This window comes from Populus trichocarpa, chromosome 11, assembly GCF_000002775.5.
Source record: "Populus trichocarpa isolate Nisqually-1 chromosome 11, P.trichocarpa_v4.1, whole genome shotgun sequence".
Lineage (NCBI taxonomy): Eukaryota > Viridiplantae > Streptophyta > Magnoliopsida > Malpighiales > Salicaceae > Populus > Populus trichocarpa.
In genome coordinates this window covers 16,269,307-16,341,395 of record NC_037295.2, presented here as the reverse complement: position 1 = coordinate 16,341,395, position 72,089 = coordinate 16,269,307, and the positions used below count along the sequence as shown (strand labels likewise).

Genomic DNA, 72,089 nt, shown 5'->3' with positions numbered 1-72,089 from the left:
AACATCTCGAGAAAAATGGCAAGAGTTAGAATAAAAGGTATATAGGGATTATTAAACTATGTTAAAATAATTTAAAGATGTGAATGCGAAAGAAAATATATACCCTAAATCCTTGCTCTTCTTCCCTGTCTCCCATTACCCCAGCTATCTACCGTTATTGGATTCATAACTGGGTGAGAGTAATATATGCAATAATTTATATTATTTTTGGGATAATTTAAGAAATAATTTGACCAAAGAATGTTGAGTTTTGTGCCACCAAATAAATTAAAAGATTGGTGGTCTACTAAGATCAAGGTACTTCTTCTGCATTTGTAAATCTCTCAAGATGGATCTTGTTATTGCTGAGCTAGGTTTTTTTTATTATTTTTTATTATTTTAAATTTTGTTATATGTGAGGCATTATTTGAGATTTATGGAAGAATTAATTCGGGTCAGGAATGCCTGGACAGTACTTGAATTGAAGATCAATTCGCATTATTTTTATCATCATCTTTTTCTAGGAGGAAGATCAATTCGCATTATTTATTAATATAATAATACCTGGGATTAATGCAATGCTTGTGAAGGTTGATAGAAATATATATGGTATTGTGATTATTTAAAAAAAATAGATATTCTCAAAAAAAATAATTAGTTGTGTTTATTAAAAAATATATCTGGTTAAAATTATTATGAGATGGATTTCTATATGTAAAATAAATAAAAAGTAGGTTTCTATAAATAAAAAAACATATGATTTTAAATTTTATAGGATTTATCTCACAATAGTTTTAATCAAACATATATATTTTTAAAACAACAACTAAAATTACTTTTTTAAGCCTATATTTTTAAATCATAATCATAAAAAGTACAATATCAAACACTACTAAAATTACTATAAATTGAAAGAAGATTGAGAATGTCAACCCTTTTCTCATGCAAGTTCTTGCAAATATAATGTTAGGAATAATAATATCTTGTGTTTCATTATATGAGCAATTCTTTATTCCCAAATCATAATAATCTCTTGAATAGAGAATATTTGTATTCCCAAAATGTTTTTGGAAATAAAATATTAATATGCAATTATAAGGATGCACTTTCTATAATAATAGTAATAAAATTAAATATTTTTATTAACTAAAAGTTATGAAGGATTTTATGATGCCTTGAACAATTAAGAAATTATCATTACAAAGTTAAAAATGATAAATTACAAAATTATCATTATAAAGTAAAAAAATGATAAATTATATTAAAAAAAGAATTTTAATTTTATATGCCAATTTATGATCATTTTTCACCATTAAAAATATTAAATTTTTAATGTTAAAGGATGTCTAGAACTTGATGGCTTGCGTTAGAATCTTCTTGCATTTGTTTTTGAGTTTCATTATGTTTTTCAAAATGTTTTTACTTGAAAAACACTTTGAAAATTGATGTCTTTTGAAGTACTTTTTAAAGGTTTTTATGTACTGATATAAAAAATTAAAAACAAATCTAAAAAAAATATTTTTTTAATTAAAAAAATACATTGCATCACAATACCAAATATTCATAAAAATTCAAAGGTTAGCAAGCAAGTAAGAAATGGTTTTCGGTGATATGGTGATAAGAACTTGATTGATATACTCCACCTCCGAGTTGGCTTCTAGCAACACAAGGATGAGGCCAACTCAAGACCCAAAGTAATCTCTCCCAAATTATTACATTAATTTCTATAAATCAAACAAGCTAATGAAGTAACGATTATATATTTCATTATACTTCCTTTTTACTTTATGTATCCTAATTTAAATCACTTCTGGGTGGCCACAAAGTTTAGTCATATCCAAACAACACAATCCTATTATTAATTAACAATGAACTAAAACCGGTGATGCTTTTATTATACACCAATTTAGAAAATATTATTCATTTAAATAGTATTTTTTTTTGTCCCCCTCTAAATCTATACTTCTTAAATTTTATACCTTAATATTTAGTTTATTAAAAATTAGATTTCATAATTTATCATGATTTACTTTATATGTTGTTAGCTTAGTTTCATAACTCATGTCACGAGTTTGACAGGTTGACTTGAGTTTTTTTTTTTTGTCTTTCTTAATAGGCATTTTATTCAATTTCATCCTTCAACACTAAGTTGATTAGGAATTAAATTTCATGATTTATTTTGTTTTTTTTATGAGGTTATCTTGATCTCATGACTTGGGTCGCAGGTTTCACGGGTTAACCAAGTTGACTCGAGTTTTGTTTTGTTTTTTTTAATTGATATTTTTTTTTCAATTTCATCTTTCAGCATTGGTTTGATGAGGAATTAGGCTTTATAATTAGTTTGGTTTTCTTTTTATAAAGTTATCCTGGTCTTATGACTCGAGCCACATGTTTTGTGGATTAACTTGGGTAACCTTAGGTCATTTTAGGCACATGAAAATTTATATAATACATAATACAACCAATTTAAGGACACAACTAATATATATATATGCCCAACTAATACAATTTGCATAGTTTAAGGACATATAAATTTCCTCTCTAGCCCAAACCGAACATTCATTTTATTACTACATTAATTGATTTCTCCAATTACACATTAGCTAGGGAACTAGTCCCATCAACCTAGGAACTAGTTTCTTCAATTACCCATTTATCAAGACATTATCCTATTAATCAGGGTGCTAGTTCCATTAACTATGATAACTAGTTCATCTTATTGTCCATTAATCAATGCATTAGTTCCATTTACTAGGGTAACTCGTTTTCTAAATGCTCATTAACCTGGACACTAGTCTCATTCCCAGAGTAACTAGTTTCTTAAACAATTTAACATTTATCAAATAAGATTAAGATATATTTATGGAAAATTACATTCACAGTTAAATAATACTTTAGTTTTAAGATATCGAGAACCTACATGATGTCTGAGAGTGTAAAATAGTTCTCTGCTACTGAGTGGGTCCTGCGGTCTCTGTTGTGTCAACAAGAACAATATGATTTGCTATTCAATCCTTAACTTATTTTGAAATTTAACTTTATAGACAATTATTTTATTTTTTACTTAAAATGACTTGATACAATTCATATCACTTAAACTAATCATCATTAACCATTTAACCCATGTTAAAAATTTCATTATTATAATTTCCATAATTTAAATCTTTACATTAAGAGCAATCCTAAACAAAATTTAAAGTTAGCTACTTCTAGCCAACTTAACTTAAATTAATTGCTTACAAACGCTGGTCAATATTTTAACTATATTTGAAGTTATAGGATTCAGTTCCGTATATAGTTTGTTTCTTCTAAAAGCTAAAATATAGGGCTATAACTTTAATGAAAGGAGGACAACTTAGTTTTGTCATCAATACATCCAAAACTACTCGTTATTGCAACATCTAAAAACTGTATATCAAGATTTAATCCGATCATTTCTTAGTTTTTAACCCGAATTTGGAGTTTTGTAACTCCAATTTAAGTGAGATTAGTCTTGTTTGAAAGCTAACATCTCTAACTTCAACTTTTATGAAGAAATGTATTCCAATTTTCATCATTTTCAAGCCCTAAACCTAGCTGGAAGGTGAGTGATGAAGTTGTCCAGTTTTTTTAATTTTTGCTTTTGACATACAACAAAGTATTTTCATTCGTTTTCTCACCATTCAAAGTAACCAATTCTCCTCCACATATCTTATAACATCATTAATCTTATCACCTTTAAAATCAACTAATTTTTTTCTCACATCCTTCTTGAAATAACCAAACTTCCCTAACCGAAAGCGTATTCACTTTCTCTAACATTTCTTCATTAATAATACTTCAACATTACATGAAAATTCCATAATTCCCTACAAACTTGCAATGTTTATAATTCAAATCATAACCAATTTTTTCATTACAAATTAAACACAAGATTTATATTTCGTTTCGATTCATTCTTCATATTTCAATACATGCTATAATAATTACAACCAAACAACGTTCATGCATTCTTTAAATTTTTTTCCAATTTGTCCCCTTTATGGTCTGCACCACCACCCTTCATAACACTATGAGTTTTCCTCCAACTGTTCATTATTCTAAGCTGTTTTCATCCATTTCCATCATAATTACATTAAACAAGGTAAATTTATAATTTCCCCTAATTTTTATCATGAACCTTAACCTAGAATTTACAATTTATACATCAATTCTTAATCGTATTCACTTTAACTTATGTAATAGTCTAAAACCTCTTACATGGTGATAAAGTGAGCTTTGACCTCAACCAGTAAATTTTATTCGACACCCCATATTTCTCCCTCTTGGCCAGCTTCCTTCCCTCTCCAAATCTCCAATTTCTTTCAATTGTTTTCATGAGATTCATGCCTCGATGTTGTTTCTCTCACCACTTAGCCTAAATCTTATCCAAAACCCTTCAATTTGTAGAACTTCCTCTCAATCTTTGTAAATAAGCTTGAAAATATTCATCCATTTTCTTCTTTATTGTTGCTAGCTTTAGAGAGAGAAAAAAAGGCTACTCATAGTCCAATCTCTTAATATTTACATAGTGAACCTATTTTGCTTAGTTATTTCATTTTGTCCCTGTCTTTTCTCTTTTTCTAACAATTAGAGCTATATTCTTTTTTATTTATTTTAATTTCATCCCTTATCATTTAATTCTATATCATTAATTTAATTTAACCATTTTATCTCCAGGTTAAAATTAAAATAAAATAAAATAAACCAGGGTTTCACTATTGGATTGATTGAGAATTGAACTTCATAATTTATTTTGATTTCATTCATATAGGGTTATCATGTTCTCATGATTCGGGTTATGAATTTGGCAGGTTAATTTGAGTAGCCCGAATTGATCCAAAATGTTGTTGTTTTTTATATATATATATATATATTTTAAAAAATTTCTTGAATTTTGATGAGCCAAACAACTTTTTTACTGGTTATTGGGTTGTCTTTGGACCCAACAAATCAATTAGGTCATATTGGGTCGACCATCATATGGTTAAATTTTTTTACAAGAAAAACATTAACAATGCTTGGATGTTTCTTTTGTATGTTCCTAAAAACATTAATCTGACCTACAGTGTAGCGCAGGTTAATGATCTAATTAAGATGTATTAAAAGGCCGTAGCATTTCACTGTAGTAATGAATAGTAATTTTTTTTTTAATTTTTACAATTTGGTAACCAAGGTTTATTTTTCTTCAATTTCATCATCAAATGTTGGGTTTAATAGGTGTTTGTTTTTGTAATTTGTTTTGATTTACTTTCTATAGAGTTATTTCAGTTTTATAACCCGAGTTTGGTAGGTTAATTTGGGTTGACTTAGTTTATATTTTTTTGTTTTTTTAATTGGTTTTTTTTTTCAATTTCATCCTTCAACATTGAGTTGTTTAAGAATTTGGCTTCATATGTCTTTTTTTATTTGCTTTTTATGAGGTTATTACGGTCTCATGACCCGGATCATGAGTTTAAAGAGATAACTAGGTTGGCTCAGGTTTTTTCGGGTATTTTTTAATTGAATTTTTTTTTCAATTTCATCCTTCAACATTGGGTTGATTGAGAATTTGACTTTATATTTTTTTATTTATTCTTTTATAGAGTTATCATGATCTCATGATTTGGGTTTGACAAGTTAACCCAAGTTGACTCAAGATATTTTTTTAATTTAATTCTTGAATATTGGATTGATTAAGAATTGTGCTTCATAATATTTTTTTCATTTATTTTTGATGGGGATATCACAGTGTCATGACCGAGGCCATGGGTTAATTTGATTGCCTCATGTTTTTTTATCCTTTTCTTATTTTTTTTTTCATTTTCATCTTTCAATATTAGATTGATTGAGAATTAAACTTCATAATTTATTTCAGTTAGCTTTCTATGAGGTTATACTGTCTTAATGACTATGTTCATGAATTTGGTCGGTTAACTCGGGTTGACTCATATATATAAAGCGATCACGATAACATGGCAAAAAGACCTTTATCCAAAAGCAACAAACAGGTCATCTACATGATTGTATTTAATGAATTTATTTATTAAAATCAATTTGCAATAGAAATCGACACATAAATAAAATTTATTGAATAAAATAAAAGGAAAAAAAAAATACTATGCAAGACTAAACATATTCAAAATATAATAAAAAATAAATATTTAATCTATATAAAATATATAAAAAAATTACAGATGAATCATGCTAACTTCTTAAAAAATTAAACACACGCAATATAATTAAAAAATAATTGCTATTTATAAAAGGCTAAAAAAGCCAAAAACAAATAACAGAGAAGAGGGATTAATTAAAGCATAAATTTAAAAATTATTTTAAAAGACATATATAAAAATAGCATTAATAAAAAATGAAAATTTAAGGAAAAAAAGAAAGAAAAGAACCAAAATGAGAGAAAAAAAAACAATACTTTATCTTCTTGGATTGAAGGGTGAAATTAAAAATAAAAAATCACAAGAATAAAAATCAAATTAAAAACACTAATACATCATAAGAATAAGAACTTTTTTTCCTAAAAAATATATTATTACAATCTTCAATGACTTATGAGATGGTGAATAGTAAAAATTGCTATAATATTTTACCCCACGAGCTTTAGTTTTTGTAAATACTAGACTACCAACCTAATAAAGAGTGGCATTAGATAGGAGATATCATCAGAAGGTTCGAGTTTAATGTTAGGTTACAATGGAGTAGAAATGTTCTTACTATCCACGAGTCTTTCTTTGATAACATGTTAGAATATGGAAGCCAATGAAGAAACTCAATTTGAGTAACTTGATTTTTATATATATTCTTTTGTATGAATAAGTATAGTTGGATAAGTTTCAAACAAAAGTAGATTCGAGGAATTAGTTGTGGTACGTGTAAGCTAGTCCGGACACCTCAAGTTACCAAAAACAAAAAAACCTGAGCATTTCATAATTCTCTTTTCGAGCAACCAAAGTGGTACTTACTTTTTTTTGTTTTTTTGTGTTCTTTTTTTTTATATATATATAGAACAACCTTGGAGGCTGAAACTACTAGCTTATGGGGTAACGTAGAATATATTATTGGCACTGAGAATTAATATAGTATTGTAAAGACTCAAATATCCACCAAGTAACACAGATTGCACAAATGCAGGCACGTGAAATACAAGTTGAACAAAAGTAGAGTCTCCTTTTGTTCAAGATTTGATCAATCATAGCATCACAACGTGTAGGGTACTGAAATGTCTGGAGGAGATCTTGAGTCACGAGCTTGGAAAATATATATTTATAGTACCCAAATTCCAGCAAGCACACAGCACATAGAAAATTTCTCAAACTAACCCTTTTATTTGTTTTTGGCTGCTAAACGTAAATTAATTTTGACTTAATTAAGAGACCAATTATGTGGTCCCTAAAATCATGTTACCTTAGATAATGTCAGTCACAGTACCAACATGGAGACATTTTCATCAGATCCATAAAGGCATCATCACGGGATCGTTAAGGCAGGATCCTGCCCTTAATTGTGACATTTTATGTGTTAGTTACTATGATTAATTTAAGTATTGTACGTGGGCAGAGATTGGAATTAATTGGCTAGTAATGATTTGAATCAATGTGAATACGAAATTGATACATTAGCACATGCAACTTTATCAAGTATACGTAATATTGGGAGATTTGGTCGTGCCCACTGTTATACTATAAAAATATATAGAAATAAATAAATGTTATATGATATCTAGGATTAATTTAAAAAAATTTAGAAGATAAAAGTTACTGCTATATATAAAAATAGAAATATGCATACAAGATTAACTCTACAAGTAGGTGTAACAAGCCATGTAATTAAAAGACAACAATAACTTTTATGAACGTGAGATCATGGAAAGAGCCTTGAAAAATGAGAGGTTATTAGTAGTTGACATAAAGTTAATTTACAACTGACTATATAAGATGGATTGCAAGGAAGATTAACAACAACAATTAACAACAACCAAAACTCAAATCACTGCATTGCAATTTTATCAAGTTCTTAGAACCTTTCAAACCTGAAACCAATAAACAATAATTCGTAGGCAAGTTCTTTTGTAATTAGTAAACTTGCAATTTCAATTCCATAAAAAAAAATACCAAAAGGATGTTTCATTATCCAAGAATTCCAATTCGTAGATGTAATCAGAGTATGAATCACTCTATGAATGTACGCATTATTTTCCTAAGTTATTAAGTTTACTTTACATTCAAGTTGTTTTAATTATTTGGTTACTTCTTTGGTTAAATTACTGTTTCTATGAAGTACGTTTAATCATATTGATACTCGTGTAACTCTATGATATAAATTTGGAATTATTTGAGTAAATCTAAGACTAAATCCAAAGTTCAAACCAATTAACTCAGAACTTCAATCTTAAGTTGCAAAGTCCTCTTAATTGAGGTAGATACTAAAGAACCTACATCAAACAATTGACGACCATAGTAGGGGTGTCAAATTAATTCTTTAGAATTATGGCACCAAAGAAATCAAAATTACTAGGAAGTTTAGAAGAGAAAGATGAGTTAGTTGATGTTCCTATTGGAACAGAACATAAAGTACCAAATTTTTGAGGAAATAGAGTTATAAAAGGAAAAAGAGAGAGACATATATATGTCATCAGAAGAGAGATATGCACGTCTTGAACGAAAATTAGAAGAAACTAATAGAATCATTGATGAAAAATATTGACGCGTTGCTGAAGAAATGGAGGAAAAACATCAATCAAAAATAAACTTTTATGATAATTATTACAATGAGATTGCAGTGATGAATGATAAATTAACTCATGCTATGCTAGAGTCCAATGTTAAAGAAAGGCAAACTTATGAAAGGAATTTAACAAGAACTTTTGAAAGGGACTTAGTAGGAAGCTTTGAAAAACTAGATAACTTCAATAAAGTTTCTTACCAAGAAGTCGTTAAAACATCGGAAGATGTTAATCTTAAGATAGGCACCAAAATAAAAAGTGAAAATGATAAAATAATATCTGACTTTAACCATGTGATGATGTAAACAATTAATAAGATATATGAACATGTGGCAGTTGAAGTTAAAAACCACATAGATGAGAAGGAAGTTATGGAACCAAACTTTAATAAAACAGATCCTAAGCCAATTGGTAAGTAACCAATTTGGCCAAAACATTTTGATTCAAAAAGCTGCTTCTCACCAGAACCTAGAATAAATTTAGCAAAACTTATAGTTATAGAAGAAGCTGAAAGTAATTCAAAAGCAATGATTATAAATTATAAGGATATTTCGCTTAGAAACATCGGTGAAAAAACAATACCAGACAATCTAGAGTTTAATACCCAATTAGATAGGATTGATCTAGATTATATTTTAGGGGTAGTTGAACATGCTTATGGTTCAAGGGTTCAACAAATCCATAGACTAACCTATAAGAGATCCTATTTAAATTACATAGATAGAATGTACCCTTATTCTTTAAATTTTAAATTCCTAAACTTTATACTGTTCAATGGTCAAGGGATAATATTTGTTCTGGACTAATTCTAAATTTCTAAAGTCAAGGTTCTTTCCAAATTCATTAACGGGAAGTGCATTCACTTGGTATATAAGTTTACTGCCAAACTCTATCCAGAGTTGGAATGACATGTAAACTATATTTTAGGCACTCTTTTCTAGAACAAAACTAGAGTTTGTGTTTGCAAACTTAGTAAAATAGAAACCATATCCTGGAGAGACTGTGAAACAATATTTAGATAGATTTATGCAGCCTAGAGGAAAGCGTTGGTATAGAATTCCTAAAAAAATATCTGTAATAATTGCACAACAAGGTCTGAAATGGGATTCAGAAATAAATTATAAGGGATGGAGTATATATATGAGTTGGAGGTAAGAGCTTCTAGGTATGAGAACTTGTTAAAAGAAGGAGTAAGAAAACAAATGCCCCAATTTATAAAACATATCATCAAGAAACAGTAGATGTAGATGTTGTAGAGTTCAAAAATGGTGAGCCAATAGTTTGTGATGCATTAACAAATTTAAGATCAAATGAAGAAAGACATTATTCATTTGACATAAATCAAGTTAATCCTATTTTTTATTGATTGTTAACAAACAAACATATTAAAATTAAAGGGAAACATAAATAGATGACTGATAAAGATTTGAAAATGAAGAATTATTGTAAGTGGCATAAGGTGATTAGACATTCCATAAAGAATTCTGTAATTTTTAGAAATATAATTTAGGATTTGATAGAGTTAAAGCATGTTAAGTTCCCTGAAAAAAATAAAGCAATAAGAATTGATGAAAACCCTTTTCCATTAGTTAATATGCTTTCAATTAATATGACAACCATTGCTAATGATAATTTATTGTCATAAGGTGTCACCTTTGTGACAATTGCAACAAGTGAGTTGTTTGATGTCTTAGTAGCAAATCAAATGCGTAGATTCATGACAACGAACAAATCATAAGACATTGAAAGATTGTGCAGATGGCATATGATTACAAGCCATACTACTGACAAATGTGCAGACTTTAAGAGATTTGTTAGAGACAAAGTAGTGAAAGGAGTAATAAGCCTCAATGAGGAACAAATGCATATTCTAGAGTTGACAGACTTGAATAACCTTTTAAGATCTAGAATGATGCAAAGAAGGCGACCAATACTAATGCAAAGGTTAAATGTGGATGAGATGATTTATCTGGAAAGAACCCTAGCAAGGAATATGGTCACATAGTTACAAGAGGTAGAGGTGCTATTAAAAAATATGTAACTCATTATGAAAACCATGTGCAATGATTGTAGTTCAACCATGAAAAAACAATTGACGTCTTGAGGTATAGATACTAAAAGAGACTTGCAAAGAGGCATAGTTTCCTTTTCATGATTTACTTTGAAAGGACAATCCACACTAGTTCATTCTAAAATGGAAACCAATAAGAATCAATAGAGGTTGAAGGAGGAGTTGAGGCAAGAAGGAAATTATCCAAAACAGAAATCCTTAAAGACACCTACCATTGAGTTCAAAAGAATATTGGACTGAGGTCAAATCCAAAAGACAAAGACGGGTTGATAAAATTCAAGAGAAAAAACAGCTAAGAGATACAACAAGAACTATGCAAATAAGATCACAAAGAAAGAGAGCGAATGTACTTCGTAACGACATGAAGAAAAGAAAAGCATTGGATGGTAGAGAGAAAATTCCAGAGTTAGTCATTAATCATACCAATGATAACTTGATCATTAAAATAGATGATGATGACATAGATTCAGACAAAAACACAACAAAGCAACATAAGAAACTAAAGAGAACTAATGAAGGGTATCTAGATGATCATGAAAATAAGGAAGACAATATGTTTGATGCCTTGTTTTTTAACAATGAAGATATTTCTTCGTAGGTAACATGACAAAATACAACATGGTGACTCTTATCCCTATGCAGTTTATCAATCAAAACACTGAGGTTACATGATTGAAAGTAGATGTTGTTGACAACTCTGCAACACCCCATGAAGTGATAATAGAGAAAGCTAATCAAGAACTATACCTACATCATGAAATGATTGTTACATTGAAGAAGACAAAAGGTAAGAAAAGCTAAAGAAGGATAATAATAAAGATGAGCAAAAAGAGATGTAAATAATAGTATTTATAAAATAAAAAGTCAATTAAAATTAAAATTCATTTTAAAAATAGTGTTCATCATCACTCTGTCATTCACATATGTTTAACAGAGACTCTTGAGACAAATTTGATGTAAAATTTGATTCTCAACATACCCATTAATTAAGATTACCCAATAATTTGCATTCACTGAAGGGGAATTTTTTAGGATAAGTGTTATACTATAACTATGTAGGTGATAGTGAAGTTAATTTGTAATAAGTAAGCTTGCAGTTTCAATTTTATAAACCAAAAGTACCGTAAAGATATTTCATTATCGAAGAGTTTAAATTCCTGGATGTAATCAGAGTATAAATCACTCTATGAATATAAATATTTATTTTTTAAGTTATTGAGTTTATTTTATATTCAAGTTGTTTTAATTATTTGATTATTTTTTCAGTTGTAGATTTAATCATATTAATACTCATATAACTCTATAATATAAATTTATAATTACTCGAGCAAATTTAATATTAAATTCAAAGTTCAAACTATTTAATTGAAAACTTTAATTTTAAATTGTAAAATTCTTTTAATTAAAACAAACATAAAAATACCTACATTAAACACCGAGGTCTCCAGAATTTACCCCAATGCTTCGGGGTTTGCTGTTTTAGCGTGGAATTCATGATCATATCATATGGTATAACAGTCGAGGTAAAAAGCATAAAAAGGTGGCTTGCTTTGTGACGCTTCGAAACTCGAAAGGGCTTCGGAGATTGTGTTTGATTTTTTATTTTTATTTTTTATTTTTTGAAATCTCTTGATTCAAATGGTGCGATCAAATTATGGTCTGACACGGTAGCTTTGCTTTAATCACTGCCAGCAGGTAGCTGGCGAAAGAGCTCTGCTTCCAATTCATGTCATAATGGACTCAAGACCCTTTGAGACTTTTCTTTTGAGTTTAGCAAACCGTAACCTGCTTGCTTCATTGTTACTGGCGATGGAATCTTTTTCTTATCTTCCTCATGTGATAAAGTGTAATATTCATGCAACAAAATCATGAGATTTGAAGACTCACGAAACACCAAAGTTGTTGAAAGCATGAAAAATGTGGCATATTTCATAAATGGTAGAAAGTGACCCTTCTCATATATAGAATGTCCCCATATACAGTCCATGTATGCAGCGATGGATCATGATCCACTATATAAGATTTTGACCTTGAAGATTGATGGCCCTATAGGCGTGGGTCACAATTATTTCGCCTAGCTTCTCATGCAAAGCACTATAGTCTAGGACACCATGGATATCAGTTAGAATTGCAGTCCAGAGAGCAATGATTTACTGACTTGAAACTTGCACTTTTAACGAAAAAGAAAAAGCAACTAGGGAATGGCCCTTATTAATCTTAGAATCATGTGCTCTTATGAAAGAAAGTATTCTGGTTCTCTTTACATCTTTTGTGTGAATTGTCTTTTCAAGCTTTTCAAGCTCTTATGAAATATACAAGGGAGCCCATGACTGGTCTTTCAAATATATGTGTCACAACCATTGGCTATGATCTGGTCGGAAAGTGGTCTATCCAGGAACCATTGTTCGATTCTCACTAATGTCGGATTATGAGCCATTAAATCTCTTCTGATACTTGGTTTGGTTAAATTAGTGGAGTGTAAAAAATTGAATATCATTAAAGACATGATTAATCCAGGACTAATGCATTTTTTTTTCTTTTTTGATATTGCAAGTGGAGGAATAATTGTAGTGACAGTCCACAAATATCCCACACACACACTCTCTCTCTCTCAATAAAAAAAGAAAGAAAAAAGAGTATATTACTGTGTACAAATCGTAATTTTGAGGCAACAATTTGCACTGTAATTAAAAGCAAATGACTTGGATTCTACTCTTGTGTTGGGTTTTTCTTAGATAAAATTCTAGTTTATGTAAGAATTAAAAAGAATTATAACAAAAATTTTATTGAACTAGTTAATTAGAATATTTTTTAGATTATGATCGTTGGAGGTTTTAATCTATCTATAAATATAAAAGCCAATGTATTTAGAATTTTAAGAGTTCTGAATTAATCAATAAAATCTTTGGAGCTTCAAATACTTGTTTGTTTAGTTTCTAACCAGAGTCAGCCGGAAAACAAACATAGAAGGATGTGCCCCGGCGGGACAAAGGCAAGGAGAGAGCCCGGATGTAAGGCACGTAAAGAAGGGAGTTCTTTGCACCCCTTTGTTCAATTCCATTCTTCAATCATTCCGGTCGGTAAGACAGCCAGTCAGCAGTCATTAGTATCCAAGTTTAGATTGATTAAGAAAGCAAGATAAACTGTTGGCAGCAGCAGGAAAAGAGTTCTTTTGCAACAATAAAATCTCTGCAAACAAGGCAACAAGTTAGCTTCCAATAACAACAGAAAAGAACCTCAAATAGTTTTTTGGCAATAATTTCAAAATCATTAAAAATAAATAAATTAAATCATGGCTCCAATAACTTTGTTCAACTTGCCATTCCATATTTTGATGGATATTATGGTAATTAGAGCATGTTAGTGGATAATGTTTTAAGGTCTAAGGAGTATTGAAAAATTGTTTCTCAAAGAATATGATTTATATTATTCTCTAATACATCCTGTCGAGTGAAAACCTTTTGGGCTTGAAACTTGCATAGGTCCACATTACCTTGCTTGATTTTTATCAAATAAATGGTGATGGTGAGATTCGAACTCATGACCACTTGATCATCAAGACTCTAATATCATGTCAAAGAACCCTCTCAACCCAAAAGCTTAAGCTTTTAGGTGATGTTTCAAGATATGATTTATATTATTCTCTAACAAATACCTCCAAGGATATTTGGAATCAATGAAAAACAAGTACCAGGGAATAGCTAGAGCAAAAAAGCAGCAACTTCAAACACTTCGAACAAAATTTGAATTTCTTAGGATGAATATGGGAGAGTCGGTCACATCTATTCTTCACAAACAATGACAACCATTAACAAGATGCAAATCCATGGCTATAAAACAAGGATATCACCATAATTGAAATAACTCTTCGATTGTTGACACCAAAGTTCAATTTCATTGTATGTTCAATAGAGGAATCTAAGGATATTGATGAATTCTCTAATGATGAATTGCAAAGTTCCTTACTAACTCACGAGTAAAAGTTGAATTAACAAGAGAAGAAAGAGCAAGCTTTATGAGTTTCGTATTATAATTATTTTTCTACCTCACAAAGAGGTGGTCAAAGAAGAGGAGGGAGCATAGGAAATAATAATAATAATAGATTTTATAAAAAACTTATAGATAATGAGTCTTCTAATTCTCAAAGAAGAGGAAAATGATATGAAAACAATCATTTAACTTTTTACAAGTTAAAGTTAGTGGACAAATCAAAAGTTGAATGCTTTAGCTATCACATGTATGGACATTAGAAGTTTGATTATCAAACTAATTTGAATAAGAGTAGTGGTAGAAAATCTATTTTTATATAAAAGAGAGATGAAATGTCATTATTGATGGCTTGTCATATGAATGAGAGAAATCACCTAAATTTATAGTACTTAGACACTAGGAGTAACTATCATATAAGTTGAGATAAGTCAGTCTTCTTTGACTTAGATGAATCTTATCAAGATTTTATGAAGTTTGGTAATGAATCTAAAGTTTTTGTTGTGGAAAAAGGAATGGTAGCACTCAAAACCAAGAAGAATATTGTCCATACCATATTTGATGTTTTCTTTATTCTAGAATTAAAAACAAATTTACTTAGCATTGATCAACTTCAAGAAAAATGAAAAGGATTTATGTAATAAATGAAGTATGTAGAATTGAAGTTGACAATTTGAGCTGCTAAAGTTAACATGATGATGAATTAATTGTTTCCTTTGTGTCTTCAAAATATTACTCATTCATGCTTTTCTATCAGATTAAAGAAAGAAACATGATTATGGCTTTTTCATTATGAACATCTTAATTTTGGTGGATTAAAAATTCTACATCAAAAGAATATGGTGATGGGTCTTCCTCGAATTATAACTCGTCAAGTTTGTAAAGAATATGTTGTTAGCAAATAATACAGAAATCAATTTCCATGAGGAAAATCATGGAGAGCGAGAAGTCATTGGAGCTTATTTGTTCTGATATTTACAGGCTAATAATTCTATTTTTTAATGGAGGTAAAATATACATAATCACCTTCATTGATGATTATCGAAAAATCTGAGTTCATTTTTTGCAAGAAAATTCAAAGCTTTTAAAGCCTATAAAAGGTATAAAGCACTTATTGAGAATGAAGCTAACCAACCAATAAAAATTCTTTGAACGCATCGTGGTGGAGAGTATAACTTTTATGAATTTTTAGTCTTTATGACACCTATGTAACAAAAAGAAAACTCATTACAACTTATATGCCTAAACAAAATAGAGTTTACAAAAGAAAGAATTGTACTGTTAGGGATATGGTGAAAAATCTTTTGACAAGGAGTGACCTATTAAAGAATTTTTAGCTTGAAATAGTAAATTGGATAATTCATATTTTGAATAGAATCCCTACACTTTTTGTTCAAGATAAGACATCAGATGAAACTTAGAGTGGATAAAGATCGACAATTGATAATCTCATAATTTTTAGGTGCATTGTTTATGCCCACATTCTGAAGCAAAAGAGGAAAAAACTTGATCACATGAGAGAAAAATTCATTTCTATTGGTATTAATAATTATTCAAAAGCTTATAAACTATATAATTCTTATGCACCAAGAAATTTATTATCAGTCGTGATGTTATTTTTAATGAAGCTTAATTTTGGACATGGACCGATGATGGTGTTAGACAGAATATTCTTATAGATTTAAATGGTGAGAATAATGAAAGAATGGAAAATCCTATAAAGAAAGCTTCACAACTAGTAGATGATCATAGTACACCTAATTGTAACAGCCTGGCCTAACCTGCCATATATTATCCGTTTTGGGCCTTACCGCCCTCACGGTTTTGTTCCTGGTGACGCGAGCCGACTTCTAAGCCTGACGCTCCAAAACACATATGACAAGTTGGCAACCAGCACTCTTAATAAGGCCAGCTACCATTCCCTCACCCGCCGATGTGGGATATTACATAATAGTCAAAGATCACAATGTATTAGATAAGGCCTATATGGATGAGTGATTATGAGATAACTAAAATTGATCAATATGATGATCCTTTTACTTATTTTGCTATACTATTAGATTATGATCCTATGACTTTTAAAGATGTTTTTAAAGGAAAAATGGTAAAAATGCTATGGATGATGAAATTGATGCCATTGAGAAAAACAACATATAGGAGATAACAAAGCTTCTAGAAGGAAAAAGGACCATAGGTTTAAATGGGTGTATAAGTAAAAATTAAAGGATAATGGTGAAATTGATAAATATAAAGCTCGATCGGTAGCTAAAGATTACAAGTAAGATTATAATGTCAATTATAAAGAAATTTTTACTCTGGTTGCAAGGCATGATACAATAAGATTAATTATTGCTTTGACAACTCAAAATTCATGGTTTATCTTCTAGTTAGATGTAAAGTCAACTTTTCTACATGAAGACCTTCAACAACAGGTATTTGTTGATTAACCTCCTGGTTATGTAAAATTTGATAACGAGTATAAGGTATATAAGTTGAAAGACCTTTTATAGGCTAAAGCAAGCTTTAATAGCTTGGTATAGTCCTATAAATGCTTATTTTATAAGGATTTAAAAGATGTCTACATGAGCATATACTTTTTTTTTTTTATCAAAATTAAAGAAGAAGGAGAGATGCTTTTTGTATGCTTAGATGATTTGATCTATATTGGTAATGATAAGACCATGTTTGAGAAATTTAAAAGGTCCATAATGACTGAGTTTAATATGTATGATCTCGGAAAGTTACATTACTTTTTTGGCTTTGAAGTGATTCAATCAAATGTCCAAATACTTATTTCTCAAAAGAATTATGTTCAAGAAATTGTAGAGAAGTTTTGAATGAAGAATTGCAATTTAGTGAGTACACCAACTGAGTTTGATTTGGAACTAAATAAGGATCATAAAGGAAAGAAGGTTGATGACACACTTTACAAGCAAATTATAGGGAGTTTGATGTATTTGACATCAATAAGGCTAGATAAATGAAAAATCCAACAGAATTTCATCTTCTAACTGCTAAAAGGATACTTCGATACTTGAAAGATACTATAGAGAATGGATTGTTCTAAACAAAAAGAGAAAAAAATAGATTTGATTGACTTTACTAATAACAATTATGCAGGATATCAAGATAATAAAAAAACACTTTAGGGTATGCTTTTAAGCTTGGTTCAAGACCTATTTCATGGTCTTTAAATAAGCAATCAATTATCGTTTTATCAACCAAGACAGTTGAATTTGTGGCTACGACTTCATGTACATGTCAAGTGATATGGTTGAAGAAATTTCTTGAATAACTTAATTTCAAGAGACAAGGGTCCATTGTATTTTTTTGTGACAATAACTTAATAATTAAACTCTCTAAAAATCAAGTTCTATATAGTAAAACAAGCATATTGATGCGGAATTTTATTTTTTAAGAGTTCTCACAAAGGATGAGACCATTGAAATCATTAGTTGCAAAAATAAAGATTAAGTCGCTGATATATTTATCTAGTCTCTCAAATTGAAATTATTTGTCTCTCAATTTGAAATTATTTGTGAAACTCAGGAGATTACTTGGTGTTTATACTTAAAAAGATCTTATTTAGAATAGAGTTTTTTATTGTTAAATTAAGTGTTAAAAACATGAGTTTAAGAGAAGGATCATTAGATAAAGTTCTAAAGTATGTAGAAATCATTAATAAAAAAAGACTTGTGTTAGACTAGTTAATTAAAATTATTGTTTAACTAGTTAGTTAAAATCTTTATTAAATTATGGCGAGAGGTTTTAATCTTCCTATATATAAATAAATAAAAGCCAACGCATAATCTTAGAAAATCCAAATACTTAGCGTGTTTAATTTCCAACAAGTGCTAAGCATTTCCCTTCTAACACACAAATTTTAATGCGCTTTGCCAACATTGAGATCATCATAATATAATTGGCAGTGCAAAGCTAATCAAAGTGGCTAGTACTTGGTTTGTACTCACAATCACCAAAAAAGAGGAGTCCTTTGGATACGTAAGACGAAAACAAAAACTACACATGCCCACATATAGTACACACCATATATTGCTTTGAAAATAACGACAATCACTATCAATTTTTTCACCCTTCAACAAGAAACTATTGATTCAGCTATGTTTATTTATTACTTACTATAATGGGGTTTTGCTAGTTTCTTGTTGAAGGGTGAAAAAATTGATAGTGATTGTCGTTATTTTCAAAGTATATATATATATATATATATGTCATTGTCCATGAATTTATTTGTGCAACGATAAAAATGATGCCGTTAACTTTGGCCTTTTGAATGTACTTCTCATTGAACTTTATATGTTTTTTTTGCTTTTTTTATTTGGTGAATTTAGAAACTCTCCGATACTAAAGTAAATATCTTTTTGAGAGAAAAAATTATGATATTTTAGAGAGTCTCTGAAAATAAATTTGCAGTAGAGAATGAAGATTAAGAGCCTAGTGTTTAAAGAATTCATCGTTTATCTATAACTCATGAGTTTTGTCGCTTTAAGGAGAGAAAGGGCTAAAGTGTAATATCTCCCTCGTATTTTTAGTGAGGAAAAATATCTCTAACTTTATCAGAAGAAAAAACAATGTTTGGCGATAGATACCCAAGGATGCTGGGTCTGGTAACCTTTCTAGACCCATATATTATTGAGCTCACTGTTTGACCGAGCCCAAGGACACTGGGTTTGGTACCCTTGCTAGACTTATGTATGATTGGGCTCGACACTTCGTTGAGCCTAATGATGCCAGGTCTAATAGCCTTTCCAGACCCATGTATGATTAGGCTCAGCGTTTGGCCGAGCCTAGAACACTGGGTCTGGTAGCCTTTCCAGACCCTTGTATTTTTGGGCTCAATGCTTAGTTATGCCCAAGGTCTGTTTTGACCATCCATCCGGCCCTTGGTTCTTCTCAACGAGGATCCAGGTAAAAAATATATATGAAAAATATTAATCCATCAATTTACATACCACAATCATTTTTACATGTCACTTAATTATGTATTTACATTTGTAACTTACAACAATTATTGCTCCCCAAATTGATTGTTTCATAAACAAATTGATTGTTTCATCAATGGATTGAAATTAACAAAACACTTCAGGGTGTGATTAAATTACTGTAGTTACATCCATAAAATCCTATTTGTTTTTTGTGTTTTTTTCTTTTTTTGTTAAGTTTTTTTTGTTTTTTTTTTTATTTTCATCCTTCATTGTTAAATTGTTTTGGAATTATGCTTCATAATTATTTTCAATTTTCTTTCTATTGGGTTATATATTAGTCTTATATATTTAGTTTTTTTTCTCGATTTCAACCTTCAACAATAAATTGGTTAGAAGTGGGGTTTCATAATTTTTTTATTTGCTTTCTATGAATTTATCTCGATATCATTAACAAAACGCTAAAAGGTGTGGCTAAATTATTGTAGCCAGTATGGCTAAATCATTGTAATCACACGCATAAAACACTATTAATTAGAATTGTGTTTTTTTTTTTCAATCTCATTATTAAACAACTCAATCCTCTTCTTTTTTATTTAGTTTATCTTTCATTTCATCTTTCAATATTAAATTGTTTTGGAAATTGTGCTTCATATTTTTTTTTCTGTTGGGTTATATATTGGTCTAATGAATTTAATTTTTTTTTATTTTAACCTTTAACATTAAATCTGCTAGAAATAAGGCTTCAAAATTGTTTTTGATTTGCTTTATTGTGAATTTATTCTAATATCGCGACTTGGGTTGCGAGTTTAACTAGTTAACCCAGGTTGACTCGAGTCATTTTCTTAGGTCATTTTTTCTAATTGATTTTTTTTTAAATTCATCATTCAATATTGGGCTGGTTGGAATTTGAGCTTCGTAACTTTTTTTTATTTGTTTTCTATAGGGTTATCTCGATCTCATATCCTAGATCGCGGGTTTAAAAGGTTAACTCGAAGTCATTTTTTATTGGGCCGCTTTTTTCTAATTGATTTCTTTTTTTTTTCTTTTTTTTTTCTATAGTGTTATCTCAATCTCATGACCCAGATCGCGAGTTTGGTAAGTGCACCCGAGTTGACTTTCTTAAGTTTGTTTTCTTTGTTTAATTGAATATATTTTTTTAATTATAGAAAACATTAAAAGGTGCGGCAAAAACTCTGCAAACTTTTGCAGTGTAGACCAAGACACATTTTACTATGGATGCACTTTGCAAAATTTTCTCTTTTATTTCTTTTTTTTATTTTGGTCATCAAACTTTTTTTTAGGGCGATTTCATCATTTTACTGCCAAATTAAAGGTTAGTTGCTTCATATTTGATGAGGAAGGGTACGATTGAAAAAAAGAAGACCAAAGTGAAAAAAGCAGAGAAAATAGATGGTAGTTTTAAAATTGGGTCAAAAAGTTTAATTTGGTCATCCTACTTTTCAAATCATAAACTTTCAATCACTTGATATTTTTAAAATTCAATTTTAGTTAAAAACTTTATTTTCTTTATTTTTTAGTCCTTGGTTTGAGAGATGACAGATAAAGTAGCCAGATTCCAATGGTAGTGAGAAAAAGTCTTAGTTGAAATTGATTTCGACCACAAAAAAGGTTAATTTTGGTGTCAATTGGTTACATTTGACGGATAAAGTTTAGCATAGGTGTTCTTTGCCCCTAACCTTGCCTAAGATGGTACATATGAGCTCAATAATGTTTTTGGTTTTAGATTGATTTTGAGTTTTTAGATGGATTTTTGAGTTGTTTAAAGCCATAGGCGAGTTTATTAAGGTAAACAATGAGATGAAAAATGAATTTTTTAAAAATAAAACAACCTAAAGATCATTGAAAACTAGCCAACAGAGTTGTATGCATTATCATATTTTAAATTAAAGGCAAACGATATATCGTCCACCCTCTAATATTGTGAAAAAAAGGTTTGGTCACAGACAAGGCCTTTTTAATGGGCTTAGCGTGTCGATAGGCCCACATGCTTGACTTTTTTTTCCATTTTCATTTTATTTTTTCTTTAAACCCCTTAAACTTAAAAAAAATGCATTATTTTTTTTAATGTTTTTTTTTTTGTGTGACTTGAAAAAAATAACTCTTTTTTTAACCAATCTTTTAAAAAATTAGTGCTATTTTTTATTTCAATCCAACGCGCCACCCTTGTTTATTTTAAAAAAAAAATTTGTTGTATGATATAAAAACATTCATATACAACTGGTTGATGTATAATTAAATAAAAATAATTTCAGAAATAAATAGTTGTTTAATATAATGGGGAGCATCATCCGAATCGCAAGTTTAACAAATTAACCTAGGTTAACACAAGTTTTTTTTTTTTTTATCTTTTTCTAAATGGAATATTTTTATTTCTAATCTCGTCTTTCAATATTAAGTTGATTAAGAATTGGACATCATAATTTGTTTCGGTTTGGTCTTTATGAGGTTATGATGATCTGATAACCTAGATCACAGATTTAGCTGATTAACTTGTATTTACCCAAGTTGACATAATATGATTTCATCTCAATACTTTTATAAAAAACAAATCCTCTAGTACGTGTCAGATTATGAACTCATGACTTATTTTTTTGCTAAAAAAATAATTGACAATTACTTGACATTTTTTCTTGTGTTCAAAAAATGTTTCCCATCATGCTTTATTTTGTGTGTTTTTTTTTATGATTATCCGATTCAATAAGAAATTGATTTCAAGAAACATCATTATTCAACATAACCGGGTCCATTATCCTTGTTGCGAGATCATATATCTTGACATATATTTATCTCTTAATTTTTTAATTTAGTATTTAATTTTTTTTTCTACTAGAAAAATATTAGCAATGCCTAGATATTTTTTTTTTCATTAAAAATTTTTCTCCGACCCTCAAAACTCTATTTATTATAATAGTGTTTATGTTTTTTTCTTTTCTTTTTTAGTTTAGTTTTTTCTTTTCAATTTCACTCATCAACAACTAAATCTTATTTTTTATATATTTAGTTTTTTTTTTCATTCTTTAAATAGATTATTTTAAGAATCATCCTTCATATCTGTTTTTTGAATTTTCATTTTGTTGGATTATATATTGGTCTCACAGACTTAGATTTTTTTTCTTCTTGATTTCAACTTTCAACATTAAATCTATTGGAATTGGGTATTCATAATTATTTTTGATTTGTTTTTTATACATTTATCTCGATCTCATGAACCAAGTCGCTGATATAATAGATTAATTCAGGTTGACTTAAGTCATTTTTTTGGGTCATTTTTTCTAATTGATTTTTTTTATTTTATCCTTTAATATCTAGTTGGTTGGAAATTGAGTTTCATATTTTTTTTTTCTTTCTATGGGTTATTCTAATTTCATTGATCGAGTTTTGGTTTTGGGAGGTTGATTCAAGATGACCTTGTTCATTTTTGGGTCCTTTTTAATTTAATATGTTTAATTGGGATTTATAATTTTTTTTATTTGTTTTCTATGGTGTTGTTTCAATCTAATGACCTAGATCGTAGGTTTGACATGTTGACCCGGGTTGACTTGGTATAATTTTTGGGTCCATTTCTAAATTGAATATTGTTTTTTCAATTTCACCCTCCAACAGCTCAATCTTCTTCTTTTTTATCTAGTTTTTTTTCTTTTTATTTTCATCTTTCAATATTAAATTTGTTTAGGAATTGAACTTTGTAATTTTTTTTAATTTAATTTTTATGAAGTTATCTTGGTTTCATGAATTTAACTTGTTTTTCTTGAGTTCAAGCTTCGATATTGGATTTGTTGGAAATAGAGTTTCAATTTTTTTTTTATTATCTTTTTATAAAGATATCCTAGTCTCATGACCTAAGTAGCGAATTTAATAGGTTAGCCCATGTTGACTTGAGTTATTTTTTTTCTCTTTTTTAATTGATTTTCTTTTTTATTTCATCCTTTAACATTAAGTTGGTTGAGATTGGGCTTCATAATTTGTTTTCGATTTACTTTATATGGTTATCCCAAGCGGATTTGGTAGGTTAACCCGAATTTGTTTTGTGCTTTTTTAATTATTTTTTTCGATTAGTCCTTCAACATTGGGTTGATTAGAAATTGGCCTTAATAATTATTTTGATTTACCTTTTATAGTGTTATCATAGTCTCATGATCCAGGTAGCAGGTTTAACAGGTTAGCTCAAGTTGACTTGAGTTATTATTATTTTTTCTTTTTTTAATTGATTTTTCTTACTTCATCTTTCAACATTAAGTTGGTTGGAATTGGATTTCATAATTTTTTTCAATTCTTTTCTGTAGGGTTAACTTGAGCGGGTTTGATAGGTTAACCCAAATTTATTTGTGCTATTTTTAATTTAATATTTTTTTTTCAATTTCATCCTTTAACATTGAATTGATTATAAATTAGCATTCATAATTATTTTGACTTACTCTTTATACAATTATCATAGTCTAGATTTTATAGGTTAACATAGGGAGATTCAATATGTCATCGTTTTAATATTTTAAAAATATTATCTAATATGTTATCGTATTAATATTTTAAAAAATTATCATTTAATATGCATGATATTTTGATTTTATGATTAAAATGTTTTTAGATAATATTTAATTCGCATTGCAACACTAATCAATTTAATTTATTTGAACCAAAAATATTACTTGATGGTTCGCGTAGACAAATTAAACCAATGGCAATACACGATTGAGTACTTATAATATCTAGTAATTAGTATTAATACTGAGATTTAATTACTATACCAATTAATTAATTACACGGTTTGGTCTCTACACGAGCCCTATCGTATAATAATTTATCTCTGTTGGTTATGAGCTAATATGTAATTATTCACTGACTCGCTGGTGACTACGTGCTTACTTTACATGGGAAATATATATAATAAGATTGGTAATTTTTTAATGTTCTTTTCATCTATAAATATATTAAAATAATAATTTTTTATTTTTAATATTATTACATTAAAATCATTTGAAAAGACTAATAAAAATTTAATTTAAAATAAAAAATATTAAAAAAAAAACGTTTTTAAAATACAAAAATAAATAAACTGATAGTAACTGGGCTGAAACTTATTTGTCTAGATGTTAGGGTACTAAATCTAAAAAAACCTTTTGAAAAAGCTGAGTAGAAATCTTGCTTTATATAATACTTGAGAGACGTACAAGGCACATAGAATCTAAAGCAATATAGGTGGACTCAGTTTCTAGACCTTGGTGGCATGAACTGGTGATATATAGTACCTTCAAACATCTTTCACGTAGCTTTTTAAGATATGATTAGCATACGAAAATTCTTGTTAATTGAAGCTTTAGATCTTATAATCATGTTTTCTCTCTAGGTTTGTGCAGCTAGCTAGCTAGCATGCTACAACACGATAAAAAAAATAATATATAGATTAAAAACGAAAATAAAGTGTGCGAGCAACTTGTTGAATGGCTACAGTGGCCTACAAAGAAGGCCTTATAAAGGAATATTTCCAAAACGGGTAAATTAAAGAAGTTGAGAAAAATCATGAAAGATCGGTGCTTTGCCAAAGTTATTAAAATTTCATTGCCTTTGATGCCATAAAAGAAGAACCAACCAAATGGGAGTGACTTGGTAATGGCCACAAATCACATGGTGATGCCAATAGAATGAGTTTGTCGGCTCGCTTTTTAGGGCCTAGATTGGAAGGCTGGTGATGTGTTACGCTTTGTGTCGATACACAAACATTTTGATCATGGTCTATCATGTAGCTCGGAGAGGATATACATTAATCTATAGTTGAAAACAAGACAAGATGGATCAAAAAGTGTAGACAACTCAAGATTAACAAAAGATAAAAATCACTTTGCTTTTTAGGGTATTATGATTCCAAACAATTCTCCATCGTTAACCAGTCTCACATCCCTTTTCATTGTTGTTTCCTCTTGCCTAACTAATGAAGAAAAAAAAAGAAAAAGAAGAAAGAAAAACGTAATGCTGCTCACCATCATAGTTATTTAGACTATGTTGAGTTACTTGTCCAATCCTAGATGCATATCAGTTTTGCTTATGCTTAGGTTAAAACTTTCAGCCCATCGTTTCTTGTCGCCGGTTAGGCTAGCCGGTGGGTCCTGGCAAGGCGAACACTCGCTTGACAACAAGTACATGAAGAAAAAGATATCTCTCTTTTGGATTATGATTGCAGCCATATGGGAGGAGGGGGCCATATTTTTTTAGTTTACTTTTTTATTCTTTTTTTGAGCTTCATTGCCATCGATTGAACATCATCCCACATTGAGCCTCCCTTTCTTACCCCATTTGATTTGTCTTTGAAAAAACATGGTGTGACAAATTAATAAAGATATAGGAGATTAATTTTGAAGATAGAGAGGGAAGGCAGGGGGGATGCTTGAGACCAAGTAAGGTGGGGAACATATTCATATGGAAGTTGAAAAATTAATTATATATTTATATATGCATAGGCAAGTAGGTTCATAACTGTGTTCCTCACCTAAATAGGATTAGAGATTATCATATATTCCAATACAGTCTTGGGAGGCGCCGTGGACCATTCATGTTTAGAATTCAATGCCTGCTCTCTCTAGTTAGTGCAAGGAACGTGGAGATCGATACAAGCATTTTTTCTGCTATTTATTTGTATATTTTTCTTTTGGCTTATTCTGTGTTCATGAGGTGGTGTTGGTAGATAGGAGCTTGGGAGATCATTGGTCCCATGAGCAAATGCATCTAAAAAGGGAGGTGGTGTGTCTTGTCCCCCTGAAATTGCCCCCATGAAGAATGGAAAGGAGAGTGCATAATTATGTCTTGTTTTAGAAATTTTTGGCCCCCCCCCCCCCCCCCCCCCCCCTCCTCTTCTCTTTCTCGTGGAAGAGAGGTGGAAGAACATAAACACAGCTTTGAATATGCCCCCCCCACATCATATCACCTCCTCAACTGGTTTATGGAAGACGGGCAGGCTTGGGTAAGAGGTATCTGGACAAGACCAAGTGCAATATTGAAATACCAAGATGACATGACAAGTAACATCTTGCCTTCTTCAAAGATGCATTCAAAGTTCAATTTAAAACCCTGCACTGGATCGTCCTCAATCCATGCCGAGCAGTTTTGGCTCCGAACTCTGTTCAAATACAATTATAGGTTGGGGCTTGACTGGATAGTTATCATCTATATATTATTATAAACCAAATGAGTCTAGGGTTCAAGACAGGCCCAATGGGGGGGGTGTGTGTGTGGGCTGTAGAGATCCACTCTGGAAGGAAAACTGCATGAAGATGTTAAAAGAAAAATCATATCACACCTCTCCTTATCATATAAATAGACACGCTGATAATCCATATGGTGACAGAATTTTCCCCGATCATTCAATATGCAACCTGCAACTTTATGATGCCGACTTGAGTGTCATTGTCCTCACTAACAATCCTTTTTCGAAAGCAGCACTCAGATGAAACCGCACGAGCTTCTTCCTGGCTTTTTGAAAGCAAGTGTGGAAAGTGGCAAAACATTCAGATAACATTTTGTAGATGGCAACCATGGCTAACAGCGTGCTTTCTTGTAGCACAAATTCCAACAATAAGCACATCTATTGATCTCCAGACAGTAGAATTTGGCTTTAACTGGACAACTTCAATCACTTCAACTGCACTTGGAAAACATCGTGACAAGGAAGCTCCTTTTAACCCTATATTTTGAGGGTCAAAATAATCAATTCTCTAGAAGAGGGTTTATATATATATATATATATAGACACACACACACACATAAATCTAAAGCTCCGTAAATGCTAGAAACATAGAGCAATTCACATCCTACATGTCCATTTTTTAGGCTTAAACAAGACACTCGTAATAATGCTGCACGAACAAGACCAAAGCAAGGCCAGAATAGCAGCCACGGCTCGTTATAGCTTAATTCATTGCTCTTGCCTTTCTATTCATTCGTAAGGTACAAAATTGCCTACAAGATTTGCCTTTTTGTTTGTTTGCTCCAAATTCCCAGGGGAACTGTTGAACCAACCATCGTGAAAATGCTCACTCAAATATTGAAACATCCCCATTCCCACAGCATGAAGCATAAATGAAGTGTTTCTTTGGGAAACATGGTGCTTGGTTCCAAGCTTCCGAATTGTTTGAAGAGGTTTCTGATTCAGTGAAATGTGATATTGATTGATTATAACATGGTTCTGACAGCAACTTCTTAAGAAGCAGCTGCGACAAAATTACCAATTCCCTGCTTTATTTAGCAGAACTTAAAAAACAAAGCCTTGTGCCAGGAAAACTCACTCCCAGGCATTTCAGACAATAAATTAGTTATCCACATTTCAAGGTTCTTGCAGTTGGCCTTTCCTTGAATCTGCGTCACTGAAACTCTAAATGCCTTAACTATGCCATGTTAATTAAACTCCACTCCACTACATATCCTAAAACTACAAGCATTATCATGACAGACAAGACCCCTGGCAATGACTGAATTGTTATAGCTATTTCAGTACTCTGTATCAGGTCTGTTCACCTTGTCCGGATAATTTATTGTGAAATGGCATGGCACGAGGGGCTTCTCCCTGCAATTTTATCACACAAGCGTGATAAAACGGGCTGACGCACGATTAAACCTAAGAACATAAACCTCTGGAGTCCCCTAGACACAAGCAACCCTCAAAATCAAAACACCTACTAACATGGTAATAAAACTGAAAATACAGAAATCCAAAAAATAATTAAAATACATCGAGCAATAAGGGTTGATCATTGATTTTCACTCTGAGTTATTCAACAATCCCCCTCTCTTTCTCTGTTTTTGTTATAAAAAAACATAGCAAAGAAGTGACTATCTGAGCATCTCATGAGCACATGTCTACGCAAATCCACAGCCTGCCTTTCAGGTATTTGACTTCGCGATGCACGGCCGTTTGCTTGTCTCAATGACGATAAAACATCACTGGGTATCTCCAAATCACCAATACTTCCCAGAACTGATGATAACCAGAGTTCGGAAAAAAGAAAAGATAAGAAAGACTCAGCAGCCCTTTACTTAATTACAGTATCTACGTACAATAATCATAATCAAACTCTAATGTTGCACAAAACAATCATGTGATTATTTTTCAGTGGCTAAACAAGAAGCTAGTATTGGCCAATTACAGAATCACTAAACAAAATAAGAATCATATCCTTAAGCAACATGGTTGCTCATCTAGCAAAAAAAGCCAAGGGTGTTTTTTCAATTTTTTCGTTCGGAGCTCTGGTTTGATCTAGCGAGGCAAGGCTGCAAGGGGAATCTTCTAAGGGTTCAATGACCTCTTTCGTCCTTTAGATATTCTGACAGGTTAATCCAGTCCTTTATCGATTTAATTTCATAATGTGGCCCTTCCATTCAAATCAAACGTCAAGATTGACCAAAACTGTTCAAGGTCCATACGCTCTGTAAAATCAACAACTCATCAACCCTCGTAGTGCTATGATTGATGATTTCGGGCTCTGCTACATTTGGCCTCATATATTATATTGCGAGAGGGTCTGGAAGGAACTGGGTTTTACCTGGAATACAACATGCATCATTCATTATATTGTGATAGTTTTCGTTTGTTTTCAGCGAGAAAAAATCTTCATTTTAACAATTATATTTTAAACAATCATTTTGTAAAAATTAAAATAATTTTCTTTTATTCATGAAAAATTATATTTATACGTGTGTGTGTGTGTAGACACATATATGAACGAAAATAAATTGAGAGATGGAGTGAAATTTCTGAGACTCACAATTCATTATCCAAGTCATTTTCTTTTGGGCACCACATTGACATTCAGTAGGCAACTGCTGAAAAGGCCTCGAAATTGAGTGCTGCCTAATTAGGATTTTGACAGATGCAATGTAATTTAGAGTTGGATTTACAAATTGAGCTTCTAACATTTGAGTTTGATATAAGAAAGAGGGGCAAAAATTGTAGATTGATGGATGTATCTGTTTAAATGCTGGCCCATCAAAGGATCCACCAGCTCATTCAACCCGTCCTTGACCTATAGCCCAACAATAGGTCTCTCTCTCTCTTCTTCTTCTTTCTTTTTTTTTTTTTTATCAATGCACTATCCGAGATATTAAACTTGCCATTTGGCTTGGATTTCGATTAAGGTTGATCAATATTAATCCATTTATTTTTATAAAAAAAAATTTAAAATATTATTTTGATAAAAAGTTTTAAAAAAATTAATAAGTTTTGATCTTATTTGAACTAAATTGATTGAATTGTTAATTAAATCAATTTTTTTTATTTTTTTTAATCTAGACTGTAACGATATATCAAATCTAAATTGATTCTCAAATTGGTTTAGATTTTATAACTATCACGATATTTTTTTTATCTAAAAATCAAATATTTTAATTCATCAATGATATCTTAATTTTTTCTTTCTTATTTTTAACAATCCTCTAAAGTTTGAATCCTTCATAGATCACATTGGATAATAAAGATATGAAATTGAATCATATTATTCGCCCGTAAGTAGAAATGCATTTGACAAGACCACCAATGGGTGATATAAAACTTTCCATTATAGGGTATGCATGTTGAAGAGAGAACAAATAAGATGAGGTTCGTAACTTCTTCTTCTTCTTCTGTCGTTTCGTTTGTGGTATCGTAACTTTCTAGGCTTTTAAATGTTAAGCTTTTCTTTTCTTGAGATTCTTCTAAACTTTTCCTTATCTCTCTTGATATAGAAATACCCAAAAAGAGAAGCAAAGAAAATAAATAAAAAGAAGGAGAAAATGAAAGTCTAGCAATGTAAACGAGGAGGACAGCTTGTTCTAGTCAAGAAGCACCTTCAAAGTATTTAATTTTTGGTACTAGAAATGAATTTTAAAAAAATAAAAAATAAAAAAGGTCTTGTTCTACTCTGATGGAAGCCCATAAAATATAGGCTTGACCCTTAACAAGTTACAGAAAGTTAGGCGACTAAATCCCTTAAGCAATGTCTTACGCTTTGATTTCTTTCTGTCACCAAGAAATTGGTTTTTTCTTGAATCCACACCTCAAAAGTTTTAATTTCTCGATTTACAGGACCCATTAGTGAGACCATCTATTTAGTATATAAGATTTTTGAGAAGTGAATTCAAAACAATATTCGATAAGATTAACGTTATTCTACACACCTTCACTTCATAGTTTATATTTTTTTAATACAATCTTCTTAGATTTTATATGATCTATGTGGGGGTAAAAGAAATTTCTTGTCCGTTTTGTCTTTTTTAATTTCATTTTTCAGTTATTTGTATGAAATATTAAATAAATTCGTTATTGATAGCAAGAGTGCTTACCAAACATTTGTGCCGCCCGCTAAACAGTAATGGGGGCCAAAAACTTGATTTTTTTTATTAACGTGGGTGTCCGAGTCAGCTTGTATACACCTTAATTAATCCCACGAGTTTTAAAGTTAATGATCACGTAAGTCTCTAGTAGCCCTGAGATTTATGATATTCGAGTTAGTGATCTTTAGTAAGCAAACCTATAACCTAACCAGTTGAGGTATATCCCTCAGAATTCTAAAAACTCGTTATTGATAGCAAAGGTGTTTATCCCCTTAAAAGAAAAAAATTAAAGGTCGTACGATACAAGTTTTTTTTGTTTGGATTGAATTGTAACCTTCAAATGAAAAAAAACATAATCTGAGAAAATAAAGCCCATTGACTTCGAAAATTTAGTGAGACAGACAATGATATCAATACCGTGATTTCGAAAGAAAAAAGGAAAAGAAATGATCCTATGTGAGAATTTTTACATAATATTTTATGCACATAGTCGTATAGATGTATTAATTTATTGATTGACCTATATGCATGCCCTTGTATACAAACTTTTATGTATGTGCACTAGCTATTATTTTCTGTTTGCTTTGTTAAGCATTTGGAAAAAAAATTGCCTGAAATTCATTTACAGTTTCACATTTTAATTTAATTTGGTGGATGCACATTCCTTTCGGCTTCAATCTTGCAATATTATGGGGTTAAGACTTGATGTGGTCCATTGGACAAGGGACTAGAATCAGCCTCTCTAGGGCTTTCTTTGATGCAAGGTAATATGAACAGAAAGTCGAGGTTGGCCTTAAACAACAATCATGACTAGTGAAGAAAGGGAATGGAAGGACCCAGAATTGTAGAATTGTAGGTCCATCCAGTTTTCAAATCCTTTATGTTACCATCATTAAACTTTAAACATAGCCCCTCTCTCTCTCCTCTCTTCTCCGTACTAAATTCATGGCCTAATGCATAGTTATTTAAAGTTCAAAATAAAAGAAAACAACAAACTATATACATATATTTATGATGTATATATGAGATCATGCTGTGCACTTGGTGGCCTGGATCGAATCGTGGCCGCTCGGCCACATCTCATTGAAAGTTGGAAATAATGGTAATCTTCTCTTCCGGGTTTTTATCATGTTCTGATCATGATGGGGCATTGAGACTAAAAAATAAAAATTAGCCATTCAAGCTAGGCCCAAGCAATCTCATTCTTCCCTTTACCAAGCCCATTCATGTTGCCCATCACGCTTTCTTAGCCTCAACTTAGTATCTTTACTAGACGCGCATGTATTTTAATGTATTTTTTTGTTTTGAGATATCAGAATATTGTTTCGCACCAACCACTAGCGCATATTAAATTTTCTATGCAAAGAAAAGACACCTCATTTCTTGTCAATAATTATTTCTTATCAACATATCACCTCAAAAGACATTGTCAATCACTAAGACATTCACCAATAGCATAACAAGTCATAACAATCAATTAATATGATGCAAGCACGCTTTCTTAGCCTCGACTTAGTATCTTTACTAGACGCGCATGTATTTTAGTGTATTTTTTTGTTTTGAGATATCAGAATATTGTTTCGCACCCAACCACTAGCGCACATTAAATTTTCTATGCAAAGAAAAGACACCTCATTTCTTGTCAATAATTATTTCTTATCAACATATGACCTCAAAAGACATTGTCAATCACTAAGACATTCATCAATAGCATAACAAGTCATAACAATCAATTAATATGATGCAAGTTGACAGGTTCGATATCTATAAATATCTCGGACCATTATATAAATTAACATAAACAACAACACAACATAACTCAAAAACAAATCCTCACAACAGAACTTCAAACACAAAAAGCATATAATGCAAGGTCATAAAGTCACATTGCTACTCCTATCCTCCTCCTCATGCTTACCTACTATCCTACTTATCTCCTCCGTTGCTCACTTTTAAATTCTATATGTTTTTTTAGTCTTTAATTTATTAACTTTAACATTAAATTAATGATTTTTTATCCTTAGAGGGACTTATTTTATAAGAAAACTCGTGAAATTCATTTCGCCAACTCACTAGAATAATAGTTAAACTTTGTCACTTCACATGTCCAAGATCATAAACATGAAATTAATTCAGTCTAAAGTTTGTTTTTACAACTTCATTGCATCACACTAAAAAAATACCATAATATAACTTTAGCCACGTTGAATTTATTAAGCTTGAAACTCAAACATAATTCTTAATTTTCTAATAGACCAAAGTAACATGAAAATTGATTATTAGAAAACAGAAATACAAGGTATTTTCTCCCTTGTTAATTATTTTCACCGGGCTAAATTAATATACAATGAGCTACAATGAAGATCGGGAGAGCATTCCTATCATCATCAATCCAGCCTAGAGTCTGATTAGATGATGGCCATACAATTAGAGTAGCCTTAATTTTGTTTTTCCTAATTCTATAGCTAGTAGTATAGATGAATTTTAATTTGAAACAGCTTAAAAATTAACATAAAACGTGTTTATTATAATGAATTTAGCTAGCAATCATTGTGAAATGATAATATTAATATAGTACAATCCTCCATGAAAAGGAGAGAAAAACTGATGCTTGCAAAGGCCAAAGTCTTATCTCCCTTTATATCTCCCATGTCCCTACAATATATTAAGTAAATTACAGTACTTGTTGAAAACACAACCAGTGGACAAAAGAAATAATAGAATTGTTTTCCAATTAGAAAAGCATAACAGGACAACCATTGAAGCAGCTACATTCAATTCCAAACCCTTGTCTTCAAATATTGTAGGATTATAAACAAGTCTGAAATAGGTGGGGACTGAAATGATGACCAGAAAGAATGTTTCAACAGGAAGGGTCAAGATCCATGTCAACCCCCACCAGGGGGGGGGGGGGGGGGGATAGAATAAATTAGTGGAAAAGACATAGCCCACTAACTAGTCAATTTTTATTTATTTACACAGAGTATTATCATATCTTGTTGAAAGATGAATTAGAGGTCTTTTTTTTATATGGTGTAAATTGCACAACAATTTTCAAAGGGCTGAAATTCAAACAAGTCAATGAAAAGAGAGGTCACTACGCATGAACCTACAATCTTTCACATCTTTTACACGAGCTCTTGCTAACGTTGTCTTACCCTTTATAAATTATGAGGAAAAAATATTTTAAAATCCATAGAAATTGGTTTGGAGATGGTTGGTGACGAGTATGTATAACATGAATTTATACGAGTAAACTAAATATAATATATTTACAAGAAATTGGCTTAATTAGAACTTAGGTGGGAGGGAAAGATTTATCTAACTTTCGATTTAAACTTTTTAAGAAGGTGAAATATATACGTTTGATTAACCTCATCCATGGAGTTATTTTAAATTTTGATTTTTATGTAAATATGGTAGAAATCTCTCTGACTATATGCATGAATATAAAATATAATATTCCAGTAAGCTTAATTATAAATCTATTCTCAACAACAACAACTAAGAGATTTTTTTAGCATGCTCAATTAATACAGTTTGATTGTTAATTAATTAATATACAATTAAAATACATGAGAATATAATAACTAAGAGCTTCTATAATTAAGGACATAACTTGTCGAATCCTGGGTGAAATTATAATTAATTACTACATATTATCAATGTTCTCACTAAAATCACTTTCTAAAACCGCTAGTGGATCTTATTAGAACAAGAAACCATGGATCAAAACCTCTTTTTTTTTTTAAATGAACTTGATTGAATTGTTTTTGGTTCTCAAATAAATATTTATATCCATTCCCCACTTGCCTTTTTTGGGTAGCCTGCTTTTAAAAGGTTGGCAAATTGTCTTTTGTCTACTGCACGGGTTTTAGGCAAGCAGTCTGAGATCACAAAGTGGAAATCTTAGTTGGTTTTTGTAGGATTAGAACTGCAATAATTAATTAATTGCAAAAATTTGGTAAGTAAAACATACTTTATTTTTATTTAATAGAAAGAAAGAGAGAACCAGAACGTTCATAGATCTAGAAGCATAAGTTTCATCATCTATATCCCCTACTTAGCTCCCACAGCAAAGTGCCAGGTTCTATGGTTATGTATCTTGCTCTTTATTTTCCTTTTCTTTTTTTTGTTCTTGAAATGATCTACCTCTTTAATTAATTTAGTTATTTGTCAAGCTTTTTAATATCTTTTCTTCTATTGATTGCATTTTCATTATCTTCTTGTAAATATAATCGTTTAATGCACTGGTCTGTTTCGTGCATTAACCTCCTGATCCTCTAAGCAACAAATGCTTCTTATGTTCTGTGTTTTAATTGAAGGCCAAAGCATTGAACGTGTTAATCTAGTTGCATCATCATTTCAAAGGATTAAAGTGAAAAGAATTTGAGAGATTGATGACCAAATTGTATAAAGACAAAATATTGAAAATGTATCTTGAATTTCAAAGCTTAACTCCAACATCCGGTTGATCTACAACCGATTATATATATATATATATATATTTCAACTTAATTTCTTCCTCGGCATGACATCAGGTTAATCTCTTAAGATTCCTCAGCGATATATATATGTTAGGAGATTGCTACTCCACGAATTCCTTAGCAATATATTTGACATAATACGTCAGTAGATTATATTGTAATTCAAGAGTCTCTCCATGAATATATGAACTCAAATGCCAAATTAAATAGATGAAAATAAATTTAAACCACTCAACTTGCTCCCTCAGTTTCACCCCTTCCCTTAGTCAATTTCCGAAATTATATCAATTGACTACGACGAGTACTTTCTTCTTTTAAATGGTTAGAATTCATTGACTTGAGACTCATCAAACTAGCATCATGAACCATTGGATGATTTCTACACGAATCTATCACGTCAAACAAGATGATCAATTACCCTATGCCACTTCATATTTTATTCTTTTAGCATTGATCGTGCACTTAATTAATTTTAGTAAATAGTATATTAGGGGAATATCCAAGAAGTAAACGTACCCTTTGTGATCATATACACTTGGAATTGACTAAGATATTGGAGAAAAAACATAAAGAATGGCAAGAGAGGTATGAAGTTGAAGATGGATACCTAGAAACACATGGAGTTGAAATTAACACAAAGCTAAAAGGTTGGTGTTTCATGCTTGTGTGCGTATTGCCGTGTTCCTTTTACTTTCGATGAATTCCCAAAGACCCCACATGCTTTGCTCTGTACTTCTTTGTATCCTTCACTCACTCGTGGTGCTTGCTCTCTCTCTCTCTTGCAGACACACACATGGAGGTCACCACTTTATGTCCAAATCTAAGTATGGTAGTCTAGTTTGTCGCTTTCACACCTCAAGCTTAGAGCATCGTGACATCATTTTGATGAAATAATGATTCGGAAACAAAATGGCCAGTGCGTTTTCTATTTACACTATTAACATTTTATGTTGTTATCCTATTGTTTTTGTTTTTTTTTTACAAAGAGGAATTAATTTTTAGTTTTATTCAAATGTCGGTAAATTCAAAATAACGTAAAAGTACTTTTAAGTTCCTAGAAGCTTCATTGATGCTAACATTGCTTGAATTCGTGAAATGTACTTAAGTTGACAATTTTCAAATATGGTTGACGGGTTGCTTGAAATGGATGGATTCTGTTGAGTGATCATTTGTTTACTATCTCTTTTTTTTTTTTCCTAATTGTTTTATTCTGTTTGGACATTCACTAGAATTAACTAACTTTAAATATTTTTATTTAATACAAAGTAATTGACTTGTATTTAATTACATAGGTAACAACCGTAAAAATTTTAAAAATTTCTAATCTCAATTTTTTTTAATTATATTAAATCTCAGTTTATTAGGATTTTAATTAACTTATGTAGTAGTCCTATTAACTAAAAAAATATTAATGTTTTAATTATTGTTTCTTCTTTATTTATATTTTTTTATGAAATCTGTGTATTTCTCTAAGAAAAAATTCATTTTCTAATTTCTTAATTATAATATTTTTTAAAATATTTTTAATTGAAGTTACATTTTTAATGATAATTCTTATTTAAGTGATTTTTTTAACAACATAGCACAATAATAATTATCAAATAATTAATTTGATGTGTTTAATCTTACATCATAATACGACACAATATAATAGGTATGACTTGCACAGCACACCATAACAAATATGACACGACTAATCATCTAGTAGGTGGTCCAGTTGTAAGAGCTTGAGATCAAGAGGTTTGCTCCCCTGTGGTTTCAAGTTCGAGTCTTGTGATTGCTAATATGATGGCCACTGAAGGTTTATATGGTCGTTAACTTCAGAACCCGTGGGAGTAGTCGAGGTACGCACAAGCTGGCCCGAACACCCACATTAAAAAAATAAAAAAACAATACGACTTAAATAAATCATTGTTAGAGAATAATATAAATCATATCCTGAAACCTCACCTAACAGCTTAAGCTATTGGGTTGAGATGGTTCTTTGACATGGTATCAGAACCTTGATGACCAAGCGGTCACGAGTTCGAATCTCACCATCCCCATTTATTTGATAAAAATTAAACACAAGGTAAAGTGTATCTGTGCAAGTTTCAAACCCAAAGGATTTTTACTTGAGATGGTGTATTAGAGAATAATATAAATCATATCCTGCGACCTCACCTAACAGCTTAAGCTATTGGGTTGAGATGGTTCTTTGACATAAAAGCATTCATGTTACTATAAAAATAATTAAATAGTACATAAATGCTATCAATTAAGGACAAAACATAAAATATTCTTTATATATATATATATATATATATATATATATATATTGGATCGGTTATTCCCCGTATAAAGAGGAAATAACTTAACAATTCCTATTTTTGAAAGATATACACAGAGAACTTATTAATTAAAACTTACTGGCGTTGTGTATTGTGTTTTCTTACAGTTTATAATAAAATGTTACGTAGTTTGGATTTGCGTGGAGTTTTCAAGTTCATAATTAGTTTGAAGAACTCGTTTGCGTGGAGTTTTCAAGTTCATAATTAGTTTGGAGAACTTGTTTGCGTGGAGTTTTCAAGTTCATAATTAAGGTTACGAGGCTTAATTAGTTGTAATCTAATTTCCAAACAGGCACTAAAATCACTCTTAAAACTAAAGTTATATAATTAGATAAACTATATATCTTTCTCATAATCTTTTAATTATTAAATTATGTAGAGACAACAACGTACATGTACAAAATAATGAATTTTATGGATTCTTGATTAACGTTGTTAACATATATTATTGGCAAGGACCGTTTCTCTGATAAAAACAAATACACAAATCTATATTATTGTTACTAATTTTAATTAGTAATTAAAAAAATAAATTGAGATTCATCCATGTGTAGATTACAAATTGGACTAGTTAATCTAAATTAATTAAAAATATATTATTTTAATTAATCTTTTTTTTAAATAACTCGAGTTTGATTATGTTATATATTATCTTATTTTATTTTATTAATCTAACTCGCATTAATTCTCGAGTGAATTGAGTTTTAAATTGATATTAGTTGAAGTCATTTTCCTATGGCACAACAAATTAAAATTAAAAAAAAAAATTAAAACCATCTAGATGGTAGCCCAGTGATAAGAGCTTGGGACCAAGAGGTTTGCTCCCTCTGTGGTCTTAGGTTCGAGCCCTGTGGTTGCTCATATGATGATCACTGGAGGCTTACATGGTCGTTAACTTCAGGGCCCGTGAGATTAGTCGAGGTGCGCGCAAGCTGGCCCGGACATCCATGTTAAACTAAAAAAAAAAAACAAATTAAAATTAATTTTGATGGGGTAAACGCAAATGTTTGTGGTTGACTGGCTGGCTTCAAGTCCCCAAATGCTTCAGGCGCAAATTACGCTTACACGGTGACACTTAGGTCCGTCTGTCATGTATTCTGCATCATAATAAGTGGATAATGGAATTTAATAATCATTTATTTTTAGTTCATATTACAATCATCACTTCACTCTTCACTCTTTAGCCTGGAATCACGTATAAAAAGATGTTGATAATTTAAAAATTAATATTTATTTTATGAACCGTTTGTTATCATTTGTAGTTTTCTTTTTATGTTTTTCGATGAAAACAAAAACAAAAATATTTATTAGTTTTAAAGACCTTTAATTCTAAAAATTATCATTGACAGCCATTTTTTTTTGTCTTTTAAAATTTACCAATCAATTGTCAATTGTTTTTATAAATTTCACCGAAATAGAATATCATTTAATGGGTTGTTAGCTAGCGTATATAGAATATGATATTCTATATCAACCTGGAGAAATATATATATATATATATATATATATATATATATATATATATATATATATATATATAAGTATTTGCTCCTAGAATTCTTCTTAAAAATAGGAAAAAAAATTAATTAAGAGGTAGAATACATATCCACACAAGTTTTCACAACTCAATTATGTATAATATAATCATCAAAGATTTGACATTATCTACAACTCATTATATACTTGAAAAAAAAAAGAAATGATGAAGGAAAAGTATTGAATAAAAGAACTCTTTCATACGTGGCAATCTCATACGTGGCAATGTCAATAATGGTTTTATTTATCAACATTCCAACAAAAATATATCTATGCATAAAAAACCCAGCTGGTTCAATAAGAAAATTGCATTAAAAGGAGACAAGTTTCGATCGGGGGACATTGCAGCTACAATTAATTGGATTTTTCGCCCTTTTCATTGAAATAAAAGATTTAAAAAATTAGATATTTCGCCCTTTTCATTTAATAAATATCCAGAGGAATTTTTTTTATTCATAAATATCCAAATAAAAATTTTTAATTTCAAACTTGTCCAAATTAAAAACATGTAAGGATATAAATGATTATTGTAATGGTTTTAAATTTAATCTAGGGCAAGTCTCGGATAACAATTCAGGAAGGTCAATCAAGGTTAACTTGGGTCTACCCTAATTATTTTTTTAAAATTATCAAAACGACATAATTTTGATTAAAAAAATTACAAAAACAATTAACGGGTTTTGACTGAATTTTCTTCAAGGACATGGGTCAACCCTGATTTTTGATCAAGTCAGGCAAGGTTAATCCTTCTTCTATTTTTTTTCTAAAACCCAGAACAGTCTAGGCTCCTAACTAGCCAAGTCTTGGGTCAACCCGCTTGATCAATATGAGTTGTGTGTGTGTGTGTGTGTGATGGTAACACATATTAAAGTAAAATGGATTATTTATTTATTTATTATGTATTATCAACCAAACAACATACCATGATAGTTACTTTATCTTGTACACTATTATCAAATATAATTTTGTTCATAATATGAGATAAATAAGAGAGAAAATATAGATAAAGAAATCCTAGTTGTGAAGGTTCACCAACCTAGCATAAGGGTTTAGCTTTGAAATGCTAGAAATAATTGGATTTTTCGCCCTTTCCATTTAATAATTAAGTTTTTGGATTAAATATAGCTTGTTGATTATTACTAATTGAGCTTCTTTGGAGCTAGCAGGCGTAAGTAAGCTCGTGTGTGTTTATATATGCATGCATGTATATTTTTATAATAACTGAGATATTTATTGATAAAACTAGTTTACCATTAAAGCTATGAAAAGCTGGAATTCAAAAATAATAAGGGAGTCATAAAGAAGATGAGCAGTAACAAGCTCCTATAAGTAAGAACTCTTCACTTCCTAAACCAGGATAAAATACCTTCAAAACCTTTAATTAAATTATTCTATGTATATATAAAATTATTATTTCAAACCTTTAAACAAAATATAAAATGATGAAGAATGAGTTTAGTTTCATGGTTATTCACCTAATTGATAACAATTTATTTTTTATTGTATGATATTTTCTTAGATAAAAAATGTTCCCAATAATCAAAGATACGTGCATATTCATTCATTCTTTCAAGTGGGGTATATATAAAAACTTATCCTATAATTTTCTTTAATGGTTTAGAATTTATAGAATTATACGATATCTTCCAAGACAAAATTGTTCCCCATAAAGTTTAGTCCATATTCATTCATTGGATCATACACAACAGCTAGCTTCTTAGAATTGCCACTTGCCAACTACCTCCACTAATTTCCAAGAAAAGAATGTATAAACTATAAACAACTGGCCAGAACTCACCTAAAAATCAAAAGAAAAGCACAATACAAACACCGAAATACCACCCCCACCTCCAAATATAACAATCCCAGGTGTTGCCGCCAGACAATTCCGATCATTCTTTTATTTTTATTCATCTCTTACGGATGGCTTTATCATTAAGAGTCATAATGATTTTGTTTCTGCTTGATTAGGGATGTTAATGTCACCTGTAGATTGATTTTTATATATATATATATACTATTTATTATTTATCGAGTAAAAATTTAAATATTTATGAACATTTCACTAGGTTTTGAGTATTCATATGGGTATTTATTATCTACTATTATTTATTACTCAATAAAAAAAGTAAAATAGTTAATATATATTGTATTAAAAAAATCTAAATGTTCTATAAATATATATTTCGAGTAAGGTTCGGGTGGTTTTTGGATCGAGTTTGATAATATACATACCCTATCCGTTATCCATCGAGTAGAGTAACTATCCAAAAAATATTTATCCATTCAGATTGGATAGGCTCGATATCCATTAGGTTTAAATTAAATTTATATCATTATACATGATGCATATAAAAACAAATGTAGAAACAACAATTCCTCTAATGGTATTATATTACCTAAAATTTGTACATCAAGAATACATTAAATGGAGTCTTAAATTCATTATCATGATTAATATTGTATTCATAATTTTTTTCTTCTTGTACTAAATAATAATATGAAAAATAGAATCATTTGCCACCTCAAACAATCCTAGTGTAGTCCTTGACATATAAATTTCTTCAAAGATTGAAAGGTGGAAGAAGAAGAGTAAATTGAAATGTGAACAACGGGAGGCCAAATGATTAGAATTTGAAGAAGATAACACAAATTTGTTTTTAATAGGTACAAGTCCTCCTAGAAGTGTCAATTTCTGGCTCTGACTTTGATGAGGCAGCTGGCTGACCTGTGGATGGGTTTGGAATTTAGGAGGCCTATGTCGCGGGACCCACTTGTCGTGGCACGCGTGCAAGTCTCGTGGACCCTACCCGTTGACTCTTTTAGATTTCTAAAACAAAGGTTATATAATTGTTTCCACGTGACGCGTGATTCTTCCTGTATTCTCTCCTCCACCATTATCTTTCTCCCTCCTCCTCCTCATGCTGCAGCCGCCGCCTCATCATCTATCACCCAACCTTGAAAGTCAAAATCTAAATGCTTGTCCTTCTTTTCTTCTTTTTTCTTTTTTTAATCAATTTGACAATATTTTTCTATTAATTAAATACTATAATTTTGAGTATTATTTAACCTAAACCGGAACATATCTACTTTTTATGTAAAATTTGATAAGAATTAATCCGATAAAATTTAATGATTAAACAAGTTAATTAACTTAAATAAAATATAATTTGATAAGAATTAATTCATAACTAGATTGATTTGGTCAAAACTTAAATAAAATATAATTTAACTTTTATTTTTTTTCAAAATGATATTGTTTTATTTTAAAAAAACTTGAAATAACATAGTTTTGGATTGATCAGGTTAATCTAAAGCGACTCACTCAACCCCTGAATTAGATCATAGTTGCACATGGTTTTATAGCTATGCTATAATTTATCCCCTAATAATGATTTTGAGGAAATAGTGACATAATTGTAATAGGTGTTAGTGATTGTCAATTTTTTTTTTTTTATGGAAACAGATTTGGTACATATGAATAAAGTAGTACTATTCAGAATTTGTTTTTGTTTTTTATTTCTTTGTGTTGAAATATTAGTAAGTAAAAATAATAAGTCTATAGGGATATTATCTTTTCTCTTTTCGTAGTAAGTAAAATTATTTTTAAAATGATACAATTTTATCAAACCTTCTCCTCCTCCTGCATTTTTACAAGGACGATTCCGATTGAAAAGGAAAAAAAAATCATAAAAGATGAGGCTAAGAGCATCATTGCAAGGAAACACAAGAACAATTACTCCTCTTTAACTTCCAAATTATCTTTGACTTATAGCAAAGGTCAAAATGATCTTATCCTTGACTAAAAAAAATATTATCATCTTACACCACACGTAATCATACAATTCTAACATAGTTGACTCATCATAGATATTTAATCTTCCTTTAATTAAAGTATATGCTAATCTTGAATCCTAGTCATTTCACCAACATAAAAAATATAGGAACAATATTAATTGACGCTTTAAATTTACAGTTTCACATAATTAGCAAACAAAATTTACTTGATCAATAACAATTTAACCACCCAAATGTTCTTGATATGCTGAGTTGATTGCCAACTTCCTTCAGGTGATTGTCAAGAAGCTAATGGTCTTGTCTTGATGATCAATCAAGCACCCATATAAAAAAGTAAGTGTTTGTAAAAAAAAAATATTCATTAGTTCTTGAATATAATAAATATTTATTGTGTCAACTTGAATATAATAAATATTTATTGGAATACATGCATTATATAGCAGGTTGTATTTTGATTAGGATAGGATTAGTTCTAGTTGTTGAAAATTATTCCCAAAAACACTTCTCATAAGAATCATAGTTATCAATTGAACTTAGTGAATTTCATCGGTGCATATCCAAATCCAATGATTATTGGTGAGGATACTTTGCTTTTATCAAAGGCTTGTCATTTAACTTACTCTTAATTCTAGGAGATCTTATTGTGTATACTTTCTATATTTTAACCTTTAATTGATATGTAATCAATTAATAATTTTAATATAAATAGAAACACTCATCATTATACATGTGTGATGGTTTTCATCAAAACCTCTTATGGTATCAGAGTTTTGAATTGGATTAACATCCATTTTTTTATCTTGTAAACCTTCATTTCAATGGCTATCGAATCCTCCTTCACCCTTCTCCCTTTCAACACCTTGATTCACACGATCATCATCAAGCTTTCATGCACCGACTATCTCATTTGGAAAAGCCAACTCCTTTCCCTTTTGAGAGTTACAATTAATAGGCTATGCTGATAGAACCATTGTGCATCCACCTTAATTTGAACTCGTTAACTCTCACATACCATATGACAAACACTTGGCATGAAAAGCTACTAACCAATATCTTCTTAAACCAATGTTTTCCTCTCTTATTGAAAGGGCTATGGCTGAGGTCATCAATCTTTCTACCACACACGACGTTTGGATCACCTTAGAGCACATTTTTAGCCACCATTCGAAGGCCTATAAACTCCGTCTTAAAAACAATCTTCAACCAATAAAGTGCGACACATGTTTTGTTGTTGTTTATGCCTAAGCCTTCAAGGCTCTCTATCACTAACTCTATGTAATTGGTCAACATATTGATGATGCTGATAAAGGGTACTAGTCCTCGGTTTTTATTTTTTAAGCTTCTCGACTTCACAAATGGCCCTTACACTTTTCTTATGTTTTAGTGATTTGGCCTTTAAAGTTGAGAGCTTTGATATTTTTTTAGAAGTCTCTTGAGCCTTTTGCTCCTCCTATTGTGTTGTTCATCGCCATAAATCATAGTTCCAAGCAGTCAAATCAAAGAAATTTCTCCTGCAACTCTAATAGTTCAAAGACATCACCCTCCTTGCTGCCAAATTTATAGAATTGATGGTCACTTTGATGATAGGTGTAAGTAATGATATGATCGCAATGACTCTAGTGCTCATCTTACTAGGGCATTCACTAGTTCTTGTTCTATAAAAGAACTTATGGCCTTTGATTAGTATTTAAATACTCGAGCTTAATTAAGCTTATATGTCCAATAACCCATCCATTTTAAACCAATCTTGTCATTATATGGGTAAGGATTTAATAATTATAAAGAATGAAGCCTCCCTACCCATTACACATATCGGTACCCTCTTTCCTACTCTAAATATTCAATTATTAGATGTCTTGGTTGTTCCTCTCCTCACAAAAAATATCATTTCAATTAGTAAATTAATATTTTTTTTCTTATTATTTACTTTTATTGATATTCTTTTCTTTATTCAGAATTTTCAAATAAAAAGGGTTGTACAACCAATAAGAGAGATGAAGGCTTATATTTACTAGAGCATGACAACTCAACATTTATTTCTGTATTTTAGAATAAATCTATACATGCTTCATATGATTTATGGCATGCTCGCTTTGAACATGTGAATAATTCTCTTATTTCTTACTTAAATAAAAAATATCTTTATCTTTATTTCCCTCTTCAAAATTATGTACTACATGTCAACTTGCAAAAAATAATTGTTTACCTTATTTTCATAATGAACATAGGACATCTAATGTGTTACATCTTATACATCATGATATATAGGGTCTTCCCTTATCAAATCATATTTGGAATACACCTATTACATTATCTTCATTGTTGATTATTTATGATTTACCTTGCTTTATCCTTTGAAACTCAAATATGAATTTTATGATGTTTTAACTTAATTTTAAAAAATTATGGAAAACTAAATTTTTTCTCATATCAAGATTTTTCAAAGGAAGGCTAGGGTGAATTTACTAATACTTTTTTCAAAGATTATCTTTATACATTTGGTATTCACCATCAACATTTTTACTCATATACACCTACCCAAAATGGTCGTGCTAAATAAAAACAATACCATGTGAGTGAAAACTACTTTAGCTCTTCTTTTTCACTCCTATTTTTCTCCTCGATTTTAGGTTGATGTCTTCAGCATTATAGCTAATATCATTAACTATTTTTTTACACCATTCTTGGAGGTAAGTCATCGTTTGAGTTTTGTTTATGATTCATATTCGAATTATAAAAATCTTCATCCATTTGGTTGCCATGTTTATCTTTGTTTACATGATTATATGCCTAATAAATTTTCTCCTATTAGTATTCCTGGTATTTGTTTTAAGTTACAATCCCTCTTATAAAGGGTCTTGTTGTCTTGATCCCGTAACCTGTCAGTTTTATATCACTCAACATGTTCAATTTGATGAAAATCTTTTTTCTTTTCATCGATACATATTAAGCTCAGCCACTCTCCTCGCTTCACTTTCCTAACTTTCTAGAATTGAATCTTCTCCATATAGATCCTTCATCCTTAACCTTGAAACACCATTCTCCTTATATTAATGAATCTGAATATGTCATGTGTGCTATTTATACTAATATAATGGCTAGGTCTTTACAGGATATTAGTTCCTTTGCAAGTCCCTCTTTACCACCACCAGCTTCTAGTCCATCCCTTACTAAGACATGATCCATTACTGATGTTTCTTCTCCTGCATTTCCTTGGGGTTCTTACCCTATGATCACTCGAGCTAAAACTAGTATTTTCAAAACATTACATTTGGCAAATCTTAGTGTAATGAGACCTTTATATTTTTTTCTGCTCTTATTACCTTTACTGAACCTAAAGGATTTAAATTTGTTGATAAGAATCCTGCACGGATTGTTGTCATGGATAAAAATATTCATGCTCTGCAAAATAATCACACCTAGATTTTAGTCCCTCAACTTACAAACACCAATATTGTGGGATCTAAATATGTGTTTCAGATCAAATATCTACCCGATAGGTCCATTAAGCAATTTAAAGCTCACCTTATTGTCAAAAGCTATACATAAGTACCTGGTCTTAACTATACTAATACTTTATTCTTGTTATCAAGGCTACCACTATATGTGTTATGTTTTCTATTATTGTGACCAACAAATGGCCTTTCCATTAACTTAATGTTAAGAATACATTCCTTAATGAAACTCTTACTAAAAATGTTTATATAGAATAACCTCTTATGAACAATTACCCTCGTTTTCCTAATCATATAGGTCAACTAAAGAAAACCCTTTATGGTTTCAAGTAAGATCATCATGCTTAGTTTTAGAGCTTCAACACTTTTCTAATTAAACTTGGTTTTTTCTACAGCTGTGTTGACATTTTTCTATTTGTCTTTCATAAGCACTTAAACATTATCTATTTTCTTCTTTATGTTAATGAAATTATTATTACTAATAACAACTCATCTATTTTTAACAACTTTACTAGTAAGCTTCATTTTGAAGTTCACCACTCAAGATTTAGATAATTTTAGTTACTTTCTTAATTCTGAGACTTCGCAAATTATGAATGGTCTTTTTATTAGTCATTTAAAATATACACAAGATATTTGTACTCGAGCTCAGTTACTTGATAGCAAACCTGATCATATTCTCATGGTTGTTTCCTAGTATCTGCTTGTTGATGGTCCTCTTTTTCTAAATCCCACTTTTTACTGGTCTCTCATTGGCGCACTTTAATACTTGATTATGACACACCTAGACATTGCTCATATTAACCAATATTTGCATACTCTAACCAATGATTATTTTCTTATTGTTATGCGTATTCTACACTATGTCCAAGGCACCCTCTATTTTGGATTTTATTTTCACCCATCTGCACTCTGGTGCTTTAGTTGCTTACTCCGATGCTGACTAAACAGGTTGTCCTAACACTCATCATTCTACCTCTAGCTACTCTATTTATCTCGGTGACAACTTGGTTTCATGGAGTGCTAAAAAAACCCTATTGTGTCCCAATTTTGCTGTGAATCTAAGTATCGTGCTTTGCATATACCATAACTAAACTATTTTGGCTCACACATCTCTTTCGTGACCTATATGTTCCTATATCATAATGGCCTCTTCTCTTATGTGACAACAAAAGTGCTACCTTTTTTAGCTCCAACCTTGTATCTCATAAGAAGGTCAAACATTTTGAATTAGACTATCATTTCCTTTCAGAACTTATTGTTGTTGGCAAACATCAAACGTAGTATGTGCCCTCTCACATATAGGATGCCAACATATTTTCAAAAAGTGTTTCCTAACCTCTTTTTGAATTTTTTAGATCTAAGATTCACATTCATTCCAATCCAGCACTCAACTTGCACGAGAGGTAAGGGTGGGTTGGAGGGGGGTGTTCATGATACTTTGTCATAATCAAAGGCTAGGAGATCCCATTGTATATACTTTTCATGTTTTAACTTCTAATTGATATATAATCAATTCATGCAATCTCTAACTGATATGTAATCAATTCATGAATTCAATATAAATAGAAATAGTCACCACTTTACATATGTGGTGATTCTCATCATACCATCTCAATTATGAGTTTCAAAAAGTAGTTTTCCAAAAATATTTTCGATAAAATTAGTAATAAATCATAGAAATTTCAAGTTTTGAATGAAAAGTTTTTTAGGTTTGATTTGGCTCAATTCAAAAAATTTCATGAATGCATATAAAGTTTGCCATGTGTGTAATATTGAAAAAAAAAAACACTTTGTAAATTAAATCCCAGGACTATGTGTTTTTCCTTGTCCATGTGCCTCCTTGTCTAATGGAATAAGCAAAACTTCATGAATAATGCATGTATTTTGGTACATCAGAATCCGGTGGATGCATATATAGCTTATTGCAAATTCCGGTAAATGAATTGAGGAAGTGAAGTGACGAAACTTTTAGCTAGGTTAGCATCATTAACTTGTTCTAGTACTATATATGCACGTACGTGTGCTTTGGTGCCTAGCACTTTCTGAGCAATGTAGTGTGAAGTGATCATGGCTCTTCAATTTCAAAATAATTGTCCCATGACCGAAGGTTTAAATAAATTACTGGAAGTGATTTTTATCAAACTATTGCAACTATTGCTAACACAATTGATCCACTTGGGATTTTTTTTTTGTATGAAAACTTTTATTTTGTAGGTACACATACAAAAATATTGTCAATGTGGGTATAAATTCTCTTACAAAGTTTTATATTTATAATATTAATAACAATATTTATATTTATACATTTACAATATCTGTAAAATTACATATATATAATTGTGCACATATATATATATATTTTAAATATTTTTTATGTGAAATCTATCAAAATACTTTTTTCCATTTGTTAAACTCAGAAATAAAATATCTCATACCAAAACCTCCATGAAAACAACCATTAAAAATTAAAAATTGCAGCTGTAATACCTGTATAAAATGAAGCTCTAGCTGTACATAGAAATCATTGCTTTGAGGAAAATACTAACTATTATATATTATAATAGATGATGATGATGATAATAGTGAGATGGCTGGCATTCCCTGCTCTATGATTGGCCCAGTGGCTCCAATTAACACAAGTGGATCCTAACCTGGCATGATTTCATAGGCATGGCAATACCGTATCAAAATATACTATTCTTTGTTAGCCAGGCCAAACAAATGAATAAAAAAATAAAAAATCAATATCAAAAAGACATTTCCTTAGTCACTCACTCACACACACAGAGAGAAAGGTCAACCGCCAACATTCCGGTTAGTTCTTTCGTTAGCACACCACAGGACCCAAATGGTCACTTTGGCTACCACTCCTATATATACTCGAGTTTTGCACTGAACGGTTTTCTATCATTTTATGTAACCATAGAAGCTTAGTAAAAGCATCCAAGAAATTAAGAAACAAAGCACAAGAATCTTGCGCACAACAACCACACAGAGACCAGGCAGCAGTCGCTATAGTTAAGCCATGGCAGACGAGTACACAAGCACAAACTGGTGGGATTCATCTTCATCAAGCAGGAACAGGTTTGATAGTACTGGATCATCATCTACAACTTCGGGACATACTAGTTTAGGAAGCTTTGCTTGGCCAACAGAAATGGTTGATGTCAAAGGAAGGTCTTCTATGGAAACTGTTTCAGTCTCGGATAGTTCTGTTGTTTTCCATGATTCCCAGAAGCTGCAACAAGGCCATGATTCTTCTGCTGACTTGCATATGATGGGTTTAGGCCTCTCTTCACCAGCCATTGATTGGAACCAGGCCTTACTGTAAGTTCACATACAAATACACACTCGTAACGCTAGCTATGCGAGTTTGCTTCATGTGTATATTTTCTTTGTTTCTTTATATGCATACCTACCGAATTTAAAATGACTACCTTTTAATTAATACACTCCATTATTATAAAAAAAATATAAATATCGAGTTTAAAGCTCAAATTTTTTTGGCAGTCGCGGAGATAAGTCTGAGAACAGTTTTCGATCGATGCTACAAGATAATTTGAGTTCAAGCACCAATTATCAGCAAGAAACTGGGATTGGATCTTCTCAAGCTCAGTGGAGATCATCAGAGAGAGTGTTCGCTGGGGTCAGTGGAGACTCCTCTATGAATGAGTTTAAGCAAATGAATCGGGGCTTTTCTTTAGATCAACCACAGTTTAGTCCTCACGGGAGCTCCAGTGATAGTACTGTGACAGGTCAAGGCTTGCAGTCTAGTTTCCCAATGGATTCATCAGGTATATATGGAAGCCCTTCAACTATGTTGCAAGGACTATTGGGATCAGATAATCAAGTACAGCAGTCTTCGTTCGACAACCGATCGATGGGTTATGCATATGGGGCAAATTATGGTGTTAGCACTAATGAATTGTTGCCTTCTTGGTCTAAAATACCTCAATTCTTGAGAAATTCACCACCCAAACAGCCTCCTCATAACCAGTTGCACCTCTCCAATAATGCTCCCTTTTGGAATGCATCTTCAAGTGCCATGAGTGATGTCCGTCCGAGCTTTTTCCCGTCGATGCAACCGCAGTTTACCACATCCAATTTCGATGAAAAACCTAAGGTATGCAAATATAAATGATAATGGAAGAGTACAACCAGGCATCTTTACGCCTGAGCCTTATATATATAGCTAAATGCAATTTACAGATATTCGATTGATGGTAATTAATTGTGCTTTCAAGATTAGGGTTTGGACTATTGAGATTGATAGTTTTTGGATCACTCGTTTTTTCCAAGCAGAATATATCTGAAGTACGGGATTCGAATACAGCAGTAAAGAAAAGTGGGGGTGAAGCAGGAGCAAAAAGGCCAAGAAATGAAACACCATCACCTTCGCCAGCTTTTAAGGTACAAAAAAATTTAAGAAAAGATTTTGACAAGATGAGTCTATACAAGCTTTTTATCCTTTCCATCATTTATAGACATGAATGAGAATTAGTAGCTTTGATCGTAGGCGAGGAAAGAGAAGATGGGGGACAGAATCACTGCACTCCAACAATTGGTTTCACCTTTCGGAAAGGTAAGTTAACTCTCTTGTTTTTCTGCTGCTCACTCTCACGAAGAGTAAATAGTGACAGATCATTTTCATTCTTGAATCATTAAAGCTTATCAATGATTGCCTTTTTGGCCTGTGATCATGTTATCATGTCAGACTGATACAGCCTCGGTTCTCTCTGAAGCTATTGAATACATCAAATTCCTCCATGAGCAAGTCACTGTAAGTGATCTTATACAAATCTTGCATCCTTCTAGTGAAAACTATACTAAAGAAATGATGCAGGACATGAGTTGTAAGTAATGCATTCATCCATTAAGTGTAGATTTGTCTAGCATTTCTATAATATTCATCTTCTAATTTTATATTTCAGGTCTTGTGCACCCCATACATGAAAAATGGAGCTCCCATACACCACCAGCAGGTACAATCATATTCTCCCTCCAGAAGTATAAAATCATATAGTAACTATTCCAACGATTATTCAATACTTAACTATAAATTCTTCAATTAATATCAAGGAGTAAGAATCTTTTTTTCTGTTCATGAAATTGATATATGGCATCTTCTTTTTTGCTGTAGAGTTCTGAGAAGTCCAGGGACTCTGAAGGACAAAAACAAGATCTTAGAAGCCTAGGGCTATGTTTAGTACCGGTATCGAGCACTTTTCCGGTTACTCATGAGACCACAGTTGATTTTTGGACCCCCACATTTGGAGGGACTTTCAGATAAAAGGAAAGGACGATGGTAAAAAATTCGGGCATGGGAACAGATTCTATGCAACTAGTGTATATGATCTTATCAAACCCTAGCCAAGTTGGGAATGATAAGATTAACGATAGAAAAAATAAGGAACAGAAAACAAAGAAGCCCCATATTAACTGTAGTTCTGGATGGAAAAGAACACTATGTAGAGAAACTGTGAAAGAGAAAGAAAAGGAAATGACTCTCCAAGGGTACACGCGGCCAGCTACAAGCAAAATGATATTTTTGTTTCGACGGCTAGAAGTATGTTAGCGCCAGTTTCTGTGTTGATCGAGATTAAATCCTCTCTTCAGATAATCTTAAAGGCAGGCAGGCTCACTTACCATATCAGCTAGTACATTCAAAGAGATTTAATGCATTTCTCGGAAAGTCAAAAGGATGCATATGGCCAATGTTTGGAAGTATCTTATTTGCTGTAATAAACGTGGGTCAGGAACGAAAATAGGTGCTGATTTTAGGGAAAGTACTGTCAAGAAGATTTAGTTTAGATAACATTAATCTGTTATTAAGTAGCTGAGTTTAGTAGAAGATATATAAAGAAACTCTTGTCTTTCATATTTTTTTCTACTGCTATATATATATATATATATATATATATTTCATGAATAGAACTGGCACTAGCTTCAGTTTTGATTTAACTAAGAGGGAAAAGGAATGAAAAGGAATAATTGAATTCCAGGATAGGGAGTGAGTGTGGGGATGTCATTTGATTGGAAATATCACTTTTGATTTGTTTATGTGTTTGGAATATTGTTAGTGGAAGTCAGAAGGTGGTCCACACCTCCTCCTCTTTTAGGTTTTTATTTTCATCAAATGTTAGGGATGGAGGTATGTGTGTGTAGATGCTATCAGTCTCTGCTTTTGTGCTTTTCATCCAATGGCCACATTGAGGGGCTTCCATTGGAAGGTGAAGGCAAGCCGATTATTCATTAATCTCTCTTACTTTCACATGTAGAAACATTAAAAAAAAAAATTAGAGCTGATTAATTTTATGCTTAAGACTGCTGGAAACTATGAATAGATGATCCTATTTACTTATTTCAAGGGTTGCTTGTTTGTATTTATGAATTATGATTAAAGGGAACCCAAGAAATATATATGTGTTGTAGGAGGAAAGTGAGAACTTTGATGTTGAATTCTTCTGAAGAAAGCAACAAGAAGATGAGTAAAAGTTTGTGTATCAAATGACGGACTGGAGAGAAACCATTTATCCTCTTCCAATCGTTGCAATGATTGATTTCTGTGTATAAATTTGAGCAAACAAGGGCTCAAGTTGTGATGATTTTTGTTTTCAAGACACCTCTGTGTACGAAATATGGAAATCGATCGTGTCAAGATGCCAATCAAGAACGAATAAGAAAAAAAAATGGAAAGAATCTTTCCAAGTAATTATTTGGAATTAATTTGTTGCTTAATCCTCTAATTATGCAATAAATTATGATCTTACATCATGAAGAAACTTATTGTTTTTTAAGCTCAGCACCGGATTCGGGACCTTATAATTAATATATCAAGTACTTTATGATTTTTAAAGTTACTGAAAGTTACATCAACTTTACTAAAAAACATAGAATCTAAGAGTTGATTATTGTTTCACCAATATTACAGTCTTCCATGTGACTTCAAGATTTCAAAAGCTTACTTTCCTATCTATATGTTTGTCTTCTATTACAAGTTTTTATTGATTCTTAAATGCACTTTTTTTATAGTATAGATATCGAAGTAAAGTGGAATGAGAAGAGTGGAGAAATACAATAAAAAAATATTATTTAAAATTAATTATTAATACTCTTGTAATTAAGATTGAGATTTACTATAAATACATATCATGTAAATCTAATTTGATACATAAAAAAATATAACTCTTCGCTCGTATGAATATAGATACATTATCGGATCACATTAAATCTGTGTTTTCTTTCTTGTTTTTCTCACTTTTGCAATATATATTCATATTTATCTCAATATACTATCCTGCCCAGCTGAGTTACAGTATTAATGTTGACAAAGATTCTTACTTGGAAGGAATTAATTATAGACATTCTTTACCAATATAATATAATGTCATTAATTGGGCTATATATACATCGTATATTGCAAGATACAGGATATTACACTTCCACATGCATGCACGTGATTCACTGATCATCCTGGGCACTGGACCTCTTCAGGGCAGTAGAGAGGAGTAGGAAACTGGAGACTGCTCCAGTTACTCAAATTGTCAAAGAGAAATTTCCACAAAAGAAAAGATGACATCTGTATAAACCCTTCAAGGAAGAAGGATCGAAGCAAACAAAGATTGCTCTAGGAGCTTTGTTTGATTTAATTCTTGCACTTAAAACACATCTTTCTCTTAAAGTACAGAAAATTTTCAATGTTCACGAGCATCATATCCTTTTTTTTTATATAAATTTAAGACATAAATTCCAAGGCTAGATACCACTAGCTAGCTAGACCAGTCGAATCCAATGACATTGCAACAAATAGAATTGGTTTTTCAGCTAGTTTAATACCATCATTATCTTGCATTTAAGTATAGCTTTTGCCTGCTCATGTTCAGTCAGTACTCATCATGTGAGTTTAAAGGGACTGTTTCCTCTTCGATCATTTCATCAATTGGAAACCTTATTTTCAAAGTTCCATGAGCTTTTTGTCAGCCAGTGCTGCAGCAAAATTACCACTGCATAATTTTTTTAAGATTTAAATCTAAAATGTATCGGAAAGGAGAGCCATATTTAGAGAGAAAAGGTGGAATCTTGTAATTGTTTAGGGTAAAAATGATTGCCCTAAGACTCTTGTTCTGGGTAGTGCAGTGGAGTTAAAAATGTTTTGATGAGAGTTTATATTTGTCAACTTGCAAGACAATGAGTGCTTGAGATTTTTATTATCACTACTAATGGGCATCCAACTATGCAAGCATGGCATGAGCATAAAGCAGAGAAGAAGATATGAGGTAATACATTACATCAGCCTAGCTACCTTGGAAATCGAGCACAGAATTTAACGTCGAATCATATATATATTAAGTTGAAGATACTGTAGTACAAAGTTTTATTTATTGGTACAAGAATTGATTACTGCATAAGCAGAAAAGGGAAGTCAAGCATTTAGGCAGAGAAAGAAAAGCTATAGGTGAGTTACACGTAAAGAGTGGTGAGACTGGAGAATTCGCTTGCGACTGGATGGCTGGCCGGATTACGGGAAGAAATAACAGCTTTGAGAGTTGCAACACTTCTCTTGGTGACAGATGCCTGATTGCAATGAAAATTCGAAGTTCATTGATTGCGAAGAAGCCAAATTAAACCCTTCTACGTGTTGGTTGTAAAACGATAATTTACAGGCTAGAACAAGGAAAAGACACCATCATATATTGCATTTGCACCATGTTTAATAATCCCTGCAATCCAGAATCCGAGTGGCTGAGAAAAGCTTGCTTGAGGGCACACTTTTTAATGAGACGAACAGCCTTGTTTGGAGATTCGTATTCCGAGAAGAGGTTGGTTCTCATATCTACTCGGAGAACAATAACTAAATAATAAATGATTGATGAATCAAATTCCTCTTAATATTTACCGGACCATCGTGTTTTATATATTTCTTTCAAGCAAGAACATGAAGGTGAGGTTATACTTTATAGCTGGTGGAACTTCGACTGTATTAACTTTTGTTAGATGTGATTATTCTTGATGCTTTGTTTCACTTGGGCCTGCTATGACATCATGTTTGCGTTGCGGATAGCGGTAATTTAAAAAAAAAATGATTTTTTTTTATATATTTATTATTTTGATGTGCTGATGTCAAAAATTAATTTTTTTTTTAAAAAAATATTATTTTATATACATTTCCAAATAAAAAACACCTTCATCATCGGAATTGGACTGTTTCTGCAGGTAAAATCAGCAATGGCAAGGCAAGATAAGGAACTTTGATAGAACTATGGTTTAATTTCATAGATTGATGCGCTGCTTAAAGCAGGGCTCTGCCTGGCATCAGCTTAAAAAGAAAAGGAAAAAAAAAACTCTTATTTCATACGATTATGTAAATCTTACTGCTTTTCAACATACAAGAGAAGAGAGTAGATTAAAGCAAAGGTCCTGAAAACAGAGGACGGAAGAAATCAAATTATAATGCATTGGGGAATGGAGAAATGGAAGCACAATCGACCTTGTGATCATTGGCAATTAATACTATCGTATTACACACATACTAAGCATATAATAACCAACAGATCAACAATTATTCTTTGCAAATGCATATTTTATGAGAGTAAAAAATGGAAGACCAGCCTGTATTCTTGTAATCGAGTAAAACTTATGCAGCTCCCTTGAGCTTCTTTGTGATGGCAGCAATGTGCTTGCCCTGGTGGAAAGCCTGCTCCAGTTCAAGCTCGGTTGGCTGTCTTGAGCCATCCCCAGCAAAAGTTCCTGCACCATAAGGACTTCCACCTTTAACCTTCTCCATCTCAAACATGCCAGCACCGAATGTGTAGCCAATGGGAACGAATATCATCCCATGGTGAACGAGTTGGGTAATAGCAGTCAACCTGTAACAATCTCAGCATTTTCATAAAGAGTCGTTGCTTTCACTTTCTAGCAAGTTTTCAAGTAAAACACTTAACTTGCTAACGGTGGAAAAAGGTAATTTGCTAACAGAGAAAGAGGGACTTACGCTGTGGTCTCTTGGCCACCACCTTGGGATCCAGTGCTAAAGAACATTCCTGCAGGCTTGCCAGCAAGTTGCTGTGTTTTCCATAGACCTCCAGTTGCATCCAGAAAAGCTTTGAATTGGGCGGCCATCATTCCAAATCTTGTTGGGAATCCAAACACAAAGCCATCAGCTTCTGCAAGTTCACTAGGTGTAATGATTGGTACATCACTCTTTGGTGGTGCACTCATCATTCCTAGCACCTCTTCTGGCAGTATCTCAGGAACCTGATACGCACGAGGACTAGATAAGTACATTTTTTTTGCAATATCTTAAAAACCACAAGGAAGAGCCTCTGCTTCAAAAAATAATCCAAGAAATTTCAGCACTGTTCTAAAACCATGGTAAGCAACAGACTGTGACAGCTAGTGGAATTTTGTGCTTAAAATGATAAGTAGCTGTACCAATCAATTCAAGTAGAAAACTTCTGAAAAATTGAACTAAAAGGATTTCCTAGCCACCAGTTGAACTATCAAGTTGCATTCCTATTTTATTAGATTACAAACTTGAGTGGCAAACAAGATGAGAAAACTTGGGACGTGGGAGCAACATTGACATAATTAAGAGAGAGATTAAAGTGATGATACTGATCGTCATAAATGCAATGACATTGAAAACCTTCAAAACTGCATGCAGCAGTTCACATAAAGCATGGGATCCATGGATGTTGATGATGAATTCTGATAACCACAGAACTTCACAAGCAGCCAACATTTTTATAAGCAAGTCTAGATTCATGAGTCTCAAAGGAATCCTAGTTCCTTTTCAATCTAAAATTCTAGTGGCATTCTACTATGTATCATCATACACAGGCTACACCATGAAGGTAAACTAAATAGTTCAACATCACAACAACAAAGATGGTATCATCATATACAGGCTACAACATGAAGGTAAACTCAATAGTTCAACATATACTTCCTTACCTGCCATAATTTGGCCTCAACACCTTCAACGGATGAAGCCCCTTTCCTAATCTCTTCTGCCAGTTTCTCTACATGCCCGTACATGGAATAGTACCTGTAGAAGTTATAAGAAATTTTATGAGACAGATTATGAGGAGAAAAGTCCAAAGCATGCGTCTCACCAAAGCATGCTTCATCATAACCTCATCCCTAAACCCCCAAAAATAAAACCTCAGTAAGGAGAAAGAATGTGAAGGAGAGATTGTAGCATATAAGAATAAGTTGCATGAAATCGCATATTCACAAGCTGTTAATAACAGTCTTTAAAGGTGATGCCTTTCCATCATGTTTTTAAACCCAATCGAATATCTGTCCATAAGATCGTCTGATCCAAACCAGAAGTTGGTCTACTAGAAAGTGTTTGCATAATACGAAAACCTTAGATAGCAAAGGTTAATATAGACTGCAATACTTGGTGCACCATACATAATGATCAAACAGTACAGCAGATGAGTCCTTAAGATATGACAAATAAATGGGACCTCATACCCATTACATTCAAAAATTTGCACAGAAGACCATCAGGCCACTGAAATGAGTGAGTCATATGTCATGGTTATTTTGGACACAGTGAGAAAATAGATAAGGTTGACTTTCATGCTTCATCATGCCTAAACTGACACAGCGCCAACAAGGTCACCACATCATTTCATCCTATCTTTCAAAGAATTGACTTACTATACATTTTATGCTGTAATGTCTGGATTCTGAGAATTCTAGATCTGCAAACTAGACTTACGTGCAAACATATCCCCATTCAAACACCCCCTACACCCAATAAAAAAAGTTAGAAAATAAAAAAAGGAAATACTCTCCCTCATTGTGTTTTGTATTCTGTTAGCAATAAACCAACTGACCCCAATAGACCATCCCACGAAATAGTGGATGCCTAGATAGTGCCCACTAGCCCACTATGTATGAGATTGGAAAAGACTTCATACCAATAACATGGCAAGAACTACCAGCTAAATTGACCATTCTTAGTGAAATAATAAAGTGTCCGCAAACCAGTACGATATCCATGCAACTGGTGAAAATCATGAAAAATAGTAGTCTGTACTCTGTAGCAGCAGCAAATGCCTTTCTTTTAATGGGGATTTAGACTGGATCTTCAGAGAATTATTATCTCAACTAATCTATCAAAATTTTATGGAACGAGAGAGCTAAATATACTCTAACTTCAACACTTAAGCAACAAAAATTTACTTCCTCCAGAGCCTTTAAAAAGATTTACAAGTGGAAAATACCAGGCAATGAAAGGATTGCCAGATGAACAATAAACGAGCAGCAATAAATTTTTTTTTTAATTCTTTTGGGTTACAAAGGAGAAGATCGAACTTGAGACCGACTCACTCAATAAATAATTGAATTAAATGTTCGACTGACATGAAAACAAGAATCATGTGAATACCGACAAGACCTCGAACTCCATTGCATTCAAAGATCCGAAAAATCAACACCGCACATTTATATCTTATCTTAGTCATCAAGCATAAGATGAGCTTAGCAACACTAATTAATCCACAAAATAAAAAAATAAATTAAAATTCTAAACTGCATGATTAATTAGAGATATAATACAGATCAGACACTAAAAATCAGAAGAACTTATTAGAAACAAACAAACGCAATGCAGGCTTTAAATATTTGCAAATGAATCAATAGAATAAACCCTTGCTCAAATCGCGATTGAATACAAATAAACTAATTCAAGGTTATAAGAGATTAGAAATGGAAAATTAAGAGTATAAAGAGAGAGAGATTTACACAATATAGACTTTGGTTGCCATTGATTTGGAAGAATTTTGCAGAGCGAGCGATCTACTACTTTTGTGTGTGTGTGGTTGCTTGTGTGATTTTAAGAAGAGGAGGAGAAAAGGAAAAGAAACGTTGATGATTTTATAGAATTGAAACGAGTGGGTGGCCAGAACGCGTATTTATAGTTGCTTACGCCTTACGGAGGGGAGGGAGAAGGAGGGAGATTAATTATTTTTTTGAAATATTATTCTGAATTAAATAATTAAAAGAAAAAAAACACAAATAAATAATCAAAGGAAAAAGACAAATAAATAATTATTCAATATTGCCAGCTCTAAATAAATACAAGTTTTTGTTATTTTCTTAAGTTCTGATGGGTGTCGTGAAGAGAAGCGGACGAAATGCATTTGATTAATTTTCAAATCGAAATAATTAATGATTAATGATGATGATGAAATGTTGTGGTCATGCTTATAACCATATTGCTTACTGTTCATTTCTTTCTTTTTTTCCTAGGATTTTTTACGTTTTGGTTTCTCAATTTCTTTTTCTTCCTATTTGGTATTTTTTTTTGTTAATTTATGATTGGTTTCGATGATTTATTTTTTATGCCTATATATGGGGATTTAAAGGTGTCAAGAAATATTTTGTTACTTAGTTGATATTCAATTTTACAAAATAAATTTTAATTTTATTAATTTAAAAAATTTATAGTTTAGAAGACCAAAATTGAGGTTTTGGCAAATATTCATTTCTTTTTTTTTCTAGTTAATATCAAGGACTAGATTTTATGCGCGTATTAGTTGATGGTTCATGGTTAAGTGATGACATGACTTTTTTCTTTCTCTCTTTTTTTCTCTCTCTCATCTCCTCTACTCAAAGTCTATTCTGGTCTCGCAAAAAAAAAATATATATCATATCATTATGTTTTTATGTCAATTTTAGGTCTCACTCCTTTGATTGATATTTTTTTTTCTTTGGATTTTTTTTAGTTGAGTTTTGTTTTCAATTTTATTCTTTAATATTGGGTCAATTTAAAATTGAACTTCGTGATTATTTTTTTTTGTGAAGTGATCTCGTCCTCATGACCTATATTATGGGCCTGAAAAGTTAACCCAGGTTAACATTAGTTTTTTTTTTCACTAATTTTTTTTCTATTTTATCTCTTGGTGTTGGGTTTATTGAAAATTGAGCTTCGTGATGTTCTTTACTTTACTTTCTATGGGATTAACTTGGTCTCATAACATAATTTGTGAGTTTGGTGGGTTGGCGAGGGTTTACTCTATCTGTTTTAGGGTTGTTTTTTAAAGATTTTAATTTTTTTTTGGATTTGTCCTTCAACACCTATTTGATTTGGGAATAAGACTTCTTAATTTTTTCTGTTTTGTTTTATATTAGGTTATCCCATTCGAATAAGACTTGTCCTTTTTGTTAATTGATTTTTTCCCTCGATTTCATCTTTTTATATTTGGATTGTTGGGAATTGAGGATTATAATTTTTTTTATCTGCATTTCACTATAAAAAATTGGCAAATACTAATGGAAATACCAAGAAAATATTTTTGTTTGTAGATTACAATGAATTTTACCGACAGAATATTCTCTTGTTATATCCATTGGTAAACACCAATATAAATACTTCATCAGTATATACTGAGGGAATTATAGTGGAAAAAGAAATAATTAAAAAAAGCTAAAAAATATAATGACATGTCATTTATACTGATGGCACTACCCACAATATTAATTCGCCAGTAAAATTCATTCATAAATCCGTCTGTAATATTTAAGAGATCATTGAAACTGTAAAATACCAATAGATACACCAACATAATAAGTTTGTCGGTATATTCCATAGAGCATTAGAACTGTTTCTTTTTCTCTGGCACTATTCATTATGTTAATACAAAGAGTATCACCAACGAATTAAGTCTGTCAGTATATTTCAGAGAGCTTTGAGACTGTTCACTTCTTAATTGCATTGTTCATGTTGTCAATTACATAAAGAGATAACTGACGGATTAAAGTTCGTCGGTATTTTTCTGAAAGCTTTAGAACTATTTACTTCTCAATTGTATTGTTAAATATTAAAAGTGGAATAATTGATGGACTCAAAAGTTGCTAGTGATATTTGAGGGGTTTCTGAAAATTTTTGATTAAATTAAAAATTTAAATTAAATATTACAAGTGAAATCATCGATTTAATAGTTAAAAATATTAATTTTTAATTATCCGTCGGTAAAACCATAAGTAAAAAAACTCAATTAAAAGACTAGAATCACAAATTTCATAACAGACGCACCTCTTTTTCTTCATCATCTTCTTCTCTCTTCCTTTTATGTAAAAAACACCAATGTCCCTCCTTTTCTTTCTCCTCTCCTCAACTCCTTCTCTTCTCTTCTTCTCCACGCGCATGTATGTCTTCTTCTCTGTTCTTCTTTTATCTCATCCTTTTTGTTTTTTTGTTAATTAACATACTTTATGAATTTGTCTTATTTTTTCTCTTCTCATCTTCATTTGCAATGAAATTAAGGTATGATTTTTCTTTTTTCTTCTTCTTTTGTGTTTTTTTTCATTATATTTGTTTCTTAATATTTTTTATTTTTAATAATTGTATGAGTGTTGTTGTAGGCAGATTTTTCATATGAGAACAATTTTGTTGAATTTTAGTTGGATTATGTTTTTCAATTTTTTTTGTTCAATTTCAATTAAATGAATTTATTTGTTGCTGGATTATGGGTTTTGAAATAGATTTTCTAGGTTAGGTAGAAGTTTTTTTTAGTTGATTTATTTATTTGTTACTGTTGTTTATTTATATGTTGTAAATTTGTTTGAGTTGATTTTCTTCTTTTTTTTTCCAAGCTACTCAGTTCCTACATATTATTATCGAGTGTTGATTTATATTAATTTAATTTATTTTAATTATTTTATACTTTTGTTTAATAGATTTTTTTACAAAAATATTTTTAAATAATTACCGATGGATTAAGTCCGTCAGTATATTCTAGAGAGTTGAAATGAATTACTGCAAATGTCACTATCACTATTTAATTACCGATGGAATTGCATATAGTCTTTCTATTGGTTATGTGTCAAATTTCTCGAGGGAAATATCAATAGAATGAAGTAGGTAATTTTTTTTAGTGCGCTTTTGCCATTAGTAAATCCATTAGTAAATTTACCGACGGACTCACTAAAAGACCAGAAGTCACTAAAGAGAGTTTTACCAACAAAAATAGTGCCAATGGAGTGAGAGTATAAATACCAACAAAAAGTTTGTCGGCAAATTTAAAAACCCAGTATTATGGAGTTGTTTCGACCTCACAATTTGAGTTGTCGGTTTGGCATGCTATCTTGGGTTAACACATGTCACTTTTTTGTCATTTTTTATTTTCAATTTCAATTTTGTTATACAACGTTAAGTTATTAATTTAAGAATTGAGCTTCATGATATCTTTTTTTTCTTTTTTTTGGGAAGCAATTTTTTTTTTTGCAGGTTATGATTATTATTTCTATAAAGATTCAATCTATTTATTGTCGTTGCGTGTTTTATATCATATAATTAAATAAAAATAAATTATTAGACTTAGTCGGATCTATAACTCATGTCATATATATTTTTTTTACTTTTATAAAACACATTAACAATATCCATGTATATTTTTTGGCATTAAAATTTTTTTTTGCTGGAATTGCGATATAGCCCGAACCACCTATTAGAAGTTGCCACCCTACTTTTTCGTTTTACAAGGAAGAATAATATAACAACAATAATTTGATGTTTAGTGTGAACTGGAAAAAAGAACGATGTTTTAGTATTCATGGTGTCTTTCAAGCCATCTTAGAGGCAACTAATTAAATAATATTATTTTATTATACTATTAATCTACTGCCATCCTTAATATATGTATTAATGTCAAATAATAAAATAGAAGGAATATTAGATGGGTGGTGGTGGGGGCAATGAGATGCGTTTGTGCAGCTGCGCCATTTGCTTGTTTTGGATTATACATTTTGATTTTTGAGAGTCTTGGGACCATTGGGGATCTAATTGGAATACATTTTCTTTTTGTGTGTGAAATCGGAATATTAATTGGTTGACTTCTAGTTTTACAAATAAAAATAAAAACGAGTTTTCGATGTAGACAAATTCGAAGGGATGGGTGGATGACGTGAAATAGATTGCATGCTGACCCAAACCTAAAATGGTTATCGAATTTACAAATGTGCCACGCTGTGAGAAATTCAAGATCACTCCTTTTTCTCTCTTTTATTAGACTTTTCCATTATTGATGCACAATAACTATCAGCCATCCTTCTTTAACTTTTGAAAAGAGAGACACTTTTATCAAAGTATGAGAAAAAGAAACTGGAAGAGAGCAGATGGAGCTAGCTAGCCAGTGCATCTTCTTAGCTTGATAATTACTTAACCAAAAATTATAAAAAGTGGAAATAATTCTGGTTAAATTAATGGAACGTGATGTTTTATGAATTAGGCATGATGCAAAAATCCCTAGCTAGTGCAGTGAAATGAACCAATGTGCAAAGAATGTGATGATAAGAACCCTAAAAATTTATTATTTCTAGCTTTTTATCATGTTTAAAGAATTAACAGCTTGTGCCCATATATAGTTTATCATGCATGCAGTACTTTTAAAATTAATATTGTAAAGCACTGCAATCCAAGTCTAATATATATATATATATATATATATATATATAAAATTGTTACAGCCCTCTTGCAAAAGTGATCATAACGTAGAACGAGTCGCACACATGCAAAACGTTATTAGAGAAGACGAAGACGTACCAAGAACAATATGCTCTATGTGGTAAACTTTGAAAATTAATTAATTTGCAGCAGCAATTTAGAAGACAAGTGCTCTTGTTTGTCAAGAAAATCCAACTCCCTTTTGGTCAATTTTTTTTTTAGTTTAACGTGGGTGTCCGGGCCAGCTTGCGTACACCTCGACTAATCCCACGGACCGTGAAGTTAACGACCATGTAAGCCTCCAGTGGCCATCATATGAGCAACCACATCGCTCGAACCTGAGACCACAGAGGGAGCAAACCTCTTGATCCTAAACTCTTACCATTGGGCCACCACCTAGATGGTTTCTTTCGGTCAATTTTGATCATATATAGAGAGCTTTTGCATGGTCCAAAGTTATAATTCTAATTTATATATAGTCATCTTTATAAGGCATCTAAGATATGTTAACGAATCTGACAAGGATGCATGCATGCATGGCGAACCTTTTTCACCTAACAAGATCACATGATCAATTGTTCTGAGTTTATTCAAGGGTTCCTTTTCACTTTGAAAAACCCTGGAAAGAGATTAATACATTGCTTTGGTTGAACTTCAAGTGATTAATGTAACTTTTTCCAGCTAATTAACACATCATTTTTCTTGGCCACAAGCAAATTAATTAATAGTCAAGAGCAATGAAAGATGTATAACTTTTTTGTATTGGTAAGAGAAAAAAGATACTGAAAGATGGGATATTCCTTGGATAATGAGAAATCTATCACGGAGGCCCACAAGGATACGAATAGCAACGTGACTTTTGCTCCGACGATCCCTGTAGTCTTAGTGCAAGTTGTTTTTTCATATGTTTTTTATTTTTATATTAGAAAATTAAAATTATAAAAACAAATTAATCTGATATATATCTCTTCGTCAAAGAAAAAATAATTTAAAAGGTATTTTAAAAAATAGATTGGAGCCAAAAACAAACACAGATCTGTCAACTTCCATACTTGTAATTGATATTACATGCATTATTATCTATCAAGCAAAGTCATATGATATGTGAACCTGGTCTTAAACAAAGACTTATCCTTTAGAGGCGGCCGGAACTCTTAATTACCTTCGGAGCTACACAAGGGCCATATCCATATAAATCAATGAACGAGAAAGGTCTTCGTAGCTGGCTTTGTCCTATTTGAGGATGAGAGTTTGAAAGTGTTACTCAACCTGGAATTAATATTGTAATAATCCAAGCTGGCGAGGGTTCGATAATTAAAATGGAAGCAATGACCATTTATGGGACGTACGTCATAACTTGCCTTGTCAACTTTAGGTAGGTTTAACGAGGAACATATAAAAGAATTTGATCATATCAAGAATCTTTTCTGTCAAAACTGCGCCTCCTCTTGTTAATTTAGTATTTAGTTAGAACCAAATTTCTTGGACGCAAATGCTTACATCAAGCTGATGCTCCTTGAGCCTCATTGCTTACATGGTATCTCAGATCATCTCTCCTTGAATGATGGGTAAACCATACTGTTATATTAATAGAAGGGAAGAAGAAGACTTTCTGCTTCAGATCTGAAAAAATAATTCACTTCAACTGCCCCGATGCATAGATTCACCTCATGTCACTCTCTAGGCACCGACAGCCACGATGGTGTGTGGGGACATGCATCGGCCTCCCTAACAACAATTGTGTCCAAGTGATCACTAAGGTTATTTAATTTCATCCTCTTTGTGCCTTGCATGTTATTATTTTATGTGAGGTATGTTTTGTTATGCCAATTTACACCAACCTAAAGGTTGGAGACCATTAGGAAGTTTCACTGTGAAAACGCTGACGGATAATATTTTGTTGATAATTTTTTAATGAAATGTCGACAAAACAATTCCATTAGTAATTTCTAATAGAAATGGAAAAAAAATAGAAAAAAAATTAATAAAATTTTCATCGATAACTTCATTGACAATTTGAAACGTACGTCATCAATGTTGATGAAATTGTCAATGGAAATTATGTTGATGATTTTAAATGAATTAAAACCTGACATTCTCATATCTTAATCATTTTTTTTTCTTTCTTCTCTTTCAAAACAACATCCTATCTCTCCTAATTAATTAGCAAATTTGGCCAAACCTCTTCACAAATCTAGCCACCCAACTTACCAGCGTCAATCTATATCTGTCTATAGTGTTAGCTTCTCTCTTTTGGTTCCATTTATTGTCAAGTCTCACTCCGCCATGAAAGCAAACCTATCTATTTTTTTATAACTCATTTATTTTTTAAGTTAATTTATTGAGATTTATATGTAGTATTTATAGTTTGCTTGTATATTTAAGTGTTTTAAAGCTTTTCCCTATATAACTTTTGTTTGAGATTTGGGGGAAATAGATTTTATTTATCACTTGATGAAATTAAGTTTGATTTTGTAACTTAGGTATGTTAGAATTGAAGAACTGCTTTTAAACAATTCTAAAGTAACGATGGATAGTTTCAACAGACCTATAATATATACCACTAATAAAATGAAATCTTTGGTTTTGGCCTACAATTTGTAAGAACACAATCACTTCTCCCTAATAGACATATTTTAAGTTGATCATAATAGGTCACGACTTGTGAGAACATCACACATATTATATAAGTTTCTTATGAATTTGTTCAACGCAATGTATATCACCTCGATTCAAAATGCTATCAATATAGAATTCTCGTTAAGCAATTGCATTTATACGTGGTTTTCTTGGTATATAAATTATATTTCTTTCTTGTTCAATAATAGTTACCCCTGTAGCTATCACAGTTACAGTTGCTCTCATACATGCTGCATGAATAATCTTACTATCCATAACAAGAAAGTAAAGTTTTCTGATAACAAAACCTAAAAATTTGGGAAAATAAACAATAAAAAAGCATATAAAATATTTACACAATCAATACAAGAAATTATGCTCAAAGAAGCTGACAATGTATAATAGTTATGGCAATGATATGTGATTCCCTAAACAAACAAGGCCTTAAAGTATATTATTTTATAAATTCTCAAACCTTATGTTTCACGGTCTGAACATATAATTTTATTGCAAAATTATATGCTCAGACCCTTTACGATTTTTCTACCAAATCATTTCAATTTTTCTAACACTAAACTTGAACTTAATATTGTTGTCATCTCTATTAATTTGCCTCAAAATACCGAAACAGAGCACATCACGCACATCATCAACAGAGACCCATACTTTAATAATGGAAATGCAGGCCAACACCACATAATCTCAAAATTTATAGGTAAGCAGAAGATAAGGAGAAGGAGAGCCAAAGGTAGCAGATTTGGGAAGGGGGTAGATTTGGGATTAGCTTCTGGAAATAAGGGTGTTTTTCCATTTAGGATGGGAGAGGATGCAGAGAAGGTGATGCGAGGAGACATCATCGGGTGGGTCGGGTTCTACTGGAAGAGAAGCAATTGAAGAAAAGGAGAGGATGAGGAAGAGATGGAGTGGAATTGAAAGCAAATTTTTTCAATTTAAACAAATTGTCCCTCTCCTATTAACACTCGTTCACTCCTCAGCGAAAGGGGATTTCTTTAGGCAGTGCAAAGGATAAAAAATCGGTGTTTTTCCTAGATTTGGGATTAGCTTCTGGAAATAAGGGTGTTTTTCCATTTAGGATGGGAGAGGATGCAGAGAAGGTGATGCGAGGAGACATCATCGGGTGGGTCGGGTTCTACTGGAAGAGAAGCAATTGAAGAAAAGGAGAGGATGAGGAAGAGATGGAGTGGAATTGAAAGCAAATTTTTTCAATTTAAACAAATTATCCCTCTCCTGTTAACACTCGTTCACTCCTCAGCGAAAGGGGATTTCTTTAGGCAGTGTAAAGGATAAAAAATCGGTATATTCAGGTTCGTTTAGTCCTTCATGTGAATGAATGTGTGAATTGATGATGGAAAGAGGAGGTCACGGGGCTCAAAATATGAGTCCAAAGACAGGGTAAGAAAGGGTAAAGTAGAGCTCTGTTGTTGGGTAAAGCAAATGGAGACATGCTAGAGAGGAAGTTTATCGGAACATCATATAAGGGGAGTGGGGAGATCAACTGTGAAATTGAAAATGGTTTGGAAAAAATCATGAAAAACGAGCAGGGAGATCAACTGGAATGAAAAAAACACAGCAAACCCATGCTCTATTTTTTTTCACAAAAACCAGAGTGGGAAGATCAACTATGAAATTGAAAATGGTTTGGATAAAATCATGAAAAACAAGTGGGGAGATCAACTGGAATGAAAAAACAGAGCATGGGTTTGCTGTGTTTTTTTCACAAAAAACAAACAATACATGATTGTATTGTCTGGTTTTTCTGTGAAAAAAACACAACGAATTAAACAAGATGTTTTGTTTGGTTTCTGTGAAAAAAACACAACAAATTAAACAAGATCACAAGATTTACGCCATAATTATAACTACAGATCTAAACACGGAAGATGAAAGCATAAGGCAAATAATAGAGAGACATTTGAGGAAAAAAAGTTACCTGCAATAAAAGGAATATGCTTCAATTGTTCCTGGTAAAGATACATGCTTCAATTGTTCCCAGTAAAGAGATTTGAGAGAGAGAGAGAGAGAGAGAGAGAGAGAGAGAGAGGGATTTGTATTATGTATCGTGTTATGTTTTTTTTTTTTTTGTAAAGGAAGGAAAGTGTTTTCTTAGAATAAGAAAAGGAAAACACTTTCCTGCCATAAAGGTTTAATTTTTCCTTTGACTAACTTTCTGTATATTTACCGAACATAGAAAAATGAGGAAAATAGTTTCCAGAAAAGTGTTTTCCTGAAAACAAAAAAGGCATAAGTTAGATTGATAGATCAATGTGTATTTTTTTCATAAAAGACTGCAATTTCTTTAATGATTATTGTTTGTATCATTGTGTTTGTTCATGTGACAAAACATTGTAAAGCAGGATGGATTGATATTGTGAATAACTCCTTTTAAAAAAATTAAAATGCCAAGTTTAAAAAATAATAATAAAAAAAAATCTAGGCAATAGGTTTTTTACATCAATTAAAAGTTTTTTAAAAGCCCATCAAAATTCACAAAAAATTCAATTAAAAGACAAAAAATTAGGCAATATAATAACTTTTTAAAAGCCTGAAAAATGTCTACCTCCTAAAAAAAAATCAGGTTTTTCCAGTTTTTAACATTAATTAATTGAACCAAACCAAATTAAAAATTATAGATCTGAATTGCTTTCAATCCTAAATTATTTAAAAAAAAATTAGTATGATTATTTTTTTAAGTAAAAGTTGAACCACATCTCTCTCTCTATATATATATATATATATATATATATATATATATATATATATATATATATAAAACACCGATTTGAAAATCGATCTTGTGCAAAACTTGAGTTATTAGTTAGATAGAATGATCTTGATCAAATAATTTTTTTAAAAGTCTAAATGATATTGTTATAAAATTAAAAAAAATAATCTTTAATCAAGTAAACTCTTAATTTATTTAATTATTAATTTTTGACGCCGACTCGGACTAAGATGGTGGTCAACTTGAATTTTGGGTTTACCGACCATGTCAAGTGATAACAATCTTCAATAATGGTGGTCCAGCCTTGCACGTTAGGCTTACGGCTTGACATTCGAGACATATCTAAATGGTTTTGGTAACAACCATAGTTTTGTTTTTATTTTTCTTTGTTTTGTTTTATTGTGGTGTCGTCTATTTATATATCACTAGCATAAATCGTGTTTTTAAAACATATATCTTTTTTTTATTTAAAATAAGTCGTCATGCATATTTGCCTGCCATAATTAAACTCCCTTTTCTTTTATTTACATTTCATGACTATATATTATTAGAATTTCAAAATTTGCATTTTCCACATAAATATTTTATTTGGAAAGTTGATTAGTTGGATTCAATTTCGAGTGGACGAGATTTCTAATTCGAGGATTTGATAATTATTTTTATTCAATTTTGTGAATAATTTTGTAAGATTTAATTTTTATTTTTCATGTATTTTATCAATGACATGAAAAGAAAATAACAATAAAATATTGACGAGTTAATTAATACTAAGATTAATTCTAAACTTATATCAAAGACCTGACTTAAAAATGAACTTGCAAAATAAACTTAGATAATAATTGGATATAAGCTGTGGTTTAGAATAAATGAACTTAGAAATAAAAATATTGAACTTTTTTTAAAAATATTTTTTTTAAGTGATCTTAGTTTTTCTTGAAAATATCTAATTAGTTATCTTTTTTTCTTGGAACCGAAATTTTAGCCTCCCTCCGTAAGTGGTGGTTCCCGTCCGAACCTTTTTTAGTTCGAAAATTAATTATCAAATATCAAGATAATATATATATATATATATATATATATATATATATATATATATATATATATATATATATATATGGTAATTATAATTTTTAAACTTAGCCCGAGGCCTTTATTTCAGGTTTTGACTGGGTTGTCTGGGTTATTATTTTTTAATCAAAACGATGTTATTTTAGTAAAAAAACAACAAACTCAACAGGTTACAACCGGGTTTTTGACTTGGTCAACTGGGTCATCAGGTTACCTCAGGTTTTGTTTTTTCTTGTTTTTTTTTAAATTCGGTCCGGTTTCAGTCCCGAATCGGGACGAGTATCAACACTATAATCGTAATATTTAGATTTGTTTTAGTAAGTAGTTTTAGAGAAACATTAATTTAACATTCATATATTGACCATGTCATAAAGTAGTTGAGTTTCTTATGTGGAGAGAGAGTTTAAGATGATTTCGATCCTAGCCTCCCTTGTCAAGTATCAAAGCTTTATTATTTTCTCTTACCAGGTCATTGTTGCTTAAAAATCACATGAAACAATAAGCTTTGACCAAGAACAGGAAGACTGGAAAGATCTTCTTACAGGCTTCGGCAATTTTTCAATTAAGATTTTCGGACACAGCATGCATCATGCTGATGCTCCTATAACCTCATGCTGTGCTATTATAGATACTGATACAAAGTTGCACAGCATATATTCATCATAAAATCTATAATTTTACTGCCATTATCAGGTTTCGTTGTTTTAATCTAATGATCCAATTTTCATTCATTTTATTTCCTAATTAAGACTATGGTTTTTATTTTTATACTTCTATGAACTAAGACTGTCTTGTAGCTAAAACACATTGTCAAATGATTAAACTTAAGCAAGTGATTATTATCTGCAAAAATAATGGAATTTTATACGTATTGTTACACTAATTAATTTTTATTTTGTTATTAAATAAGATCTTGGAAATCTTTTAAGAATATTAGAAGGATATTTTTTTTATAATATTGAAATGTTTTTTTTTTGTGCAGTTAATCATTGTCAATTTTTTTTTTAAGTTTAGTTTATGCATTGTTATTAACTTTTTTAATCATATTATTAAATTAACTGAGTTTATTAAATATAGTCGAGCCAAATGATTTAAATCTTGGAATTTTTTTGCTTCTTTAAAAATATTAGCATTGCATGAATATTTTTTTTAACGGTAAAAAAAATTTAATTTGTACAAGCTACCAATATAGCGTATCCTATTGAAAAATTAAAGGAGCAAGAGAGATTGCAAAAGTTCATTGACAAGTTTTTTATGAGCTTCTTAACAAATGTTAGCATTCAAAACAAGAGTGGGACTGCAATTAGAGTTGATCGATCCTGCTAAAAAGTTTATCACCAGACCTTATTAATTCAAGTTAAGCTTACCAGCTAAAGGAATATAGGTTCAATAATTAATATTACCACAACCTGTGAAATTAGTGAAAAATTCATATCCAGTAATTAGCTACCGAGGCTCTAAGACTGAGACAGTAATCTCATTGGTTGAAGATAATCCAACCCTGTTTGAGGAGGAACTTGATTCAAGTGGACCTCCGTCATTAAGAAAAGCTGGTTCTT

General features: G+C 31.1%; 2 protein-coding genes and 1 pseudogene across 2 annotated transcripts; 1 reads left to right on the top strand and 2 right to left on the bottom strand.

The window, feature by feature from the left end:
* The first annotated feature begins 49,418 nt into the window (after positions 1–49,418).
* LOC7470906 (transcription factor bHLH123) lies at positions 49,419–52,517 on the top strand. The gene is made up of 7 exons (XM_002317517.4): positions 49,419–49,966; positions 50,150–50,762; positions 50,942–51,049; positions 51,156–51,221; positions 51,354–51,419; positions 51,571–51,621; positions 51,780–52,517. The coding sequence occupies exons 1-7, from the start codon at positions 49,665–49,667 to the stop codon at positions 51,927–51,929; spliced, it is 1,356 nt and encodes a 451-aa protein (XP_002317553.1). The 5' UTR covers positions 49,419–49,664; the 3' UTR covers positions 51,930–52,517.
* A 3,452-nt stretch (positions 52,518–55,969) lies between these two features.
* On the bottom strand, positions 55,970–59,568 carry LOC7470905 (probable NAD(P)H dehydrogenase (quinone) FQR1-like 1). Its single transcript, XM_002316917.4, has 4 exons — positions 59,399–59,568; positions 57,593–57,686; positions 56,631–56,893; positions 55,970–56,505 (listed from the first exon to the last, which is right to left on the bottom strand). Exons 1-4 carry the CDS (start codon positions 59,419–59,421, stop codon positions 56,274–56,276), a joined length of 612 nt encoding a protein of 203 aa, XP_002316953.1. The 5' UTR covers positions 59,422–59,568; the 3' UTR covers positions 55,970–56,273.
* Positions 59,569–71,850: 12,282 nt separating this feature from the next.
* Positions 71,851–72,089, bottom strand: part of LOC7454391 (G-type lectin S-receptor-like serine/threonine-protein kinase SD1-1) — a 3,785-nt pseudogene continuing 3,546 nt past the window's right edge.

Coding starts and splice junctions, on each gene's coding strand:
- LOC7470906 (XM_002317517.4), top strand. CDS start 49,665: ATGGCAGACGAGTACACAAGCACAAACTGGTGGGATTCATCTTCATCA. Junction 51,222..51,353: donor TGGTTTCACCTTTCGGAAAG/GTAAGTTAACTC, acceptor TTATCATGTCAG/ACTGATACAGCCTCGGTTCT. Junction 51,420..51,570: donor TCCTCCATGAGCAAGTCACT/GTAAGTGATCTT, acceptor TTTATATTTCAG/GTCTTGTGCACCCCATACAT.
- LOC7470905 (XM_002316917.4), bottom strand. CDS start 59,421: ATGGCAACCAAAGTCTATATTGT. Junction 56,894..57,592: donor TTGAGGCCAAATTATGGCAG/GTAAGGAAGTAT, acceptor CGTGCGTATCAG/GTTCCTGAGATACTGCCAGA. Junction 56,506..56,630: donor GGTGGCCAAGAGACCACAGC/GTAAGTCCCTCT, acceptor AGATTGTTACAG/GTTGACTGCTATTACCCAAC.